Source organism: Cervus elaphus, chromosome 15 (genome assembly GCF_910594005.1).
Source record: "Cervus elaphus chromosome 15, mCerEla1.1, whole genome shotgun sequence".
Classification (NCBI taxonomy): Eukaryota; Metazoa; Chordata; class Mammalia; order Artiodactyla; family Cervidae; genus Cervus; species Cervus elaphus.
Genome location: NC_057829.1, coordinates 80724555 through 80796643, shown reverse-complemented (window position 1 = coordinate 80796643; position 72089 = coordinate 80724555). Strand labels below are relative to the sequence as shown.

General features: G+C 39.5%; 1 protein-coding gene across 4 annotated transcripts; it reads left to right on the top strand.

Moving 5' to 3' along the window:
* Positions 1-34079: 34079 nt before the first annotated feature.
* FAM204A (family with sequence similarity 204 member A) lies at positions 34080-66178 on the top strand. Of its 4 annotated transcripts, none has more exons than XM_043925628.1 (9): positions 34086-34141; positions 34461-34682; positions 40202-40440; positions 40952-41039; positions 41166-41196; positions 41382-41481; positions 50005-50094; positions 61998-62104; positions 62413-66178. In XM_043925628.1, exons 3-9 carry the CDS (start codon positions 40207-40209, stop codon positions 62462-62464), a joined length of 702 nt encoding a protein of 233 aa, XP_043781563.1. In that variant the 5' UTR covers positions 34086-34141; positions 34461-34682; positions 40202-40206; the 3' UTR covers positions 62465-66178. The 4 variants fall into 4 exon arrangements, with proteins under 4 accessions (XP_043781565.1, XP_043781563.1, XP_043781564.1 ...); XM_043925629.1 differs by having other exon boundaries at positions 34094-34141; positions 34461-34506; XM_043925630.1 differs by lacking the exon at positions 40202-40440 and having other exon boundaries at positions 34080-34141; positions 34461-34506.
* Positions 66179-72089: the final 5911 nt, after the last annotated feature.

The window sequence follows — 72089 nt, the reverse complement described above, 5'->3', positions numbered from 1 at the left end:
TTCTGGGTACATGTAACTACTCTCTTTCCTCACCCCTTCAGGCAGGCCAAGGGGAGGAAGAGGCTCCCTACTGCTGTCAGCCGCAGGGTTGTGCAGTCTCTTATTGCATTTTCTTAAATCCCACTCACACCTTTGTAAATATTCTTTTTATTCTCTTCACTGTGATTTATCCAATTTGAGTGTGCCATCTGTTTCCTGCCAGCATCCTGACTAATAGAATGAGTTCCGCTTTGTAAAGCACTTAGAATAATAGCTGGCCCAGGATAAGCACTGTATAAGTATTTGATAGATACATGAAATAAATGAGATTTAGAAACTTTTTTGTCATTGATTTAAACATATCTTTCTGCATCCTGTCATACAATGCAAAATCATCAGAAACATTTTCACAAATAAAAGTGTTTTCTTCAGCAGAATTTATGTATACAAAACAGCCATCATTCTATTCTAATGTTTTTAGTGCTTTGGTTAAAAAAATTCTATGTAATTCAATAGGACCCCATGAGGAATTTATGTAACTATATTCATTGGAATCATATACTAAACATATAATTATTTCCTCCTTTTTTCTACTTTGTTGTTTCTTCTCCATATACCTTTCATCACATTTATAATACTGTCCTTTTCTGATACTGTAAACCAATCTGCAATATAAACATATATATTTTTTATTCAATTGGTCAAATGTAACAGTATTTATAGTTTCTAAAACTATAAATGTATCTGATAAAAAGCAATAGGCTTGTTACTTCTTTGCATGAAAGACAAGAGATTTTGCATATTGGAGTCCACCTTTCCCATCAATTCTTTTTTGTTGTGGTTGGTTGTTTTCAATTTATTTATTTATTTAATTTATTTTTGACAGTATGTGGGTCTTTGTTGCTGCATGCAAGCTTTCTCTAGCTGCAGCAAATGGGGGCTACTCTTTGTTGCGATGCACGGGCTTCTTATTGTCGTGGTTTCTCTTGTGCAGCATAGGTTCCAGGTGCATGGGCTTCAGTAGTTGTGGTGCATGGGCTTAGATGCCCCTCGGTGTATGAAATCTTCCCAGACCAGGGATTGAACTGGTGTCCCTTGCATTGCAAGGCAGATTCTTAACCACTGGACCAACAGGGAAGCCTCCAATCATTCATTCTTAATTCTGAGGTTCTAAAACCCCTGTCCTTCCCTATTTTATATTAGAAAGTTTACCTACTTTGTGTGTTACTATTTTTTAAAAAAAATCTCTTAAACCAGACAATTGGAGAAGGAAATGGCAACCCACTCCAGTATTCTTGCCTGGGAAATCCCACGGACAGAGAAGCCTGGCGGGCTACAGTCCACGGGGTCGCAAGAGAGTTAGACATGCCTTAGTGACTACACCACCACCACCACCAAAACACAATAGCAGCGGCTTTCTAGTTTGAGCTCTTCTTTACTTATTTCTGTAATGACTGGTGGTTCCTCTTAGCCTAGTTCTAGTTCATATCTTAACAGGCTAGAGTGTGGCCTACAGCAAGCTGCCAAAAAAGAAAGTCTGAAACATTGTAGATCTTAGAGTATCCTTTCTTTTGCTTTTCTATCTAAGTGACAATTTGACTAAGAGATATATTCTAAGGTCTTAAGGGGCATACAGATGTTACTCCAGTTTCTTGCAATAACTGCTATAGTAGAGATACATGATGAGAGTCTGGTTTTTACCAGTCTGAAATTAAGCAAAGTTGCTTGCTAAAAGACCATCAATTGTGTTTTGCTACTCCAGCAGCCAACACTTAGAAAAATACAATTTTTAAAATATATGTACTATTCACAAAACAACTAAATGTATAAAATATCTAGGAATAAATTTACCAAAAACTATGGAACTTCATGGGCATACACTAAAGAAGAACTAAATAAATGAAGAGGTATACTGTAACTCACGAATGGGAAGACTCAGTATTATAAAGATGTCAATTTCCTCCTCAAAAGTTATACATTCAGTGCAACTGGGACAATTGTCTATCTGTATGTGAAAGAATGGATTTCTACTTTACATCATACAAAAATACCATCAGTACAGGTTCAAAACCTAAATATGAAAGCAAAATATTAAGGTTTTTTAAGAAGAAAAAAAGAGAAAGTCTTTATTATTTCATATTAGGGAAGCATTTCTTAAATAAGATACAAAATCTACAAGCCACATGGAATCTATCTGACTACATTGAAATGAAAAATTTCTCCTTATCAAAAACTACCATTTAAGAGTGCAAAGAAAATCCACAGACTGGGAGAGACATTTGCAAAACATTTTAACAAGGATGAGTATACAGCTCAATGAGAAAAAAGGAAATCTAATAGTAAAATGGGCATAAGACAGGCACAGATATTTTATGGGAAAGGAAATATGAATGTCTAATAAATGAATAAAAAGTATCAGCCTTATTAGATTCAAAGAAGACTTATGATCACAGGATATACCACTTTGTATCCTGTGATCATATTGGCCAAAACTGTATTGGCCAAAAAGTTAAAAATTTTGAGACCATAAAGTATTGGTAATGATGTTAAACAGTAGAAGCTTATTTATTGATGGGTGGAAGTGTAAGGGTACAGTCACTTTAGGCACATTTGATGTTATTAAATCAAGGTGCATGTACTGTCCTAATAATACCAGTTTTTGGGCAGTGGGTCTCAAAATTGTGCATCAGAATCTCCTGGAGAGCTCATTAAAACACAGATTGCTGTCCCCATGCCCAGAATTTCTGACCCAGTAACTCATGATGGGATCCAAATATTTGTCTTGCTAACAAGATGGCAGGTGACACCGAGGCTTCTGGAACAGGATCACACTGTGAGAACCACGGTTCTGGAGAAAGTCTTACACATGTTAAATATGGCCTTATGTACAAGAGTGCTCATAGAAACATTTTTTTGGTAACAACAGAAAACTGTAACAACCCAAATATTCATGGAAGAAAGAATGAAAAACTAAACTGCAATATGTCCATAAAATATTGTAGAGCAATACAGTGACTAGTGAATAAACAGCAGTGAAGTTCATCAACCCGAAGGAAGATCAGAAAACAACAGTGAGTAAAAAACATATGTTGCAACAGAAAGAATATGGGATAATGCAATTTAATTAGCTTTCAAAAGCTTGCAAAATGAAACTATAATTGCTTAACAGTAAATGCACTTATATTAAAAAGCCAAGGTAATGATAAAACTCAACATAGTGGTTACTCTTGGGAGTATGTATAGACAAATACAGTCAAAGAAGGACAAATGGTGGAGCTTAACACTACTTGGTAAGGCTTTATTTCTTAAACTGGAGAGTACACAAATGTTTGCCATGTTATACTTAAATTTTTCTTGATTTGTGCAATATTTCAAAATATGTAAAAATAGCAATTATGTTTTAAAAAGTATTTAAACTTTCTCTTTCAAAGTTCAAAACTCTCATGTCCTAATTTTAAGTAGATATAAGGTGGGTATTTCTTCCTTAATGGCATTGTTTTTCTGTTCTGAAGAGTTTTACCCATGTATGACTTTATCTTTTGAGCCTTTACTATTGTTTGATCTCCAGAATGTCTATTTTATCACAATTTGGATCTCTCTGTATCAATCATCTTTTCTTGAATTTTCCATTTCTATCACATCCTAGGGCTTCCTGTATAGATCAGTTGGTAAAGAATCCACCTGCAATGCAGGAGACCCCAGTTTGATTCCTGGGTCAGGAAGCTCCACTGGAGAAGGGATAGGCTACCCACTCCAGTATTCTTGGGCTTCCCTTGTGGCTCAGCTGGTAAAGAATCCGCCTGCAATGTGGGAGACCTGGGTTTGATCCCTGGGTTGGGAAGATACCCTGGAGAGGGGAAAAGCTACCCACTCCAGTATTCTGGCCTGGAGAATTCCATGGACTGTACAGTCCATAGGGTTGCAAAGAGCTGGACACAACTGAGTGACTTTCATTTCACTTCAGTTCACTAGGTTTATTTCTTAAATTTATCTTCTATTTTCTTACTGTACCTTTTAGCATCATCCATGGGCTTCCCAGGTGGCGCTAGCAGTAAAGAGCCCACTTACCAAGGCAGGAGACCTGGGTTTGATCCCCAGATCGGGAAGATCCCCTGGTGGAGGAACTGGCAACCACTCCAGTAGTTTTGCCTGGAGAATCCCATGGACAGAGGAGCCTGGCTGGCTACCGTCTATAGAGTTGCAGAGTCGGACACAACTGAAACAACTTAGCATGCAGCGTCATCCATCTCATAAGAATTTTCAATTGATTGACAGCTAGATTCCTGCCATTTAACTTTTGCTTTTCCATGAAAAAATATCTATGGATGACACTAGGTTTACTTCTAAGTGAAGGATTCTTAACTGAGCTTGGTGAAATACCTGAAACCATGTGTAAAATTTATGTTTGTGATTTTTATCTGGGGAGGAAATTTATAATTTTATCAGATTTCATTAGGTGGTCTATTACTAGGAAATGTTTACTTCTAAGAACTATTCTATTCTTATGTTGGGGAAAAATTTGCTCCAAATCATATTTCTGTTAATTTATACATTTTCCTTACTGATAAGAATCTTGTTTTACTTTATAGTTATGCTAACAAAATATCACAGATCACTTTCTTAGTTTAGATTTTGGTTAATATCCAACCTAGACAGCATATTAAAAAGCAGAGACATTACTTTGCCAACAAAGGTCCATCTAGTCAAGGCTATGGTTTTTCCGGTAGTCATGTATGGATGTGAGCGTTGGACCATAAAGAAAGCTGAGCACTGAAGAATTGATGCTTTTGAACTGTGGTGTTGGAGAAGACTCTTGAACTGCAAGGAGGTCCAACCAGTCCATCCTAAAGGAGATCAGTCCTGAGTGTTCATTGGAAGGATTAATGTTGAAGCTGAAACTCCAATGCTTTTGGCCACCTGATACAAAGAGCTAACTCATGTGAAAAGATCTTGATGCTGGGAAAGATTGAGGGCACGAGGAGAAGGGGATGACAGAGAATGAGATGGTTGGATGGCATCACCGACCTGATGGACATGAGTTTGAGTGAACTCCGGGAGTTGGTGATGGACAGGGAGGCCTGGCGTGCTCTGGTCCATGGGATCACAAAGAGTCTGACACGACTGAGCAACTGAATTGAACTGAATATCCAAATATTTTTGTTCAGCTGAGCAAAAATATTAAAGGCCAAATTTTTAATTTCTGACCATGGTACTGCTCATTCTAACAAACTGGGCTTTTAGGTTCATAATAAGATATCAAATGTTCTCCATTCTTATCATACAAAAGGACATGAAAGTGCATACTGAAATATTTGTTTGAAAGGAAAAGATTATTTCCAGTTGGCAGAATTTTGGAAAATGTATTGGAGAAATTGACATTTGCCCTGAGATGGTTGGAGATAGGAAGGAAAAGTGCTATTGGGTTAAAACAAAACAAAACCAACCAACCAAACAACCAACCACACAAAAATAGGCAACATAGAAAAGACAAGGTAATGGGAAAGTGCATGAGTATTGATCTTTTAAAGGAATCAACTTTCGGCTTTGTTAATGTTCTGTATTTTTTGTATGGTTTTTTACTCAACTATTTTCTGCTCATTAGTTTTTCCTTTCTACTAATTCATTTGGGCTTACTGTCTCTTATTTTATAGGTCAAACAGTGTCAGTCGCTCAGTCATGGCCGACTCCTTGTGACCCCATGGACTAGCCCACCAGGCTCCCCTGTCCTTTACTATCTCCCACAGTTTGGTCAAATTCATGTCCATTGAGTTGGTGATACTATTTAACTGTCTCATCCTTTGCTGTACCTTTCTCCTTTTACCTTCAACCTTTCTCAGCATCAGGGTCTTTTCTAATGAGTCGGTTCTTCGCATCAGGTGGCCAAAGTATTGGAGCTTCAGCTTCAGCATCAGCCCTCCCAGTGAATATTCAGGGTTGATTTCCTTTAGGCAATCCTAAAGGAAATGACTGATTTGATCTCCTTGAAGTCCAACTTGAGTCTTCTCCAGCACCACAATTTGAAGGCATCAGTTCTTCTTTATGGTCCAGCTTCCATATCCATACATGACAACTGGAAAAATCATAGCTTTGACTAGACAGATCTTGGGTGGCAAAATGATGCCTCTGCTTTTGAATATGCTGCCTAAGTTTGTCATAGTTTTCCTTTCAAGGAGCAAGTGTCTTTTGATTTCAAGGCTGCAGTTACTATCTACAGTGATTTTGGAGCCCAAGAATATACAATCTGTCACTGCTTCCACTTATTCCCCTTCTATTTGTCATGAAGTAATGGGAATAGATACCATGATCTTAGCTTTTTGCATGTTGAGTTTTAAGCTAGCTTTTTCACTCTCCTCTTTCATCAAGAGGCTCTTTAGTTCCTCTTCACTTTCTGCCATTAAGTGGTATTATCTGCATATCTGAGGTTTATATTTCTCCTGGGACTCTTGATTCCAGCTTGTGATTCATCCAGCCCAGCATTTCTTCTGATGTACTCTGCGTATAAGTTAAATAAGCAGGGTGACAATGTACAGCCTTGACATACTCTTTTTCCAATTTGAAATCAGTCCGTTGTTCCATGTCCTATACTAGCTGTTGCTTCTTGACCCACATACAGGTTTCTCAGGAGATAGGTAAGGTGTTCTGGTATTTCCATCTCTTTAAGAATTTTCTACAGTTTGTTGTGATCCACACAGTCAAAGGTTTTCATGTAGTCAATGAAGGAGGAGTAGAAGTTTTTCTGGAATTTCCTTGCTTTCTCTGTGATCCAGTGGATGTTGGCAATTTGATCTCTGGTTCCTCTGCCTTTTCTAAACCCAGATTGTACATCTGGAAGTTCTTGGGTTTCAGTTTTAGTATGTCCATTTGGTTCTTTCTTATAGGTTCTAGTTTTCCGTTAAGATTTCAGATTTGTTGATTCTTTACAAATTTTCTTTTACATTCATGAGTGTGGTTTATAATGGCTGATTTAAAATTCTTCCCTGCTAATTCCAGCCACTGAATTATTTCAAGGTCAGTCTCCATTGACTTCTTTTTGGCTCACTTTTTTTTTTTCTTCATGTACTTAGTATTTTGGATAGTGTCCATTCATGAATGACATACATTGTAGAGCCCCTGGATTTTGTTGTATTCCTCTGAAGAATACTGATTTTTTTTTTTTAAAGTGGGTGGCTAACTAACATCAGACTCCAAACTGTGTCCTTTGTAGTGAACAGCCACAAAAATCTCTGTCTAGTCCCTTTAGCCTTAGCTGGACTACTTGCACAGAAGATTGGGGGTCAGCAATGAATTGTGCAGAGTTTATGCACAGAATGTATTGCCCGTCTCCCCTTGTTTTGGCTCTCTTCTTTCCAAGATTTCCCCCTCACTTTCCAGTTCAATCACCTTGAACTCTTTCTCCTGGCTCTTCATGCCAATAAGACTTCAGGTTTTCTATCCAAGTTTTGAGTCACTCCTGTTTGGCAAGGATTGGGTCCTGCTTTCTGGCAAAAAGCAGTAATCATGAGTAACTTGCCCGTTATCATTCCTTTTTTCCAAAGGCAGTCTCCTCTCTAGCATTTGCCAGCTTGGTTACTCTTAGATGCCTTTGGACAGCTGCTTTTTATATTTTGTTCAGAATTTATAGCTGTTATGTGCACAAGGATTACAAGAAGCCCATTCCATTTCTTTTTTGAGCTTGTTTGTATCTTTTTTTTTTTCTTTTTTCTTTTCTTCTTCATTATTTATCACCTTTTGTTCCTCCCTGGGCCCCCGGGGGCAGTTTTTCTGGTGCCCGGAGTCTCACAGCCTCTTCTGAAAGTAGCTCTCATCCTCATCTTTCTAATCAAGTCTAAGGAGACAGAGAGAGGATGAGAATCAATTATCAATGACCTTGTCTGAAGGACCAAAATGGAGCATTTTCTTCAAAGCAGCAAAGTCTCTAGACCTCCAGCCATTCATTCAACTCAGAAAATATTTACTGAGTGCCTACAAGGTATGAGGCTCTGTCAAAGTCCGTTCAGATACACTGATAAGCAAAACAGTCAACTATCCCTGCCCTTAGGGAAGTAACATCAATAAACAATAGACATAATAAATCAGCATTACATTATGTTAGAAGATGGTAGCTGGCCACCTTCATTCTTATTTCTAAAGCAGTCCTGGCTCTTTGGAATCATTCCAACATCTTCATTTCCCTTAACTTGACCAACTCTTGAGTTAATGTCTCAGAACAAACAAAAAGGCAGTGAGCCTTGAAGGAAAAGCATTTGGCTTCAGCTGCTGCAGTGACTCGATTTCGCCACTGGGTGGGCAAAAATAAAGGGAGCTGAAGAGTAATTGCAAGGGATAGATGGCAAAGGAGAAGCCATGTTTCAACTATGGCTAAATTCCACCTGATCCCAGCTCTCCATGTGATCTCTCTTCTACCTTCAGTGAAAGACCACACAATCAGATAGAGTAATTTCATCACAGAGTAGTTTTCTGTGCCTGAAAATGGGAAAGTGCTTTTTTCTAGCACAGGATTTTGTGTATGTGTGTGTGTGTGTTGTGTATGTGTCTGTGTCTGTGTTACAAGTGTATGTGCCTGTTTTGGGCTTCCCAGGTGGTGCTAGTGGTAAAGAATCTGCCTGCAACGCAGGAGACCTGGGTTTGATCCCTGTGTTGGGATGATCCCCTGCAGAAGGGAATGGCAACCCATTCCAGTATTCTTGCCTGGGAAATTCCATGGACAGAGGAACCTCGACGGCTACAGTCCATGGGGTCACAAAGAGTTGGACACGACTGAGCGACTTAGCATAGCACGGCACAGTGACTGTGTTAGCTGTGTTAGTCATGTACGTGTAGTCTATCATTATTAAAACTTATTTTTTCTCTTTTCAGTACATATGTGCACTATAAGTATTTGTGTACGTATGTATGTGTATATGTGTGTATTCTGCTTGCACTAATACATATATATATATATATCTTTGTTATATTTATTACGTGAATGTATAAGTATGTAGGACCTCCCATGTGGCGCAGTGGTGCAGGATCCACCTGCCAGTGTAAGCGGCGCAGGAGACACGGGTTCGATCCCTGGGCTGGGAGGATCCCCTGCAGAAGGAAATGGCAACCCACTCTAGTATTCTTGCCTGGGAAATTCTATGGACAAAGGAGCCTGGTGGGCTACAGTCCATGGGTTGCAAAAAGTCAGACATGACTGAGCATGCGCGGACACACACACACACACACACATACACACACACACACACACACACGCTCAGTGAATATTAATAGACATTAGGCACAATGGGAAATAGATGGGGAACTGTGGAAACAGTGTTAGACTTTATTTTTTGGGGCTCCAAAATCACTGCAGATGGAATGAAATTAAAAGACGCTTACTCCTTGGAAGGAAAGTTATGACCAACCTAGATAGCATATTAAAAAGCAGAGACATTACTTTGTCAACAAAGGTCCGTCTAGTCAAGGCTATGGTTTTTCCAGTGGTCATGTATGGATGTGAGAGTTGGACTGTGAAGAAAGCTGAGCGCTGAAGAATTGATGCTTTTGAACTGTGGTGTTGGAGAAGACTCTTGAGAGTCCCTTGGACTGCAAGGAGATCCAACCAGTTCACCCTAAAGCAGATCAGTCCTGGGTGTTCATTGGAAGGACTGATGCTGAAGCTGAAACTCCAATACTTTGGCCATCTCATGCGAAGAGTTGACTGATTGGAAAAGACCCTGATGTTGGGAGGGATTGGGGGCAGGAGGAGAAGGGGACGACAGAGGATGAGATGGCTGGATGGCATCACCAACTCGATGGACATGGGTTTGAGTAAACTCTGGGAGTTGGTGATGGACAGGGAGGCCTGGCGTGCTGCGATTCTTGGGGTCGCAGAGTTGGACACGACTGAGCGACTGAACTGAACTGAACTGAACTGAGGCACAATGCCAGTCTCTTGATAAGGCTTGTTTCATTCACAATACCCCTCTGTGGGTAGGAGCTGCATTTGAGAATGGAGGAGGAAAATTGATAAAATATCAATATTCAGAGTGTGGCAGGCAAAGGCCTCTTAGACTAATACCTCATTTGGGAACGTGGCAGGTCTAGCCACAAAATATCATTAGTATGTTCACTGATGACAAACTCAACTGCGAAGTAAATAGTCCATATATATATTTGCACTCTGGCCAGAGTATCAATTTATCCATTTATCAGGGAGTTTTCACACTTTTTATAAAAATAATATTTATTTGCTTATTTGGTTACCTCAGGTCTTCGTTGCCACACGTGGGAGTTTTGTTGCCTCATTCGGGCTCTCTAGTTGTGCTGGCCAGGATCAGTAGTTGCAACGTGTAGACTTAGTTGCCCTGCGGTATGTGGGATCTTAATTCCTTGCTCAGGGATTGAGCCTGTGTCCCCTACATTGCAGATTCTTAACCACTGGACCACCAGGGAAGTCCTGGAGTGTTCACACTCATGGAGCAGGACTTTTAGTTCAATAAGCATTTCTGAAATACCCAACATGTACTAAGGACTCGAGAACAAAGATAGGGAAGAGGAAGTGGTGCTTACATGAAGGAACTTTCAGACTGGCCTCTGCGGGCCTGAGGGATAGGAGGTGTGTTGGGTAGAAATGGTCCAGGGACCACCTGAAAGTGGGCTGCACCCTAGTACAGGGCTATCTATTGGGGAGCACTCTGCTAGAGCCCACACCTGGGTTAGGAAGAAGGACACCAGACTGGCTTCCCAGGAGGCCACTAGGCCTTGCTCTGCCAGTCTTCTTCTGAGGCCTTGGGCAGTTACATTAATGCCTCACACATATTGAGCACTTGGTACATCCAGGTCTATGTGCTGAGTGCTTTAACCTGCATGGCCTCTCAAACCGAATCTGAATTCCCAAGTGTGACAGTATAGGTTTCCCATGATTCAGCTCCAACATAGCCCATTCTAATTTCTTCTCCTCTACAGGCACCCTAATCTGTAGCTATATTGCACTGCTTTCCATTACTTTTATTTCCAGCTTTAAGTGACACAATCTCTACTCACTGGGTCCTCTTCTCCAACTCAGTCCATCATAATGCTGGCCATTCTTCCAGGCCCAACTCACATGCTAACCCTCTCTTAAAATTTTTTCTTCGTAGGATCTCTGAATATCATACAATTTTTCAGCTCATTCCTTAGCACTAAGTGCCTTTTAAAAAGCTATCTTAATGTTCTCAGTTCTGATTACAAAAATAAATAAAATATTGCTTATTGTAAATAAGTCAAGCAATAATGGCAACATTCGGCAAACATGTCACACTCCTCTCATGGTCTTAAGTTCGTTAGGGACAAAGACTGTATTGCATTCATCTTTATATCTCCTCTAGAATCTATCCACTATAGCTCCAGTATGTCTACTCCAAGTTTGGTTTATAGTGAGAACTAAATAGATCTTTGTCTGAGTGAAGGAATTAGGCTTAGAACTTTTATAGCTAAACCTAGAGCTGATTTTTTTATTGTGTAAGTTATTTTTATTGGATGTAGTTGATTTATAATCTTGTAATAGTTTCTGCTGTACAGCAAAGTGAATCAATTATACATATATGTATACATGTATCTAGGGGTTCTTGATGAAAGTGAAAGAGGAGAGTGAAAAATCTGGCTTAAAATTCAACATTCAAAAAACTAAGATCATGGCATCTGGTCCCATCACTTCATGGCAAATAGACGGGGAAACAATGGAAACAGTGAGAGACTATTTTCTTGGGCTCCAAAATCATTAGCAGATGGTGACGGCAGTCATGAAATTAAAAGATGCTTGCTCCTTGGAAGAAAAGCTATGACAAACCTAGACAGCATATTAAAAAGCAGAGACATTACTTTGCCAACAAATATCCACCTAGTCAAAGTTACGGTTTTTCCAGTAGTCATGTATGGATGGGAGAGTTGGACCATAAAGAAAGCTGAGCACTGAAGAATTGATGCTTTTGAACTGTGGTGTTGGAGAAGACTCTTGAGGGTCCCTTGGACTGCAAGGAGATCAAACCAGTCAGTCCTAAAGGAAATTAGTCCTGAATATTCATTGGAAGGACTGATGCTGAGCTGAAGCTCCAATACTTTGGCCATCTGATGCAAAGACCTGACCCATTGGAAAAGACCCTGATGCTGGGAAAGATTGAAGGCAGGAGGAGAAGGGGACGACAGAGGATGAGATGGTTGGATGGTATCACCAACTCAATGGACATGAGTTTGAACAAGCTCTGGGAGTTGGTGATAGACAGGGAAGCCTGGCAGGCTGCAGTCCATGGGGTCACAAAGAGTCAGACACAACTGAGCAACTGAACTGAACTGAACTGAATACATATATCTACTCTTTTTTAGATTCTTTTCATGTATAGATAACTACAGAGTATTGAGTAGAGTTCTCTGTGCTATGCAATAGATTCTTATTAGCTATTTATTTTATATATAGCAGTGTTTACATGTCCATCCCAAACTCCCTAACTATCCCTTCCTCCTGTTTCTCACCCCCAGCAACCAGAAATTCATTTTCTAAGTCTATGAGTTTCTTTCTGTTTTGTAAGTTCATTTGTATCATTCTTTTTTAAAAAGGATGTCATATGATATTTCTCCCCTGACTCCTCTGGAATACTCCTCCTCCGTATTACAATCTCTTCAATCTCAATGTTTCTGCAAATAACACTATTTCATTCTTGTTTATGGCTGAGAAATATTCCATTGTCTATATGTATCACATCTTCTTTATCTATTCCTCTGTTGATGGACATTTAGGTTGCTTTTATGTCCCGTCTATTGTAAATAGTGCTTCAGTGAACATTGGAGTGCATGTATCTTTTCAAATTATGGTTTTCTCCACGCCCAGAACTGGGATTGCTGGATCATGCAGTGGCTCTATTTTTAGTTTTTTAAGGTACCTCTGTACTGTTTAGAGCTGATTTTTTTACAATTTTATGTGGGATTTATGGTCAGTGATGTTGTTAACATGTCTTTATTTCTAATATTATGCACTTCGCTAAAAAACTACTAACAAAATCATTTTGTTACTAGATTAAAGGAAACGCCTCTGCTTTCTTGGAGTGTGGGCCAAATCCATTCCTGATCATCTGTTATTGCTAGAAATCCTATTGCCTTTATCTCCAGACCACTTTGGAGATGAATTATTTAATTCATGCTGAGAACATTTCAGTACTTGAGGTTGTTCACCTTTCCGAGTTCCTCAGGTATCTGCAAGAATTTGTGAGTTAAAATATTCCTGGGTTATAGGTCTTTACTTCATTGGAAATTGACTGCATATTTTTGTCATTAAATCATGAGCATCACAGATGACTTTATCCTTTCTGCTGAAGGCATGTTTCTTATTAGACTCAAGCTTTTCAACCTACAATTAATGGTTCATAGCACACTAGGGAACATTTATTAATTTTCATTTTACTTGTTTTTTGAAGGTTATGGGGGTTAAGGGTTCTGAGTTGGAGTTATTGAAAATTTAAAAGGTGTAAATAGGTAAATATTATAGCTCTTGGAAAAGTGAGACACTTTTCCCTTTAAGCAAGTGATTAATATTACTAATAAAAATGTCATCAGTCTTCCCTGCCAGGGTTATACAGTGAGAAAGATATTTTGTATGTATGTGGTTTGCTTTCCCTATCAAATAGGGCATTTTTGAGAGATATTTTATATAAGAAAATTACTTTTAAAAATAGATTCTTGATGCTTTGTTGACCAAATAAAATAATTCTAAATGAAAAATAGTACTTTCCTATGTATTTACTAAAGATTTTTCTTGACTATTCTTGGTGGCTTATATCAGTGTTTGAGATGCAGGGAATTTTTTCCCCTCTTATCAGATCACCTAACATGAATACTATTCTTGCTGAAGGCTGGATTTCTATTTCCTATCCTTTTGTGGATAGATTACTTATTTTATATTTCATTCAAGTTTCATTTGCAAGCAAGTTTCCTAAATAGTTATTTCCTTATGCTACTATTTATAGTACATGATGTTGGGTATATATGTAATAAAATATGTAGTTTTGGCATCTGTCAAGTAGTATGTTAACAGTTTTGCTGAGATGTAACTCACATACCACACAGTTTACACATTTAAGTGGTTTTTAGTCTATTCACAGAATTGTGTATCCATCACAACAATATAATTTTAAAACGTATTTGTCACCCCCAAAAGAAACCCTATTCCTACTAACAGACACTTGCCATTTTCTGCACTTCACCAGCCCTAGACAACTGCTAACCTAACTTGTGTCCACAGATTAAGCAACATTTTAAAAAATACATTATCTTATTCAAAAAAGATAATTTTAATTATCTAAAAAGTTTGGTGATATTATGACATTATTAAAACCAATACAGTCAATATGATACTTAGGTAAGGTCATTTTTCTTTATCTTCTCACTGATTTTATCCTCAAAATAAAGCATCTTCTTTGCAATAATTTCAAATCCATTGTTAAATGGATTTGTAAATACTACAAAATAGTAGTATTATGTTTGCCTGGGCTGCTCTTCTATTTGGTTAGTACCAGAAAGTTTATCTATACCTCCTCCAATGGAGAAGTGTTACATTAGAAAAATGGTGACCATGTCAGTGGTTAGCATGAAGCACCTCAGAGCAGACCGTCTCAAGCAGCTCCACTGTCCTGTTTCATTCTCCGGTTCCTTCTACCTTATCAACACATACACATGCATATGTGCACACACACACTCACACACACATATTCTCACCCCCCCCCACATGTATGCATACAGAGTGGCCGTGGTCACATACAGTGGAAGATGCTAGAGAGCAAACTTTATGCAATGACAACCTGAAGGATCAATATAGGTCCAATATAGAACTGACACATTCTTAAGCACCCTATAAAAACAACATGTGTTGTATATTTTGATTGCATGTATATATGGTTTATTTCAGAATCATAGTGGGGTCACAGAACATTCTCTAGAGGTCAGAAATGCTAAAGCAGAAATGTATAAAATAGTATTCTAGGTTGATGCTTATTTCTACTGATTTTGCTCATGGCATCATCAGAAAGGCTGGAGGTCATTCATTTCTTCATTCATTCATGCAACATGTATTGGCTAAAGATAACGTGAAGGGCACAGTGCAAGGCCCCAGGGAAAATGAACACCTAAAAGCCAGCTTCCTTGGGAACTGTTACTCAACTTCAGCACACAGAAGGAAAGAGCTCAATGAATCATGCATCTCTTCCTTTTTCTTGAAAAATTGCAGCCTATATTTTGCAGGAAAATTCAACATAATTGGTATATACCCATCTTTTTAGGTGAATTAGGTCTTAACTGACAGCTAGCCCATTTTGTTCTAAAATTCAACAAACTCTTGGAAAATCTTATTCCATACAATCTTTTGAATATGTCATTTGCTATTTATATTTGATGGCCTTAAGCAAAAAAAAGTTATAAAAGGTATTAATGCAAGTAGATAATAAAGCTGCATTCTATAAATCTATAGCGGCTTACAGTAATCATTAAAGCATGCAAAAGTCTTTCATCTATTCAAAAATATGCAGTGCACAGAATGTCTGCTAAGGTGCATGACAAGTCAGAGTTAAATATATATTAATAAATGAATTAGCTTCATAAATAATAGCCATAATGACATTTTAGGAGACAATAAGTCTGAGGATTGTCAGAAAACGGTTGATGTATGAGCTTCACGTCTCAGTGATTCTTCAAAATGAATAGGCTTTGCGAGATAGTTCAGACCCGCGACCAGCCTATTTCCTTGAATAATTTACTTGTTGTCAATTTGTACAGCCACATTACACATGCAAATTGTGCTGCCTGTGCAAACACCACTTGGAGATGATAAAAACAAATTTACGAAGGCTATAGAAGAAGGATTTATTTCACTTTCTCACCCAGGTCAAGCAATACATGTATCTGACGATTGTGTGTACCCAATTTTGTTGTAATTATATCAGCAAATTATTCCTTATAATCTTATTATTTTTAGCAGTCTCCTTGTGCTTGGGATAATTAGCTTTCTTCACTCAGTGTAAAAACAATTCAACTTGCCAGCCAGGCAGGGCATAGCTCCATTATCTGTTTTGGGTTTAAATTTATTCCCTATATTCTTGGACACTTTGTGTAAATTAAAAATTTCATAGTCCCTAATACTGTACACGCTGTTCATTCAGTGATGAATTAAGGCCCCTAAACCTCTCCGTTTGCTATTAGATATCTCACCCACTTTATATGTTAATCTGTGCTAATGAATTCCACAACCCCTAGCCACAGCGAGATGACTAAAATTATTACCACTTACAGAGATAGGCCTTTTTCATTTAAAGTTCAATTCAAATTGCTCCCATAAACAGTCTGCCACACAAAGATACCTCCTATAAAGGAGAGTTACTTACCTATAAGTAGAGTTCTCTGAAGGTAGTATTATCTTGGGATGCACATTCCTAGGTCACATGCCCTCAGGTCTCTGGTGTGGGGGGAGAGAACTCATAGCTGATGGGTAAGACTTTCTTTCCTTGGGGCACTTCGTTAGCTCTGTGGCCTGTATTCCTAAGGGTTATTGGTGCCACACCCCTTCATGCAACCAATCCCTTCTGGCAGACCAGTCCCCAAGTGCAATCGGAGGCCAATGTAGCCTTCCAATGAGAAGTGAAGGACTGGTTATCATAAACAGTGGCTGATGATCAAGAAACACATTTTCCATTTTAAAAGAAGTTACCTATAAAGTAATATGCCTAATAACTAAAAAAAAAAAATGAGTTTTTGCCTATAGTATGAAATGTTAAATGTATATTTACTTTTTATAGAAATGGCATTTTTATTGCAGAAGAAATGAAAGTGACAGTGTTAGTCACTCAGTACTGTCCAACTCTTTGTGACTCCGTGGACTGTAGCCCACCAGGCTCCTCTGTCAATGGGATTCTCCAGGCAAGAATACTGGAGTGGATTGCCATTTCTTTCTCCAGGGGATATTCCTGACCCAGGGATTGAACCCCCGGTCTCCTGCTTTGCACGCAGATTCTTTACCGTCTACAATACCAGGGAAGCAGAAGGAATACATTGTCACTATGGAAGAGCTAGAAAATATATATCAACAAAAAGAGTAAAAATCACACATATTCTCACAAAGAATCCTGTCACCCAGCGATAGTCACTGGCTGGTATCTATTTTTACAGACTAGCTTTCTACACACTTTTACATAAACTCTTAAGATGGCAGCACAATCACTAGTCTTATTAGGTCCCTCTTCACCCCATTTCTAGGACAAGGCAGCACCTGCCCTGTTTGCTCCTAAGTCTCCAACTGAACACATTTTAAGATGCTATTTGCTGTCTTCCTCTAAGGTTGAGAGATTACCAGAGTTTCAAGGGCTGAACCCTTGGCTTCTTCCATCTCTGATTCCTCAACAGAATATTCAAGCCGGTTCTCCTGCTTCAGCCCTGAAATACTCTCAGTGATTACCATCTTCCTGAATAATCTTTCACAAACAATACAGCAAGTCACAGGCATGTCAAGCACGGTCTGAAGGCTGGGTCCCTGCACCAGACTTCACCAGATCTTACATACACGGTGTTCTATTGGTATGGGTGCTGCTTCATATTCATTGCTGTCTCTGCCCTTGATTTCCACAACCCCCTGTGAGAACAGGCGGGCAAGTGCAGTTGTTCCTGCTCCACACACGAAAGTATCTCAGGTACCAGAGTTTAAGCCGCCTTCCCGGGAGAAAAGAATTAGTTCCCGAGTCTTTGTGACTTCTAGACCCAAGTGGTCTTCATTTCCATCCTTGTCCTATATGGCTTTGGAACTTAGGGCTTTTGGGGTCTTTTCAGTATTTCTCCTTAAGGGCAGATCCCTCCAAAGGTAATGCTTTGGAAACCTTTTTGGTTAGAAACTCAGAGCTTCGTACATTATTTTGTATTGAGTTTTCCTTAATTATTTATAACTGTAAGAAGGCTATTTACCTAAAGCAAATATTTTGCTTCAGGAGAGTTTATAATAGTCTATCTTTTATAGTATCCTCTGCTGAAAAGTCAAAACAACTTCTTGAAAAAGGAGATTTTTTTTTTCCAGTCCATAGGTCAGAAAATGCTCACAGGTGAACTTAATTCAATATGACGCCTGGACGTAGTATGAGTGAGACGCTGCTGAGCCCTTCCTCACTCTTTGCGTTTCCCTTTTGGCCTCAGGGTCACACACAGTGGTAAACACCCAGGTAGTGAGGATGACACGTCACATGTGACATATGCGATGGGAGGAATATCAACCTAGAGAAACCATTTAATCTATCATTTGGAAGTTTGAAAATGTCATGCCCATGATAGGTTGGGCAGCCTGCAATTAACCCTGGTTAATATTTGGCAGAGCCAGACGTATAGCTCTTAACATCTAATCTCACAGAGGTGCTATATGTTCTCTCATTAATAAAAACCAAGTGTACTTTCAGCATCTTCTCTGGATCACAGTACGTTCACCTCCATTGTCTCATCTCCATTCATGAATCTCAAGTGCAGGCGTGGTTCTGCAGGGACCAAGCTCTGAGAAGCATGAAGTGGGAAGGGTTGGGATCCTATGCCTCAACCATCCCCAGAAGTGTCTTCTCCCTTCCTCCTTCCAGTCGACCCTGCCCGTCTCCCTGTGTGCCCTGTGACCCCTCACCTCCCCTCCACTTGTTAAATCCTCCTGTCTGGAGACCAGCTGGTCATTTAGTCACAATGCAGGGCAGTGGCTAATAGCCCTTCCTAGGTTTTCTTTTCCAGAATCATCTTCATTTTGATTGGAATGAATCCTGGTAAGAAAATATTTAGGTGCCAGGTAAACATTTCCAGTGACCATAGAACGATGTGACTTGGATCCAGGTTCATGGGGATTAGGGATATTTTAGTTGTAGAATTGTTGAATTGCCACGAGGATGTTGAATGCCAGTTCAATTGTTGAATGCCAGTTCCTTTTCTGGTCTGTGTGACAACTTAGAATTCTCTTTTTTTTGGGGGGGGGTATAACTTACTCTTATACAGAATGAGGATAAAAATGAAATCTCTCTCATGATTGTGGTGATGATTTAATTGGTTAATATGTGTAAAAGCAATTGGAATGGTACTGGCCTTTAGGAAGTACTCAGTGCATTTTGTAGATATTCTTCCTCTTCTTCCTGGGGTAGGCAAGGTGGCATAGAAAAAAGCACATGGGTTTGGGAAGCAGGTGATCTTGGCAGGTGGCTGATCTAGATTCTGCCACTTGCTAGTTACGTGATCGAGGACACATAGCCGTTCTGAAATTTAATTTCCTTTACTATAAAATAAGGATAATAAAAGTATCTTATCTTACTTCTTACTGTCATGAAAATTGAGATCATGCATATGCTATGATTAGCAAAGCATTTTGTACCTGGCAAGTGCACATTAATGAACTGTTATTTTTGGTGCCAATAAAGGCAAAAGGGCTTCCCAGGTTGTGCTAGTGGTAAAGAATCCTCCTGCTAATGCAGGAGACACAAGAGACTCGGGTTTGATTTTTAGGTCCTTTGTGTATGTTGTGTCCCTTCAGACACAACCGAGCGACTGCACTCACTCACTCAAAGGCAAAAGACATACATGTATTTGAGGCTGCAGCACAGTTTTCTAAATATTAAATTGCCTCTTATAGTCACTTAGCTAAATATGAATGTCAGCTTGTTTGCATTTAAATACTGAGAGTTTCCAGGTTAATGAATCATAAACCTCATTTTCTTTATGTAAATGTTTTTCCACTATCCGAAACAAATAAACAGTAACGGAAAACCACAACAGCATAATTTGGCAAACATTCTAATGAAATGGAGGTGCTCGTAAGAGGGTTGTTACTAAAAAGAAAAATTTAGTGTATCTGAAAGTATGAAGTATATGTTAATAAGACTTCAATGAACCAGAAAGTAGAGAAAAGAAAACATAGAAATTCTATTATTAAGTGAAATTATGAAGAAAGTTCCTTGAGTTTCTTTTTAATTAAAAAATTAGAAAACTTTGAAAATTATTCTTTCCCTCAATCTCTTTAAAGTCCCATTGCCATTTAAAAATAGTTTACATATTATATTAATATATGCATCAGATAATTGTCTCTATATTGCAAAAAGGAACCCTACACATATATCATACTAACAAAATTACTGTAAACTACAATCTGGTTTCCATTAAATTCCCTGAGTTTTCACTTCTTTCTTTCCTCCATAGAATCTATTTCCAAGTTGTTTATATTTGTATCCTCATTTTCAATTTCTTCCAAAGCCTATGGCTGAAATAGAAAATACAGTCTTTTGTTTTCAGGTTCAGTCTTGCAAGCATTTTTTTACCTAGCTTATTGCTGTAGCTTCCTAAAAGGCTTCCCCAACTTCAGTCTACATGCTTCTGTCAATCTGTCTTTTAAGCCTCTCCATAATTTGATCTCTACTTGACTTTCCCTGTTTGTTTGTTTGTTTTCCTGGTGGTGAAAGTGAGGCTCAGGGAAATATAAGGAGTTGAGCAGGGTCATGCATATATTTAGGCTTCCTAGGTGGCACTAGTAGGTAAAGAACCTCCCTGCAGTGCAGGAGATGTTAGAGACACAGGTTCGATCCCTGGGTCGGGAAGGGCTCCCGGCGGAGGAAATGGCAACCCACTCCGGTATCCTTGCCTAGGGGATCCCATGGACAGGAGAGCCTGGTCGGCTACAGTTTATAGGGTCTCAAAGAGTTGGACACTAATGAGCAGCTTAGCATATGTGACTTTGTGACTTCAAAGTCCAAGATCTTATCACTAAACCATGCTACTCTTCCCCAAATAAGACCTATAATTTCCCAGGCTTTTCTAAAATGAATTTCCCTACCAGATACACCTACTAAGTTATTTTTATCCTCCTACTTCCCTTTTTTTTCCCAAGGCCAGTATATATCCTACATCTACCAAGAAACTATCCTGGAATTTCAATCTGATTTCATTGCTTCCTACTTACTGCAATCATAACACTTTATTCTGTTTTTGAAATCGCACTTATTGTTGTCTGCTTTATATGTTAGGGTTATTTATATCTGTCTGTTCCTCTCCCCAACAAGATTTTGGATTTTTGGGTGGCAAGGACCATGTTCTTATCTTTCTCATTTAATTGTCCTTCTCTTTCATCCTAAAATAGTCAATGTCTCCCACGGTGCCTTGTATCTAGTAGAAATTAAATCAATATTGAATAAATTGCATTAAAGCTTCATTTTAAAAATGTAAGAAAGTAGGTTCCTGTATTTTTGAAGGAAATATAAGGGTTTTTTTTCTAATAGCATTTTTAATGAAAAAATACCTGTTATTAACTAAGTGTTCTTGTATAGAAAAATTTTTCTCAATAATAAGGTATTCTATATAGGTAGGGAAAATTTCATGCTACGTTAACTCATTTTTCATCATATAATTATTGACTGAATGTCCAATGTATAGGACAAGAGAGCTGGCAGACATTAGGTGGTGCTTAATATAAAAAGTAGTAAAATGAAAGTGCTAGTCACTCAGCCGTGTCCAACTCTTTGTGACCCAGTGGACTGTAGCCCACCAGGCTCCTCTATCCATGGAATTCTCCAGGCAAGAATACTGGAGGCAGTAGCTGTTCCCTTCTCCGGGGAATCTTTCCGATTCAGGGATCAAACCTGAGTCTCCTGCATTGCAGGTGGATTCTTTACTGTCCAAGTCACCAGGGAAGCCCCCAAATCTTTACCTTAAAAACTGTAACCAAAAATGAGTAAACTCTAACAGCAACAAACAGCAATACGATTACATGAAAAACATGAGAATGTTTAAGAAGATACACACCTATCTGAATTAGAAATGCTTGCATTTCCAGTCATGGCCAAGTAAGCTCCTCTGTGGTCCACCATTCTACTGATGACAACTCTAGACTCTGGAAGAAGCAAAATTATTTTTTGAAGACATTGGAGAGTGAAAGAAAGCAGTCAGACACTGGAGAGTTCAGATACTCAGAAGAAGCAGACTCAAAAGGATGAGTTTATCATTGTTTTTCAGCTCTTAGCCTGAGGGAAGGTCTCAGTCAGCCTTATGCTAAGGGCTAGAAATAGATCAGAAATATAAGCTTACTGGGGAAGAGTTTGGGTCAATCACAGGTGCTAAAAAGTAAAAAGGTGTCTCAAAAAGAAGAGACAGAGGGTGAGCCCTCTCTATTCTATTTATAAACTATGCCTTAATCTTTGGAGAGGGCTTCCCTGGTAGCTCAGTGGCAAAGAACTTGCCTGCCAATGCTGGAGACATGGGTTCAATCCCTGGATTGAGAAGATCCCTCAGAGAAGAAAATGGCAACCCACTCCAGTGTTCTTGCCTGGGAAATCCCATGGATAGAGGAGCCTGGTGGCTGCAGCCCATGAGCTGCAAAAAAGAGTCAGACGTGACTTTGCAACTAAGTAGCAACAAGAACACCACTCTTTGGATGATCCTTGAACTATGCAAGTTAAGGACAGATTCCTAGCAGCCCAGCTAACACTAAAACAACTGAATTTAGATTTTAACTGCCACCTATCAGAGGGAGACAGAGCTTGTACTTTGAGCTTAGCCAGTTAACTGCCTGCTTTGAAACAGAGCAAAAGCAGCAGCAAAAACAACAACAAAACAATGTTCTTTAGAGAAACGTAAGCGAATCTAGTGTTTCTACAACATGCCATTCACAGTTTCCTGGATGAAATCCAAAATTTTTCATTGTCTATAGATATGAGAAAATACGAAACGTTAAAAAAAAAAAGGAAAGTCAATGGAGACTAACCTGGAATGCCCCCAATGTTGGAATCGAAAAATAAAAATTTTAAAATAGTTATGCTAAGGCTAGAAAGGAGAATACTATACTATAATGAGTGAGGAGCCGAGGAAATCTCAGTCAAGATATAGAAATTACATAAAAAGAACTGAATAGAAATGATGAAACAGAGAAATAAAATACATATAATGAAAAATTTACTACATAGCTTAATAGCAGCATAAGTATGACAAAAAAAGAGAGATTCAGAGAACTTGAAGAGACATCATTATAAGTCATACAATCTGAAGAACAGAGGAAAACATTTGTAATAAATGATCAGAGCCTCAGGGTGTTGTAGATCAATATCAGAACGTCAAATATTTGAGAAATGGAATGACAGAGGGGAATATAAAAAGTGTTTGAAGAAATAATGGCTGAAAACTATCCAAATTTGTTTAAAGACATAAATTTTCTAGTTCAAGAAGTTCAGTGAGCACTTAGCAAAACATATAAAATCTAAAATGTGCATCTAGAATCATTATAATCCAACTGCTGAAAACCAAAGGTAAGGAGACAATCTTATAAGCACATGAGGAAATTTCTGTGCTTTGAAAGACACTAAAGAAAATAAAGACACAACCACAGACCTCATTAGTTATTAGGAAAATTAAAATTAATACCACAAAGAGATACCACTAGACATTTATTTGAGTAGCTAAAATTCTTTTTTGTGTCTCTGGCAAGAATTTGGAGCAACTGAAGCTTTCACCTATGGCTGATGGGAATAAACAGTGGTACAACCACTTTGGAAAACAGTTGGTGGCTACTTATATAGTTAAACACAAATTACCATATAACCCAGCAATCCCGCTCCTAGGTATTGACTCAAGGGGAATGGAAACCTTTATTCACACAAAAGCCTACATCAGTGTTTTCAGTATTCTTTGTTCATAATTCATAATTGGTAAAGATGAAAACCACTCCAAATATCCTTCATCTGGTGAATGAATAAATAAACTGTGTTTTAGCTACATAACTGAATACTATCCAGCAATAAAAAGGAACAAACTGCTTACGGATTCAATAAGAACGATTCTCAAATGCATTACATTACATGAGAAAGGCCAGACTCAAAAGACTACACACTACTAGATTTTACTTGTATAACTTCATTCTGGAAAGGGCAAAACCATGAGGACAGAAAACATCTCAGTGGTTTCCAGGAGCTGTGGGTGGAAGAAATAATTTACTTCCAAGAGACATGAGGGAACTTTAGCCGATGACAAAATGTCATGTATTGATTGCAGTAGTGGTTACATGAGTATATGCATTTGTCAGATTTCATAGAATGTACACTATCAGAGGTAATAGAAATAGAAATCTTTAATCCTTTCTTTTTTTATTTTTTAAATTATGACAGTATGATAACACATTTACAGGAGACTTGGAAAATACAGAGCAAAGTTACATATATTAGTAGCTCCACTGTATATTACAATTATTTTTAAGTAGATAAAGTATGGATTTTAGTTGCAGTTTCAATATCAAACTTTCAAAAATTAATAGAATGAATAGACAAAAAAGTGGAAGGATATAGTAGGCCTGAAAAGTACTATGAACCAATTCTACATAATTAAGATTTATACAATTTTCACACAACAGTAGGATACAAGTTCAAGTTCCCATAGACTATAAACCAGGAGACAGTGGAACATATCCAGGGACATAAAACAAGATGCAAAAATTTCACGGACTAAAGATATTTAAATCATACAGAGTCTGTTTTCTTATCACTTATGGAATTATGTTAAAAATCAGTATCAAAAGATATTTGAAAATAACCCACATATTTTCAAATGCAATGGGACATTTACCAAGAAAGATCTTTGACAAAGCCATTGAAAGCCTCAATAAAGTTAAAAGGCTGAAAAAACACAGAGGGTGATTGCAGAGAAGAAAACATTCAAATGAGAAATTAATATCAAAGATACTTTAAAAACCAGTAAGGGATAAATTTTATTGTACTTAAATTCTACCTCAATAAATTTGACTGAGAAAAAGAATGATATTTTCAGGTAAAAGAAAATGAAGAAAATCCATTGCTAGCAAATGTACTATAACAAAACATGCTAAAGGAAATTCTTCAGAATGAAAGTGAATGAAAGCAGATATAAATTCACATCCATAAGATAGAGTGAAGAACATCAGAAATACTAAATGTGTAGGTAGATGTAAAAAACAAATTCCACCTCTTTATTCCTTTAAAATACATTTAAGGTTTAAAACAGACACTGGATTGTGGGGCTCACAATGCGTGTAGCCCTAGTATCTGTGACAACATCGAGGTTGTGTCTGGAATCACAGATGTACCTATACACCTCCACGGTTTCCACATTTTTCATGAACTGTTAAAATACTAACTTTAAGTCATCTGTGAATAGTTAAGGATGAACACTATAACCCCTAGAGTGACCACCAAAATGTCAGATGAAGAGGTAAAAATAAAAAGCCAATATATAAGTTTAAATGAAATTCTAGAAAGGACCTATGAAATGCACCTGGAAAGAGGGAAGGCATTGCTCTAGGGATGGTCAGGCTCAGAGCTGGGAGGCAGGATGGCAGAGTCTGTGTAGCTCAGTTACTAATTTGGTTGGATGGGCTGAGAACGTAACCATGGAGTAAAATGTGCTTTCCTTTCTTTTTAATTCAAGTATAGTTCATTTATAGTGTGCTGTCAGTTTCAGGTATATAGCACAGTGATTCAGAGATTATATCTATCTCTATCTCTTTTGATACATTCATTTTTTCTGATTCTTTTCCCTTACAGGTTATTACAAAATATTTTTTAAAATGTATTTACTTTTGGCTGTGCTGGGTCCCCATTGCTTTGCGCGTGCTTTCTCCAGCTTCAGTGAGCAGGGGTTACTCTTCATTGCATGCTCGGGTTTCTCATTGTGGTGGCCTCTCTTGTGGCAGGGCGCAGGCTCCAGGCACACAAGCTTCAGTAGTTGCAGCCCTTGGGCTCAGTAGTTGTGATGTGCAGGCTCTAGAGTGCTGGCTCAGTGGTGGGGGCACATGGGCTTAGTTGCTCTGTGGCATGTGGAATCTTCTCGGACCAGGGACTGAACCCATGTCCCCTGCATTGGCAGGCGGATTCCAATCCACTATGCCACCAGAGAAGTCCACCAAATATTTTGAGTACAGTTCCCTGTGCTATACGATAGGTCCTTGCTGAAAATGTGCTTTTCTTAACTGGAATTAAAATAGTACTTACCCACAGTTTAATCAGTCAGTTCAGTTCAGTTCAGTCGCTCAGTCGTGTCCGACTCTTTGCAACCCCATGAGTCGCAGCACGCCAGGCCTACCGGTCCATCACCAACTCCCAGAGTTTACTCAAACTCACGTCCATCGAGTCGGTGATGCCATCCAGCCATCTCATCCTCTGTCATCCCCTTCTTCTCCTGCCCCCAATCCCTCCCCACATCAGGGTCTTTTCCAATGAGTCAACTCTTCACATGAGGTGGCCAAAGTAATGATAGAAAGCAATTCAAAAACATTTACAAGTTAAAACCTAGCAAGGGAAAATTGTATGAGACAGCTCACTCAGGATGGCCTCAATTTAGCAAATATATGGTTTCAAGTGTTTGTTTCCAAATAGTTACAAGAAATTCAGAAAAGCCATTTCACTAGAGACAGACAATATCCTAAACGCCAATTCAGTTCCCAGGTCATAGAAAATAATGCCACATGGCAATAAAAACCAAACAAAATAAATAATAACACTGAATAAGAAATGATTCTTGCTTACTTTGAAAGATGGAAACTTTGGAAAACTTTCTGAAAGGCTCTTTCCTTTCAGCCATTCAAGGTGAGATGCTAGTTCCATAATTAGTCACTTTAAACTTCCAGCTCCCTTTTTCCTCACCAGTACATCATCACTGTGTGCTTGGCAGTCAGGATGAGTGTGGTGGGTAGCGGTGTTTTATGTATCACAAAAAAAGATGATGGAGAATAAGACACCAATATTACTGGGTTAAAACTGGAAAAGAAGCTTCCAAATGGGTTATCTGTATCTACGAGGAAGAGATTTGCTGGAATTTCCATTTTGTGAACTGTAAAGATTGAAGGGGAGGCAGAGTATCTTTTTCCATTCTCTGCACCAGAGGAAATGTGTTGGTCAGCCTCCAAGCAGGCCACCTACATGACCACTGCTTATCTGGAACAGCTTTGCTGTTTTTTGGAATAATTTGAGGATGTGGTCCTGAAGGTGGAAGGGAGGTGAGAGGTGGCATACAACATGTTTGCTTGAGCAGGTTATTTGAAAGTCAGATTTGACTAAGGGAGTTTCTTAATGAAAAGGATGCTTGAAGATTGTGTTGAATCCATAAAACTGAATGCAATATAGGAATGGGTAGAAAGTAGGGAGCAATAAAAGAACAAAAGCATGAAAGTGAGAATGAAAGGGAATGAATGAATGAGGAAAACATTACCCTTGATGATCAGATTTCTTATCCTCATTACCATTACTTTTATCCAGATGCTTCTCATTTATCCCACGATGGTCTTCTAGCTAGGCATCTTTCATGTTGGCTCACCTACTTCCAAATCCATCTTTCTTATTCACAAGACTATAATATTAATCTTGTTGTGGAGGACCTGCTTCTTCTAATTATTCCCTTGATCAGAATCCATTAATTCCCTCCTCTGTATCAAGGTAGAAATTGTGTGTTTGCCTTAGGGAAGTCCCCTAGGACGCTGACCCAAGTTGGTTTCTTATGTCTGACCTAAACCACAGCATTCTTGCTATTCTACATTGGTTCCTAAACACCTTCCCTGTTTCTCTTCATCTCATGCCTTGACATCTCCACTTCCATCATCCATCTGTCTTCTCCACAAACACTTACTGGATATTTGTGCCAGGACAAGGACTTTGCCTTCAGAGGAGCTCACAGTCCAACAAGGTTAGACTCACCTATGACAACTGATTGCATTTCAGTGTGATGAAGCCCTAGCTGGGCTGTGCATCAGTTATTATGAAGGCACAGAGAAGAAAGCCATAACTGTGTGTCAGGATAGATTTTACTTAGAAGATAATATTTTAATCTAGGTTCTGAAGAATGAAAAGAAGCTCAACAGCTAAAATGAGAAAGGCATTCCAAGAAACAGAGATAGCACATGCCAAATTCCATTCTGGGGGGCTTCCCTGCAGTCCTATGGTTAAGACTCTGTGCTTCCATTCCAGGGGTCCCGAGTTTAATCCCTGGTTGGGGAACTAAGATCCCACACATTGTACAGAGCACTCAAAAAAAGTCCTCTTTGGGACTTGTGTAATTTCTACTTATATCATGTACCTCATAATTTTAGTAATTATGGTACAAAATATGCCATTTAAAACTACATTACATTTCTTGCACTAAAGACTTCTTTTTTTTTTCTTTTTTGTACATATGTGGTTTTATTTATTTATTTTTTTATAATTTATTTATTTTTTCAGTGGGTTTTGTCATACACTGACATGAATCAGCCATAGATTTACACGTATTCCCCATCCCGATCCCCCCTCCCACCTCCCTCTCCACCCAATTCCTCTGGGTCTTCCCAGTGCACTAAAGACTTCTTGACAGGACAGTTTACATACTTCATTTGTATTCTCTTCAAACCTTAGCAAAATGCTAAGCATTAGGTCCAAAGTAAGGACCACAAAGATGCTGACAGATTAATATGGCAAATCTGTTAACATTTATATTCTTGGTTTTTTTGTGTATGTGTTACCATAGAACTTTATTTATGGACACTAACATTTGGATTTCATGTGGTTTTCACAAGTAATATTATTCTCTGATGATTTTTAAACAGTATTTTCAGAGCAGTTTTAAATTCATAGCAAAATTGAAGTAAGATACAGAGATTCTTCCATATATGAATCGCCCTCCCCCTACACCATGACAGATATTCTCTACCAGCATGTTACATTTGTTACCACTGATGAACCCACAGTGATACATCATAATCACCCTAAGTCCATAGTTTACATTACAGTTTGCTCTTGATGTGGTACACTCTACCAGTTTGGACAAATGTTTATGGTATCATTACAATATCATATAGAGTATTTTCTCTGCCCTAAAAATCCTCTGTGCTCTGCCTATTCACTTCCCCTCCCCTCAAACATGCACACACACACTCCTTAGTTTTTACAGGTAAAGGGAGAAAACTAGTGTTTATTGACTATTAACTACATTCCAAGATGAATGTTAAAAGCTTTACATGTGTTTCCTCATTTAGAGAGATTAAGCAGACAATGGGCTGTTTTGGAAGGTGAAGGTATTAGGAAAAGGGAGCGTAACATAGATTTCAATGCGGCAACCAATGAATTATCGAATAGGATGGGATTTGATAATAGGATGGGATTTGATCACTCACTACTACCAAGAAAGATGGAGAGAGAAGACACATTTTGCTCCTGAAGCCTCTCTTTCCATGAGTTCCCACCCAGTACACATCCCACTGGGTAGTGATGATGTCTACGCTTTATTGACTGCACTGTGTTAGGATTTCCCAGGAACTTCACTGTAAAAGGGACAGTGTGTGACAGTGGAAAGAGCAGGAGCACCAGAGTCCAGTGGAACTTTCCCATCTTAGTTTTGCATGTTATTATTGTGCCCTTTGAGAAAGCTGTATGCAGGTCAGGAAGCAACAGTTAGAACTGGACATGGAATGACAAACTGGTTCCAAATAGGAAAAGTAGTATGTTGAGGCTGTATACTGTCACCCTGCTTATTTAACTTATATGCAGAGTACATCATGAGAAAGGCTGGGCTGGATGAAGCACAAGCTGGAATCAAGATTGCTGGGAGAAATATCGATAACCTCAGATATGCAGATGACACCACCCTTATGGCAAAAGCAGAAAAGAACTAAAGAACCTCTTGATGAAAGTGAAAAAGGAGAGTGAAAAAGTTGGCTTAAAACTCAACATTCAGAAAACTAAGGTCATGGCATCTGGTCCCATCACTTCATGGGAAATAGATGGGGAAACAGTGGAAACAGTAGCTGACTTTATTTTTTGGGGCTCCTAAATCACTGCAGATGGTGATTGCAGCCATGAAATTGAAAGACACTTACTCCTTGGAAGGAAAGTTATGACAAACCTAGACAGCATATTAAAAAGCAGAGACATTACTTTGTCAACAAAGGTCCATCTAGTCAAGGCTATGGTTTTTCCAGTAGTCATATATGGATGTGAGAGTTGGACTATAAAGAAAGCTGAGCGCCAAAGAATTGATGCTTTTGAACTGTGGTGTTGGAGAAGACTCTTGAGAGTCCCTTGGACTTCAAGGAGGTCCAACCAGTCCATCCTAAAGAAGATCAGTCCTGTGTGTTCATTGGAAGGACTGATGCCAAAGCTGAAAATTCCAATACTTTGGCCACCTCATGGGAAGAGCTGACTCATTTGAAAAGACCCTGATGCTGGGAAAGATTGAGGGCAGGAGGAGAAGGGGATGACAGAGGATGAGATGGTTGGATGGCATCACCGACTTGGACATGGGTTTGGGTAGACTCTGGCAGTTGGTGATGGACAGGGAGGCCTGGCGTGCTACGGTTCATGGGGTTGCAAAGAGTCGGACACGACTGAGCGACTGAACTGAACTGAACTGATTTGACCCTTGACTATATTTGTGACATTAGATCAGTTTCTTAAACTCTTGAAGCCTTAATTTCTTTTGTCTGTCAAATGGATACAATAATAACCACCTCTTGGGTTTATATGACATTAGTTACATGGGGTTGCTAAGAGTCGAAAACGACTGAGCAACTTCATTTTCACTTTTCACTTCCATGCATTGGAGAAGGAAATGGCAACCCACTCCAGTATTCTTGCCTGGAGAATCCCAGGGATGGCGGAGCCTGGTGGGCTGCCGTCTATGGGGTCACACAGAGTCGGACACGACTAAAGCCACTTAGCAGCAGCAGCAGCAGTTACATAATAGCAAGCACCCAGAAATGTTTCCCCTCCTATCTTCCTATGTACAACCAGCTGGACCAGAAGAATCTAAAAGTAAGGCATGATGAATAAAGAAACAGTACTTTTCTTTGGCAACATCCCATATTACAGAAATTTCCTTTCCTCAAATGTCAACTGTTGCTAATGTCATAGTGTTACTTGTTCAACATATTTTTGGAAGATTAACATTACCTAGAGATGCTTCAATTTGCAAGTTTAAAAAATCCAGACAGAGAAATTGTCATATGTTATCTAAAGTTCAGAACTCCCTTGATTCTATTCTTTTGCATAAGTCATTAGCCTAATTTTTCTTCAATGCAGAAAGAAGGGCACTTTATACAGATGCAAAGAACTGTTCTCTTTCTCAGTTTCAGCTAGAAGTACATTTATCATATGTTCAACAAAGTAGCATTCACTTTTTCCAACTGAGACGTATTTAAGGGACTTCAATATATTTGGGAAAATTTTCATCAGAGATTTAGCAGCTACCAAAAAAAGACCTCCACAATTAATCTTTTATAACATGAGTGTGACTTGTAATCTCTATGCTTAGGATAAATATTACTAAATATAAGGAAAAACAATTCATAAACTATAATATTTCTTGGCAAAGAAAAACTGCTTTATGATTTTTAAGATGTTTGAAAATTTAAGTGAAACTTACATGTTTGAAATTAGTGCCAGATGCAACACAATTCAAGCACAATTCTCTAGCTGAATCACATTCACTATGATTTAGTAAAAGAAATTCAATAATTCTGTATTTCATAGAAATCTCACAAAAACAAGTATTTCATTCACAAAATGCATGGTTTGGCAGGTTTCCAAAGTAGGAATTTGCTGGAGGGAAGGTAAATTTATTGATTAAAATAAATCAAATGACTGACAGCTCCTTTAGAAAACTGGCAAAATAATAATATTCAGAGACTGAAGGTCTTACAACCGAGACCAGAAGAAATGTCTGAGCTATTTACATGTATTATAGGAATTCAATAATGTCACAAGAGTAAGTTAATCAGATATTTGAACATTCTCAGATTAACATTGAGAACATTTTAAACTATGTATTTTGGGAGTAGGATTTTCCAAAAATCTTTGATATGAAATCGGTAGTTGTAAGTCTTTGGAGTACTTATAATTATATTCCCCATTTATCCTTTGCAGATTTATATGCACTAAATAATGAGTATTCTGTGATAGAATTTATATAGAAACAATCCAGACAGTTCTTAAACAGGCCGACAATACTTCCTTCCGATCCTTTGTCTCAGTTCTTCTCTCTCAGCATTTGTTATGGACCGATTGTTCCGGTACTCCTAAAATTCAAACACTAAAATGCTAAACCCAGGGTGGCTGTATTTGGAGATGGGGTGGTTAAATAACTGATTAAGGTTAAATGAGGTCATAAGGGTAGGGCCCTGATCCAATAGGATTAGTGTCCTCTTAAGAAGAAACACCAGAGAGCTCTTTCTGTCCTTTTTCCTTTCCTTACACAGTGCACAGAGATTTTATGAGCACACAGCAAGATGACTGCTGCCTACAAGCCAAGAGAAGAGGTATCAGAATGAAATCTACTTTGCTAGCACCTTCATCTTAGATGGCCCAACCTCCAGAACTATGAGATATAAAGTTTTGTTGTGTAAGCTATATAGGCTTCCCTGGTGGCTCAGTTGTAAAGAATCCACCTGCCAATGCAGGAGATGAGGGTTGCATCTCTGGGTCAGGAAGATCCCCTGGAGAAAGAAATGGCAATCCACTCCAGTATTCTTGCCTGGAACATCCCATGGACAGAGGAGTCTGGCAGGCTACAATCCACGGGGTCACAAAAGAGTCAGACAGGACTTAGTGACTAAATAACAACAACAAAGCTACTTAATTGTGATATTTTATTATGGCAACCCCGGCAGACTAAGATAGCAATTAGGAGGCTTAATGTACGAGCCAGAACAGAATTTTCCGACACACTCTCTCTTTAACTGCTAAACTTGTTTTCGTATCTGGTTACAGGGAAAACACTATTGAGAGTCTGGACACACTTGGCCTGGAGAGTTTCACACAGATCCTGGAATCATTCAGCCCTCTTCTATTCTAAAATAAGAGAATGTGAATGTAAGAAAGGGTCTTTGTAACCCAAGCTTGTCAATTCAGATTTTGCTATCATTCTGGGGTCATAGAAAACTACTCCATACACCTAGCACATCTCCTGGAAAACAATGGGAGTTAGGTTTAGCTCAGTTGCTCAGTCGTGTCCGCCTCTTTGCGACCGCATGAATCGCAGCAGGCCAGGCCTCCCTGTCCATCACAAACTCCCGGAGTTTACTCAAACTCATGCCCATTGAGTCGGTGATGCCATCCAGCCATCTCATCCTCTGTCATCCCCTTCTCCTCCTGCCCCCAATCCCTCCAAGCATCAGGGTCTTTTCCAATGAGGGGGTCAGGTAGTGGATAGTTAAGTATTAAACATCTGTTTATACTAAATCATGATATGTTATTTAGTGCCATACACAATTTTTACACAGTTTTGGAATACTTCAAAGGTATTATTGACAAGGTCAGTGACAATAACAACAAATAGCTGAAAGACTGGAAATGAATGGGGGCCAGGTAATGCCTGAAGGGGTTAATATGTATTTTGTTACATGATCGTTACAACACTAGAAAACAGAAATGTATTTTTATTATTACAGAACATTATTTCAGAGTATGAAAGCATTTCTAAAATAGTTCCACTCCCATCATGGTCATATGCTGTTTTATTTTCCTCATAGTTTTTTTTTTTTTTTTTTTTTTGGTTATTTCTTTTCCCCTTGCTTATTTTCCATGTTCCTCCCAACCCCCTTCTCAGAGCCTAAGTCAGTGGCTGCCAGGGAAAAGGAGCTCAATGAGTTTCTGGCCAAGGCCACACAGCGGGTCTGTAGCAGCTGCCACCATCACCAGATGCTAAGCGCCACGAGAGCAGGGCTAGAGACCATTTTGCTCTAAACAGAGGCTGGCACGGTGCCTGTTCAAAAAAATATGTATGGGGAGGGGGTGGGAAAGTAAGGAAGGGAGCGGGGGGATAGTTTGAATGAATGGAAACGTTCCCAGAAGGGTCTAGAGAGCTGCTGCAGCGAGTCTCGGTCTTTGCGGAATGAACTCAGTTTAAGGTCTCTGACAGCACTTTCCTCAGCACAGAGTACCAGAGTACAGCAGGGGATGGAAAAAGAACAAAGTCTTTAAGACGTCCAGAAGAAAGGAGAAAATGGCGAGAGAAAAGCAGAGGGGAAAAAAAGAAATAGAAAGAAATGATTTGCCCTTTTTCGTTTATTTAAAAGGCAAGGCAAGCGCGACCGGTTACCATGGCGACCCCAGGCCAGAACGGCCCCAGCCCATTGGCCGAGATGTCGGAGCCAATGAGAAGGCGCGATGTTGGCAGGTCTTAAGATGGCTGCCGGGCGGCACCGTCAGGACCGGTGAGTACTGCTGATTGCGAGGCTGGCTCTTGTGCTCCAAGGTGACGGGTTCAGGGAAGACCGGGTGCCAGGAGCGAGGGAGCAAGTGTGGGTGGCCTCACAGCCTCTCGGCCGAGCTCGTAAAGCCTTTGGTCAGGCCCGCCAAGCCTTTGACCGGGCCCGTGGGAACGTCGGCCGAACCGGCCCCCGCTTTGCTCTGACGCGGCGTCGCGGCGGAGTCCCAATCCTGTTGGTGGGAGAGGGGTTCTCCGTCCCACCCCGGCCGGAGTGAGACGGGATGAGAAGGCTTTCGACCCGGGAAACGCCCTCTTGTTTACAGTTGCCGTACCCGGAAACGAGCTGCAGTTGATGGGAGAGTCAGCAAGGTAAACATCCTACGTCAGAATCTGTGGTGCTTAGTTCTGTGCCGGGAGGGGATTCTTCCCATTTGGGCCTCGGAGTGTGGCCCCGCCGCAGGGGAGCCTGCAGAGTTCCGGGTGGTTCAGCCGCGCAGCGAAAGGTGTGCGTTTCTAGAGCCACCCCTCTTGCAGTCTTCCACCCTGTAAGTATTCTCACGGAGACATCCAGTTTTAAAATGGGCCTCGAACTATTGGCTACCTGTAAATCTTTCTTGCAGGGTCTTGACTCTCGGGGAATGTTTTCTAGCCCTAGGCTGAACAAGACACTCGCTTTGACATATGCATACGTGCAAAATGCTGCTAAATAGTTTATCTAGGTAATCGGATTGGTAACTTAATTCCGAAGTCAGGCCTGAGATTCAGTTGTATTTTCTGTTCCTTTTTGAGAAAACGGAGGACATTTATTTCATAAACGTGAATAGGGCATTTGCATTAATGTTAATGATAACATGCTTAGAAGTATTTCAGTTAAGTAATTAATGCCCAGTCACAGAAACTGATTATTGTGTAAATTATTTAACAGGATCTTTATGCTGGTAGGTGGTGATTTACGATTTCTGTAAGATTTAAGTTCAGATCAGACAAGATTTTCCGTTTTCTGTGATTATTTCTAATTGAATACAAAATTTGGGAAATAAGGTAACTTCATTCAGTAAAAATGGAATTGAAAGTCTGGAATATGAGAGTCAGGGGACATTTACCCATAAACTGCTTAGTTGAGTTTTGATTATAAGCTGTTACCTGGACTTCAGAAAATGTGATATTATTACCCAGGCCTGTATTCAATTTGGTATAGCATTTTTGTATAGCTTTCTGCCCTTAAAAAGTGAGAAATAAATTTCTTCTTGATCAAATTTTAACAGAATTACAGGCTGGAGATATTCTTCAGACCCACTCTCAAATCTTTGTCACCAAGAATATAATACTACTTAAACTCTGCACTCTAAAGAGTTTTGAGTTACAGAGTTCTATTTTTCTAAGATTAGTGGATCACCAATCATTGGATGAGTCTGTTGCCGCATCTGTAAAAGGGGTTTAGATAATAATTCCTAGTGGAAGGGTCATTGTGAGGGTTAAGGGTAAAACAGTGCCTGTCACATTGTTTGCATGCCATTTATAGCAATGACCTGGTTTGTTTTTCCTTTTGGTTCTGTTTCTTCTGTCACAGGGGGGTTTCTTTCCCTTTCGCTGGAACACCTTTTAGGTGTTTTCTCTGAAGTGCAGGGTCTTACCGAAAACTTGCAAGCTTGGCTGTGGTGGCTGGGTTAGGAGAGAAACCTGATCTTCTGGGGTGTTGGGGTTTAATTAGTATTGTTCTGACTGAGAGAGAATGGAGTGTTACATTAAAGAATGAGGTGATTCTGGGCATTTGGGCACACATAATATTAAGATCCATAAAAAGGCATATTAGAGCCTCTAGACGTCTCAGAGATTTGATCAAACCCTTCATGTTTTAGGTTAAGGGTGAAGACCCAGAAGATGCAGTAGCTTTTCCACAGTTATGTTGTTCAGGACTAGAAACCCATCTTCTGACTTCTAAAACTGTTCTCTTTCCCTGCTCTACCGCTGGCTCCCAGTCCTTTCACAACCTAGAATCTCATTTATTGTAATTTGATATCTCCATGGATACTGTATTTTGAAATATTGCCTCTACTAAATTATACCCATTTAATTTGTGTTTTTTCCTTTTTAGTAAAACTCAGGCCTTTAGCTACCAATCAGATGAATGAAAATGTGGTGAACAATAATGTTTCATTGAATTTAAGTTTCCTAACCTAAAGGTGTTTCCTAACCTAAATATTGTTTGAGGGAAAATGAAATATGTTGGGCTTTTTGAGTATTGAAATTAGCTTAGAAATCTCCATTACTATCTTCATAAAACTTTGAAAAACACTTAGCTGAGGAACTGCTGAGCTGTGTCATATTCTTCTAGATACACTGTCATCTGCCCAGGTGTGCTAAGTAGTAGCTGTGCTTGATTTCCAAGGGCAAAAGAAAGCCCAGCCATTCAGACTAGGATGTGACATAAATGTTTTTGTTCATCATAAATCATGTCAACCCTGGACTGCATAGCATACACAGAATTTTTCTTTGTAGAATAACTGTGGATTGGGAAGAATCTTCACTCCAGCAGTACAGAGTATGTGAAATGGAGAAGCTGATATTCAAAATCGCAGAGAATAGGGGGATTCTGAATGATTCACATCTTCTTTGGGGCTGAATGATTAAAGTATTTGACTTACAGGCTAAAAACATGAAAGTCAATATATCAACACATGGACTGTTACATAGACTTGACTATAATCTACACTACAAAAACTTCTTTCTTGGTCTCTGGTATGTGATGTTTCTTGAGAATGGCTGAGTAATGCCCACATTTGAAGGGTTATCTGCTTTAAAATGAAAGAGTGCACTCTGAAAGGTATGAGATGAGAGATGCTTCAAAGAACTAGAGAATCAGAATCCAGAGCAACCCAAACAGAAGTAACAGGAGGCCTAATGGGACCAACTGGTACTGTAGTACAATTGGAAATGTATAAATAACATGCGTATGCTTTGACTAGAAAGACAGTGTTTTTGAATCTAAGCCCAAAACAAGTCACAAAGCAGCCACTCCATATTGGCTGATTTGCAGTCAGAGCTGCTGCTCAGATGGGCAGCCTCACTTTGCAGGCTGCTCAGTTAACTGTCCGTGTTTGTCAGTGGCCACCAAGTTATCCTGCTATTTGTGTGTGTGTGTATGTTATGGTCACAGGAGAATGGCACATCACTTTAAAGATATTTAGGGATTAAGTTCAGAAACATGTCTTATTTGATTTTTACCTTTTATGGATTTGGACGTAGAGTCCACTTTTTAAAAATTATTTTAATTTTTCCCCCACCATGGGCATACACAGGGAGTTATCATACTAGCCAATAGCCTGCTGAGGACAGTTCTTAGTGCCACATCAGCAAGAACTTATTAAACATATATGAAGTTGAAGAAGTCCAAAAGTGATCAGAAATGATTAAGGGCTGATGAAGAAAGGCGTGTCCTCTCCATGGCTACTAGCCCTGCTTCCCAAGGTGAAGCCCCTTGGGGTGCCCAGAGCATAGACTTACCCTGTGAAGATACTGCAGTGGCCCAGTGGAAGAACTGTGCCCATCTGAGCTGCCACAACTGAAGTCTGGGCTGAGTGATACTTGGCTGCTGATGAGCAGAAGCTTGCCATTTGTATAAGAATGTTGGTTCCATGAGGGTGGGCATTTTTGCCCATTCTGTATACTGCTGTTTCTATGTCTTGAAGAGTGCCTGGCACACAGTGGATATGCAGAAGATGCTGTGGACAGGGAGAAGAAACAGTGGCTCCAAACCATAGAACCCCCAATTAGTTCTAAGAAAGCTAACTCTGAAACTTGTTACCATCCGTAAGGCCTAAAATGGATAGTGAGTCTGAAGGTGTATTATATGCCAGTGGCAAAGTCATGGTACAGCAGATTATCACAGCCTTCCTCCTGCTTCGCAGAAGAGTAGAAATGTTTTTATTAATAGCTCCACACCTGTTTTTCTATATTGGCTTATTATACGTCATGTCTTTTGTGCTAACAGTATCTCAATACTACCTCCACTCCAACTTTTAAAATCCTCAGTCCAGATTTAGGGATGGATTCAGGTTTCTCCAGTGGCTCAGTGGTAAAGAATCTGCCTACAGTGAAGGAGAGGTGGGGAAGATCCCCCTGGAGGAGGAAATGGCAACCCACTCCAGAAAAGTCTGAACTTCAGGCAGTCCAACTGCCTGAAAAGTCCCATGGACAGAGGAGCCTGATAGGCTACAGTCCGTGGGGTTGCAGAGTTGGGCATGACTGAGCAACTAAGCACGCATACACATAGCAGGTTTTATAGGGCTTGGAATTTATGTAATTTGAGTCCTCTTTAAAAGAAGGAATACAGATTCAAAATACAAAATCAGGTATAGTGCTTTGGAAGAACTTACGCAAAAGACAGGCCTTGAAGCTTAGGTTCAGTCTTCCTGGTAATTTGCTTCTGATTTTATTGCTCCATTCAGAAAACCAGACATCAGTGTTTTTAATTGAAAGTTCATGTCAGACTGTGGAAATCAGGGAGTTAAATGACTTTTTATCAATTACTAAATGAATTCATCTCAAACATTAGAAATTTCAAAACTTCCTTATATAGATGCTGCCACCCATAATAGAAGTGATAAAAATGCAGTACATGGCCACAGAAATAAATGATAATGGCACAAAGAAGCGGTCATTGATCAAGTCCCCAGAACCTCCTGAACACTGTGTAGAGTGTTTAAGTAGCTTACCTCATTTCATTCTGAGAATAACCCTGTGTGCAGGGTAATTAGCCCCATATTACAGATGAAAACACAGGGTCAGAGGTGTTAAAAATGACTTCCTCAGAATTACAGTTAGAGTAGTTAGATGTTAGAAATCTTCCTCTGAAACAACCAAAACAGTGTTTTGGTGAAGATGCTTTACAGAGAGCCAGCAGCTGATGAGACGACCCAAACTGTGAAAAGTGAGAGCTGATTCTTTGGACTTGGGAGGAGGTCGTTAAAAGTGATCAGGAATCCATTGTTCAGAGTATGCAAAATGCCATGATACTTTGTCTCAGAGACAGTGCTGGTGGTTTTCTTATACTCCGTTAACACAATAGAGGGCAGAAAGATAGCGAAAAAGATTTCCACCCTTCCGTTTTATTCCTTCAGTTGATGGTAAATCATGAGCAGAACAACCAGCTTCTCTAGTCTAGGGATCTTTTAAATGAACTAGTTTTGGCTTATTGTGTATGCTAAACTAGACTGTGCCATGGAGATTAAGAGTGAAATGTACTCAATTACCATAATTTTAGAAAATGATTACAACTTCAGTTTTTAAAAATTATTTTTATTAGACTTAACAATAGTTAATGATTCTCTCTACCAAGGAGCTGTGTAACTAATGATAAAAGTCACCCCGAATTTGTTTTCCGAATACAGTCTTGTTACTTTAAAAAGCTATACGTTTTTGTTAATTTGTGAAGATTATACTCCATTTAGTATTATTTTAACAAGCAGTGTAAAATGTAAAACTGGGCCATCCTTTTTACCACCATACTTTTCTCAAACTGCTTGCACAGCTTAAACATTTTCCTTTGTGTAATTGTTTTCCTCCTCCATAGATAGTAAGTCCCCTGAAGTTTTATACGTTCAAATACAGGCGAGAAATCCAATTTTATTTTCTTCTCTAATTGTTACAGCTTGAAATATTAGTGTTATAATTCTTAAATTACCTCCAGTGTATATTGTTAGGCTTTTAACATTCTTGAACTATGAATGCTTTTACTGAATTTCCTGTCTTTTTTGGACAAAATTATTCATGTATTAGAGGATCAAGATTTTGTTGTCATTAAGTCATTCAGCTGTAGGTGTGTCTTGTAACAGACTTACTTAAACTACCTTACACTTCTAAAAAATTTATATAAGCAAAATATTTAAATTATTTTGATATGGAGGGTATATCCTGCTTTATACCAATTTTTAAAAAGTATAAATGGACTTTCTCCAAACCATTGGTATAATTATTAAATTCCTGGTATATCTTTTAATGGTTTTAAAATTCTTTCCATGTCTACTTTGTATATCTTAATTCATTTTTTTTCCCCCTCGAGCAGAAAAGATGTGGAGTGGGCTGCTACCTCCTGGCCTAAATGAAAGTGATGTTGAATTGAGTTCTGACGATGATACCACATTAGAGAGCTCTGAACTTAACTCACAAGAGGGCAAAGAAGATGGGACCTTTAAAAAGACAGAGGCCGTAGACGTTCCTCCAGACGGACCAGACGCTGAAGCAGAGGCAAATATAAATGCGTGTGCAGAGTGTCCGTCTGGGATTCCCTTGAATATGTGGAACGTAGGTTTTCTCTCACATGTTCTCACTGAAGTCTGTGCCTGTGTCTCTGCCAGGGTCAGAATGTGTGTGTTCTTGGTGGGTAACGGGTAGGAAAGATTGATTCTGAATGATTTTATTGCTCTCTGTGTCTGTGGCCAGCTCATTGGTCACTCGGCATTCATTTTTGTTTTCTTTTTCATAAAAAGAGGAAGGAAAAAAAACATTTAGTAGGATTAACTACTTTGCTTAACACAATACGTGAGGAGTTTCAGTCTTAATCTGTTACAAAGTCTATGAGTCATTGACTTTTACCCCTAAATTACCGGATTGACTTGTTTGGAAATAAATGAGGATAATTCAGGTTGTAAAAGTCTCAGACAATAGAGCATCTTAAGAACTAAACTACTTTCATTATATTTGTATTTTTATAAAAGTTAAGAATATAGTTTTTATTGACATGTCATTTTTCAGATGTATACTTTGCTTCAAAACATATTTGCTCTTTTTTTTTTTTTTTTTTGCTTTTATGTAGAAATTTCAAGAATTGCATAAAAAGCATTCTGAGCAGAAAACCTCAGCTTCTAGATCCGAAAAGAAAAAAAGAAAACGCTCCAGAAAAGGTGTTTTAATTCAGGTTAATTGTCAATAGTGTTAAATTGTGACCAGTTGGACTTAACAATTTTTAATAACCATCATTTTGAAATAACCAAATGCTTAGGTATTGATACTTTGTGAATTCTTTTCAGGTAAATTGAAGAATGAAGAAGAATCTCATAGGTAGGTGGAATTTAAAATATCTGTCTGTCCTAGACAGTATTGTAGAACTTGTACAAATAGTTGAATTACCTCTGAAACCTAAGAAGTAGTTGATGTAATATAATTGTAGTAACAAATTAAAAACAGTAAATGTAAAAATGAGTACATTTTGTGTGAAAGCTAAGTTATTGTCTATCTTTTTACAGTGAACAGTCTTCAAGTGAAACCCAGTGGAAGGAGCTTACCCAGTATTTTGGAGTCAATGAGAGGTTTGACCCACCTGTTAAAAGGAAAAAAGTTGAAAAGGTAAGATCTTTTTTATTGCATTTTCTATTCGCCAGTGGGAACTGTTTGTAATTAGTCTTACCTAAGGTATTTCTCCTCATTGATTCATTCAGTGAAGAAGTTAATGTGTGCAGGATGCTAGGTAAACTAGCAAATACATAGTTACAAATCATTTTTTAAAACTGTTTAAAAAGAAACAGGGTATTGTGAAGAAATTAATATGGAGGCCCCACGTTAGCTGAGTGGTCTTTGAAGGCCTGTCTCACTAAGCCTGAAGGATGGCAGGGAGCCATCTGTGTAAGACCCACTAGTGTAGAGGTGATAACCTGGGTAAAGATCCTGCTGGGGAGGAAGGGCCGTCATGGGACATGGGAGTAGCAGTGAGGAGGTCATCCTGGCTGGGTGGCGTCAGCGAGGAGAACGTGAATGGCCAAAGATTAGACTGGAGAAGCAGGCAGGCAGGGAGCAAACTGTGCAGGACCTTAAAGGACGCAGTAAAGAACTGGGTTTTGGTCACGATGCAGTTGAGAACCATTCAAGGGATTTATGTGAACGGAGTGACGTGATTACAGTTATGTTTGAAAAGATTGCATCTTACATCGAAGATGGACCTTGGAGCAGCAAAAGCAGATGGGAACAGTTAAGAGACTCAGCTAGACATGAGATGATGGGAGCTTGAGTGAGAATGGTGCTGCTGAAGGTAGACGAGAGCATGGGTTTGAGGTACACTGTAGAAGTAGAATGGACAGTATTTGCCTCTGGATTGCTTATGAAGTGGTGGGGAGATTGGAATTAGGAGGATGGGAGAGAACCATTCAGGGTTTTACTTAAGCAGTGGTGTGAATAGCCACATTGATAACAACGATGAGAAAGCTTTGAAGGGGAGATTTAGAGTGAGGCCTATCCAAAGTTCATTTCGGGGCATGGGTGGTATCAGTAAGCAGAATAGAGTAGACCACTGGTAAGATGAGGCAGGAGCTTGGAGGAGAGTCTGAGTCTCGAGATGCATGCTTGGGCAGTTGCCGGTCTATAGATGGTGTTAATATTTGGTAGAGGCTAGAATGAATGAGTAACTTACACATTTATCTCAGGGAATGTTGACAGACTTCAGGAGCATGGAAATTGAGCTCTGGGCTGGAATGGAGGTACAGAGGCCTCTTGGTTAAAGCCCAAGGATATTGTGTCTTGCATATACGGACAGGATCATTGCTGTATACTACTGTATGTACATAGATATTGTTACTGTTTTCTGGTTCATCAGTATTTCTTGTGAAAAACTGCTTGATTTTTAAACCCATTATTGGGGTTTAAAATTGGGTGCCTCATTGAGGGCACATGCATTAAAGAACTGGCACAACAGAGTTTTTACATGTGAACTGTTGATTCCAACTTTGCCAAGAATTCTTGCCACCTAGTCCATTGAACACTGGGGAATTGGTACCAGGATCACCTTGTACTGCAAATAATTAGAGATGTTGAGCAATCTCCTTTTCCCAAATGTTCAAGCAGGTACAGAAATGCTAAATTTCTTACAGAAATCACTGGTTAGAGCTGAAGCTAAAACCCAGACTTTGTTCCACCATTCTCAGTTCTCCAGCTTCACCACCCAAAAGGCTGATGAGCGTTTTAACGTGATTGCTGTGCTCTGGACGACTGTGATTCTGCTCTGCCGGGCTGGGAGGAGGGATCTTGTGGGGAGGATGCTCTTGACTGTGACAGACCTGCTCCAAAGCTTGAGGGAGGAGGCTCATGCTGACAGCAGTGGTCCCCAGGCCGTCTCTGGCCCACCTGCTTTAGAGTCCTAACTGCTGACTAGATTGTTATTTTGAGGGAAAAATGTTAATTAAAAAAAATTATATTTTATTTTACTGCCATGATGCATGCAAGTAGGCTCTTAGTTCCCTAACCAGGGATCAAACCTGGGACCCTGCAGTGAAAGCGCCAAGTCCGAACCTCTGGACCACCAGGGAATTCCCAGAAATGGTGAAATACTGGTTCTCATCAGAAATATTTTTTAAAAGTTGTGCTTGTGAATTAGGTGGTCTTTGATCTTCAGTTGTTTATAATATTTGTTATGTTTTCTCATAACTATATTGTAAGTCACTCAGTCATGTCTGACTCTTTGCAACTCCATGGACTGTAGCCTGCCAGGCTCCTCTGTCCATGGGATTTTCCAGGCAAGAAAGGGTTGCCATTCCCTTCTCCAAGGGGTCTTCCTGACCTCAGAATTGAACCTGGGTCTCCTGCACTGCAGGCAGATTCTTTATCGTCTGAGCCACCAGTGAATCCTGTATTTACTTTAGAATATCTAAATTGTTTCTTAGTGAAGTTAAAGCCATAAAATTCAGTATTTTAGCCTTTTCAAAAAATAGAAATTTTGAGAGTATTTTTTACAGTCTGTCTGTATTAGAATATTATTTCCCTACATGTATGACGTTGTACCTTCTTGATAATTGGCAAGATATGGCTAAGTTATTCTTTGTCTAAAGTTTGGAATTCGTGAAGAGTAACTTTAATAAAGGATACTAGGATTCCTTGTGCAAAGTCTTTTGTACAGCTCAGTTTTAAGAGCTAGTGTTCTGTTTCACATTGTATATTAGATGTATTCTAGAAAACAGTGATAAGTCAAACTCCATTTTAAAAAGAAATTTCTGTTTAAGGGAATACTGCTGTAAATCCTTTTATAAATACTCACGGATCTGTTTTAAGTTTGGATTTTCTTAACAGCAGCGTTTCTCTGTATAAGTGATATCTGACTAAGAAAGTCGTGGCATCTCCTGAACAAGGAAACTGATGCTGGCCAGGCTAGTATTGCCCAGGATGTTGCCAGCACTTAACATTCTATTAGTAAGTGTAAGCATAAGAGTAAAGGAAGGATTCAGTGAAGCCAGATGATTTCATATTCTCTTGGTGAAAAATGAAAGTTAAGTCGCTCAGTCGTGTCTGACTCTTTGCAACCCCATGGACTGTAGCCAACCAGGCTCCTCTGTCCATGGGATTCTCCAGGCAAGAATACTGGAGTGGATTGCCATTTCCTTCTCCAGGGGATCTTCCTGATCCAGGGATCGAACCCAGGTCTCCTGCATTGCAGGCAGATGCTTTAACCTCTGAGCCACCAGGGAAGCCCAATTTTCTTGGTAGTTCAGCTTAATTGCATGCCAGCAGGTTCACACTTATTCTTTGGATCACTGTTTTCCATGCCCCCTTGGGCTATCATGCCAGTCTCTACCATGAGTCCAACAGAGTAAATAGACAGTAAAAGATGTCCACTTTGGAGACACCAAAATAAAAGCTAAGAATAAATGTCAGTCCACCAGATAATAGCTACTGGCTGAGAAATCTAGAGAGGATCATGAAAATCCCTGATGCAGTTTGGACAAAACCAGCATGGATTTCTGGTCCATTATTTTACTTCTCAGGAGCAAAGGTTGATCTGTTACCATATTAGCAACCCTTTTTAGTCCCCTTTTCACTCAGTCACTCAACTCTCAAGAATGGTAAAATGAAACGAACTTGTTAAGTCTGTTGTGTGATCCATCTTTGTTATTCTTTTCTCCCCCACCCCCCTTTACTGGAACACTGCCAGACTATTGAAACTGTTGCTCAACCAAGGGTGTGTGTTTACAACACTGCTGTCACCTGCTTCCCTGACAACGCACAGAGGCTTATATTTTAAAACACAATCTCCCTAATGTATAGAGCTGTTTTGAAAGTGTTCTTATATTAAATACAGGTATAATCGTGTTTCTGGCAGCAGTTCTGGGTCTTACAAAACTTCTGTAATCGTAACATAATTAATGTTGAATCTATGTGGGAATTTCTTTAGAATAAATTTTACTCATTAATTTCATTATAAATGCCTCAAGCATTCTTTAGTTGCATCAATTTGATTAGTCAGCAGTCATCTTTGGGAGTAGTTTTATGTCTACTTAATGGGTACTTTTTGGCAAGAAAAACCAAAGGTGCGTTTAATAATTTGTAGAATGACTGCACGAGGTCTGTGATAACTTTTGTTTGTGAGAGGAAGCTGCTGGTGTACTGTGTGCCTATTTTCAAACTTGTTTTTTTAGAAGAATACTTTTTCTTACTAGGCTCTCACATGGAGATCCGGTACACAGATCATAGGCTGGCTGCCTGGAGTGGTAGGGAGTCGGGTGGCTGGTGGTGGGAATGTAGAGGTACCCGATGTTCCTCTGGTATCAGGTACAGAGTTTTCTCTCTTGATCTTTATGTGATCCCTGTTGGGTGGGTTAATACCTACCAGCTATTATTCTCATAATACAGATGAAGCAACTGAAGCCCAGCATGATTTGTCTAAGAAAACAGAGCAGGTTGAAAAGGAAAATGGTCCCAAATCTAGATTCTTTTGAAGTAATAGTATTTAGTTTTACTTTGTTTTTTATTTGCTGAGTGTGTCTTATCTTTTTTGTGACCCCATGGACTGTAACCTGGCAGGCTTCTCTGTCCATGGGATATTCCAGGCAAGAATACTGGAGTGGGTTGTCATTTTTTTCTCCAGGGGATCTTTTCTGACTTGATTCAAATAGTTCAAGTGTGTGTGATTTATATGTAAAAGTAACAACACTTAATTCTTTTTTTTCTTCCTCCTTTATGGAGAGAGTTACCTAATTTTTTCCCTAGATATTTAGATCTGATCATAGAGCAGCAAACTTGAGTGGACATTTCATTTGTATTAAGGTTTAAAAGTTGAATGTATTATCTGATTGAATATTCAGTAGCAAAATATCTGTAGAAATGCATTATGTTACAGTTTGACCTAAACAGTTTTAATCGGTATATTAAAAGAGATTTTACTACACACATAGGGACGGTTAATCCTTAATGTTAAGCCTAGTACCAGTAAATTTCTTAGATTCTTACAGTACTACTGCCTTGATATCTGTAATAAAACTGTTAGTTAGCGGTCACTTATTGCCTCATGGGAACCTGTCAGATACTGGCCTTAGAAGATTTTCCACCTGTGACCAATTTGCCATCCCTAAGTTTGTCTGTACTGAGATATATCTTAAGCTAAATTCTGGGTCCTGCCAGAGGCATCTTAGGAGCACACTGAGGCCTTAATCATCAATCCTGTCCCCATCAGTCCTGAATATTCATTGGAAGGACTGATGTTGAAGTTGAAATTCCAGTACTTTGGCCACCTAATGCAAAGAGCTGACTCATTTGAGAAGACTCTGATGCTGGGAAAGATTGAAGGCGGGAGGAGGAGGGGACGACAGAGGATGAGATGGTTGGATGGCATCACTGACTCAGTGGACATAAGTTTGAGTAAACTCCGGGAGTTGGTGATGGACAGGGAGGCCTGGCGTGCTGCAGTCCATGGGGTCGCAAAGAGTTGGACACGACTGAGCTGACTGACGGACGGACTGAGGCCCTGCTGAGGATCAGCAGTGCTTCTGTGCGTCCTGCTACTCCTGCGGTGTGAAAGAGGTTTCTGGTAAAGGTTACTCGGGGGTCCAGCTTATGACTTGGACAAAGCCTTACTACTCAAATCTTAGTTCATGAGATGACTGACTGACTCAAAGTTGAAATCTTGGGTCTTATACTTGTGTCTGAGCCCTTGACTAACTGTAATGAGGTCTGTAGTTATATAGAGGTGAACCTTCTCTTTAATGGTATCCTGATAGATATAATGTGAATACCTTATTTATTGAGTGACTACTGTTCTAAAAACTTTGCTAGGTATCCTATTTTTTGCCTGTACTGTAACTGCAAAGTATGTGGTGATATTCTCATTTTACAGGTGAGAGAACTGCAGCCTGTAGAGGTTTAGGAACAAAACTCAGGGTTTCTTGGCCAGTAGGTAGAGGAGCTGGGATTTGAATCCAGGTTTAACCTCCGCCACTATGTTCTTTGTAAACTGTTGTTAGCTTTTGGTCTTAAGGTGATAGAAATGTTTGACCTCAGGGTTTTTATTATTATTTAAGCATTTTGAAAATATTTGGAATGTTACTATCTTCTTATAGAAGCAAAGAGTCTGGGTGTGCATATGGAAGCAGAAAATTTTCAAAGCCAAAAGAAGCTGTTATATTTTACTTAAATAAATTGCTTAAAAAGAAAAAGAAAAGAAAAGAGAAAACGGGGAAGAAAAAAAGCAAAGTCATATCTAGTGAAACTTTATTGATATTAAAAAAAAAAAAAAACTCCTAAAAGAGCTAAAAACAAAGTTGAACATGTAAGGGGAATTCTGGAATTTTATTTCCAGGGGAGAATTTTGGTCGTCCGTGCTGCTTTTCTGATTTTCTCTAAGGAAACTGAAGCTTGTGAGTTAAGTACCTCCTTTGCCTAGTGCTGTCCTCGCCTTCTCTGACTTCCGGCCCAGTGCTCTTCTGCTATATCAGAGGCTGGTTGGAATGGCTCGGGGAATGGGAGTTCATTGATAGTAGAGAGATTTGTAATTTTAGCTCATTTATTTTTCAGTGAAAATTATACCAATCAGCTCAGCAGTTCATATAAGTTTCCAGAAAAAGGGAATGTTCTTGTTTTCCGTTTTGGGGACTTTCACTGTAATCTGTGTCTCCATGGTAACCAAAGGGAGTTAAGTTGATGGATTTCTAGGCCTCACCCCCAGAGTTTTCTGATTCAGATTTGCATTTTTAACAAGTTCTCAAGTAGTGCTGACGCTGCTGGTTCAGACTTGAACTTTGAGAACTTAAGGCTTAGAGTCTAGTTTGAAAAGGTTATTCATGAGTTGCAGGCCTGAAGGGAGGAGAGGAGACTCAGGATGGGGCTGAAGGACTGTGAGAATAAATATGATGGTGCTAGAGTATGGGGTCCAAATGAAGCGATAGGTTCACTTTCTCTGAGGACTCGAGGTAAGTGGAAGGACAGAATCTTGTGTTTGGAGAGAATTCTAGATTGTAAAGCTCTTATGTGACCTAGAGCAAGTGTATTCAAAGGTTCCAGGAGATAAAGAACTTGTGCCTGAGTGTAACCCAGTATACGCCTTCTTTCTTTGAAGAAGTCTGATTGTCCTCATCAAACCTTACCCATCCGCTTCTAATAAAAAATCAACTAGGCAAACCTATGCATAGTCATGTAGTTGATTTGCATTCTGGCACAAGCTCAGTTCACAGACTGTCATCATTTGCAGACTTGAACTGGAACATAGACCACACTTGTAGAGTCCCTGACTCGAGTGTAGGGTGGGGGTGGGGGGGACTATTATTTAGTGGCCCCAGAAGATGAAGGATGTTGGAAGAGTGAGTCCAGGATGTTGTTTCGGTCATCAAGAGAAGAAATCTGCAGCAATACAAAAAAAGAAATTTCTGGAGACTGGTGGATGATCACAAGACCAGGATGGAAAAAGGACAGTAGAGCAGCATGGCCTGGGCTCAGAGACTCGGAGAGGCTCCTGAATGACACTCTGAAGCTCCAGTCCAGAGCGAGGGAAAAACTGCATCGTCCTCCAGGCCTGGGTGGGGTGAAGGATTGGTCAGAAGGGACAGTCTTCACTTAATATAGGTGTCGTCAGCAGCCTCCTTGGTCTTTGCTTCCTAGTCTTTTTAGGCGTGGGCGTTTTTAGAGTCTTGTTTCAACAAAGGCTCCATGGGAGTGAAGTTTCTCTTATAATCAAGCAGTACTCTGATGGAAGAGACATTGCTTGGACTTCTTTTATTAGGTTAAGTAGGGAGAAGTCTATTAACCAAAAATGAGATAAGCCATTGGGATAAACTTTTCTTCTAAGAAACATATATTAGACTATCTCTTTAAAAAATTTGTATTTTCTTTGGTAACTATTTCTACAAACCAAAACTCATTTATTTAAGTCTAACAAGTATCTTTTCATAGGGTATGGTACATCCTACCAAGTCTGTTTGGTAATCCCATGAAAATTTTAATTATGACTTCATGAAGTATCTTCAGCTAGTAAATAGCATTTCCATAGGAAAGTAAAATATAACTTTCCTCCTGTGTTTAATATCCAGCTTAATACCCGTAGTCAGAGACTAGGAGGGGCTGGTGAATGCAAGTATGGGCAGTAGAGAAAGAGGCAGAGGAAAAGGGTGGTTTAGAACATGGGCTCTGGGCAAATCTATTAATAGATTCATGTGATGGCTTAACACTTAACAGACTCTGTGACTTGGATAAATTGATGAGTCCAAACTTCTGTTTCCTTGTGTTCAAAACAGGATAACAGTTTTATTTCATCCAATTGTTATATGGATTAAATGAGCTTTCTTATAGTGAGAAAGGGTGTGCTATATAATAAGCATGCCATAATTTCAAGCTTATTATTATTAACATATTGTTATCAAGGGAAAGTTTAGTCCTTAGGATCACAGAAATGTGGATTTGCATTTCCTTCTTAATTCAATTAAGTCTGACCCTGGATAAGTCAGTTATTATTGCTGATTCACTTTCTCGTCAGTAAATGGGGGTAGCAACTACCATTGCGGTCATTGTAGGAATGAAGTAGTCTAAGTACATAATGTGTTTGGTGTGGTCCCGTGACATAGTCTTTACTAGCAAGGGTTTGCCTTTCTTTCCTGCCTCTAAGTTTGAGATTTCTTTTCTTTCTAGTCGGGACTTGAAAAGAGGATAGACCAAGCTGTGGAAGAGTGGAACGTTGAGAAGGCTGAGGAACTCAGCAACCAGCTAGCTACTCGAGAGGTGAGTCAGCCCCACCATGACGCTCTGCTGTGCTTTCAAATCTTCTGAAATGAGTGTATGTTCTTTGCATGATCACGAGTAAGTGCAGTGTTCAAATATTTGATCTAAGATTTTCCTTCCTGTCCATTTTCTTCCCTCTTAATCTCCCATTTATTTTGAGATACTGGGTTTTATTTTTGTCTTTAATGTTAATAAATTATTCTGATCTAAATCTTGATGCTGGAAATAATCCATGGTTGATCTTCAGCCTCTAGATTTCATCTAGTTCAGAGCTCTTTCTGCCATTTGTGCTGAAAAGGCTAGCTTTCTTTTTCCATTTTCGTCTTTAGCTCAGTTTAACTCTCCCTGAGGGCAGCCGTGTGTTCTGGGGTCACATCTCTCAGCGTGTTCCTAACCCTTTCTCCCCAGAATGCTTTCTTACTGCATATTCTAAATAGTTCCCTCAGCCCTAAAGAACTCTCAGCCTTTTTTAACCTAAAAGTCTGTAGTATAAAGCTGATACGTATATTGAATATTCTTTTCCCAAGTACCAAGGCATCCAGAAGATTCTCACTTGCACCTTCTGGGAGAAAGTTGCAAAATTTGTAAAACAATTTCTGTTTGCCCTTCACTCAGATACCTGAAATGTTAACAGTTAACATTTGCTTGATCATTCTTCTCTGATTTATGTACCTTATTTAGATTTGCCAAATATGTCAGTGATTGCCTTTATAGCAAAAGAAAATTTTCTTTTTTCTGGTCTCGGATGCTGAGTTTTGTTGTTGTGTCTTTTTAGTCTTCAGTCTGGAATGTTTCATCAGTCTCTCTGTGTTTCTCAGGACCTTAGTAATTTTGAAGAGTAGCTGATGATTTTGTAGGATGTCTGTCAAGTTTGCTTTGTCTGGTGCTTCCTCATGATTAGATTCATGTTATACATGTATTGGTGGGAAAATCACAGAAGTGTCCTCAGTGTAGGATATCAGAATGCATGTGGCATCTATTTGTCTATTTTATTGACGATGTTCCTTTGATTATTTGCTTAAGGTGGTGTCTCCAGGTTTATTCTAACATTATTCTTCCCTGTGTAAATTAATAAGTATCTCACAGAGAGGTGAGAGATGATTTGAGACTGTGGATATTCTTTTTCTCACTATTCTTTACCTACTAATTTTAGCTGTCATTGCTGATTGTTTTCCAGCTTGAGACAATTACTATTATAATTAAGATCTTGAAAATGTTATTTGAGTGTACTTTTCATCTTTACCTGGCAAATCAGATCTAAAATTTGCCTTCAGTGAGATACTGGATTCTAGAATCTCTTATGTATGTATGTTATATTTTCCCTAAGTGATGTGCTGGGAGGGTTGGGGTTGTGGGGCCTGGTGTCCACCAGGGTTGCATGTTCAGTCCCTGCTTGTCTGTCTCATCAGCGGTCACCTGTGAGCAGGAGGCAGTGTGTCAGAGCGAGCAGGAGGAGAGCCTCTGAGGCCTCAGACCTGGGTGTTTCATTTGAGGGTATTGAGTTTCTGTTTCTGTTTTGCTTTGTCATACTGCTATTTTTGAAATGGGAATTGCATACTACTGACTAGGTATTTTCCATTTTAATAATAATAATATAGTACATAATATAATAATAACAATAATATTTATATAAATAAATAATAACCATTTAGGTTATTATTTCCTGTCACGCTTTATGACAAATGAGATTGCTTTAGAAATATACACCATTTTCAGCACTTGTAAGGATAGTAAGCATTTTCTCAAGAGTTCTTTTTACTTTCATACCAGCATAACGTTTTATTCTAATGAAAGAAAATTTATCTAGCGTAGGGTTAAAGATTTCTGGTTAAAAGGAAAAAGAGTAATTTGTGCCCTCCTCTTTTCCTTGTATAAGTAGAAAGACATCTGGAAAGTGTTTACTGGCCAGACACAGACACTGGAGAGATACTGATGCCATGTTAATTAAACACCTGTGGAAGAATAACTAAAGTAATCAAGATGGAATTCTTGAATAAACAGTTTAGTTTGAGGTTTAAGTTTTTCGAATTTATCTCCTTGGTGCCAATCACTGGATATGAAAGATGAGATTTTGAGGAGTAAGTAATCGTGAGTTTGGGGCAGAAACCCTTTATGAATTAAAGGTATACATGCATGGTAGGTGTCCTTTTGGAAATCAGGTATACAGGTTTTTAATCAGCACTGTTTTCTTTTTTCAAGAAGCAGTGAGTGGGATGTGCGGATAAAGCCTTTGCTCAGAGGCACAGATCTCAGAGTTCTTAAAGCCTTTTCCAACTGTAATAAGTGAAACTAATTTTTGATGTTTAACATTTATAAGCCTGTGAAACCAATAGGGCAGTATCAGTATTGAGAAGAGTGAAGCCAAAAGTAGAACCCATGTCTGAGAATGAGCCTTGAAAACAGTTCTCAAAACAGAACAGAACAAAATAAAACAAACTGGTATGTCAGAATAAAGCTGTCAGTGCACTAGCATTATCACACAGCAAGCACGTATTTTTCCAGAATCACATACCCTTAAATTAATGATGACATTAAAGATGGGTGTAATCTGGTGTGGGGGATGGCTTAAGTTCACATGTTGGAAACCAGGATTGTGCTGTCATGTTTGACTTTGCCAGGTAGTAATGTGGTTGCTTTGGGAAAGTCCATCCTATCGATTAAATCCTTCTTTGTTGTTAACAATCTTGGAGGAGAGATAAAAGTGGAAAAATACATTTGGTTTGTGTCATACTGATGAAAATGTTCTAATTTGAAAAAAAAATAGCTCTTAAAAAATTACTATTTATGTATGTATACATACACACGCACATTCACACGCATGTTTGAGCACATTTATAGCTTCTTAACCTCAGGCCTGAGCTGGAAGAACATTCCATTTATTGATAGTGATCCTCAAAAATGCCATCCTTTGGTACTTATCTTTTCTGACACACTTTGTTACAGTCCAGATCATACCAATTTGTAGAAACCAGTAGAAACAGGTATTTAAAATTAAGTGCTAAGCCTAGATTTAATAAAGTAAGCAGCATTTCAGTTGAACCTCACATTTTGAAAACAGACTTTGTCTCTAGGCATCTTCATGTTAGCCTGCTGTACATAAAAACCAACTTGGTTTGGCAGCAGACAGTGAATTTCTACCATTGAATGAGTCACACCTACATTAACTAGAAAATATATTGCTTTCAATTATAGCTGTACCATGTTAGGGCAAAAATGAGTGGGGAAGAGAGGTTGCCAGTGAATTTTGTTTGAGCTTTGTATATAACTCATGCCCCTGGAGGTTACCTTTTCTGTAAGTGATTCAAACAGGATGATCTTTGACAGCACCAACTAAACTTAATTCCTTGGAAACATCAGTACATACTTCATGTTGTAATGTTACAACTATTTTATGTAACTTATAGTAATTAAAAAAAATTTTCAAGGTATTAATATTCATATCTGAAATATTTTGGTTATAATCTGCTACTATCTTTGCTAAGGTCAATAGCCTTCAGTTGGAGTAATGATATAAAATGTTTCATATCCTAATCTTTTGCATCAACCTATTACTTTAGCCTTTAGTACTCTTAAGCACAGTATTTATTTAGAATCTAACCAAGGTGTCACAAGTACAAATGATTAAAAAAACGTGTCTCACTTTGATAGTATTCTTCTTATAGGTAATGATAAATATTTCATTGGCAGTATGAATTAAACTGAAAATTTAATTTTAGCTGTATTAAATTTCTTAAATAGGCTACTTAGATTTTTGGATTCCAAAACATAGGTGAAGTTAATAATGTTGAAATAGTAATAGCTTGTTAATATTTAAATGGGCAAGGTAGGAATGGTCTTTTTAAAAAACCAATGTTTGAATTGATTGAGTTGTATTCTTTCCTAGCTAAATACATTAAATACTGTGTAAATTTGGGGTATATTATTAATTTGTTGTTGAAGTTCTATTTTTAGAGCCATTTCCTAGAAAAATCTTAAGGTATTCTTGTTGGAGAGGTATATATACACACATTTGAGGAGTTAGTTTTTGTATTTTATGTTAACGTGTAAGAAGAAACATTTCTTATGAAATATTTCCTATTTCTCAGAAATATTTCCTATGCTACAGCACTTGTTCTGGCACTCAGAATTTTTCCATTGCAATTTATTGTTGGGCTGTAGTTTCCTCAAGAGGATTCTGGCTATAATTCACCCTTTCATTTTGATTATTAATTTCATGTCGATATACACACTGCATTGTCTTGATGGAATAAGACATTCCCCCCTCCCCCCAAAATAATTCACCCCCCTACCCCCAAAATAATCTCCCCTAATAGAACAGTTTTGACAGATGTAGCTATCAAAGTACCTGGAGCATTTGCATATCCAGAGTTCAGAACTGAAACATTTGTTTCAAGTTTTGAGATAGAGATGCTGCCAAACTTGGTGAGTTTGAAGTTGCTGCTGATCAGTGCTGTTTCCAGAGCTCTGATATTTTAGGAAAGTTGTTTGCTTGCATCACATACAAAAAAAAAAAAAAAAGAGCTGAGTTCATGGATATTATAGTGAAGAAGTCTTGTGGTTCTAAACTCTTGATTCCCTAATCCAGAGGGCAAAATTATTTTCTTCCTGTTTTTGTGACTACTTTTAGAACTCTCTTAACAACCATGATTCCAGAGGTAAGGCAATTAGTTCAGATATGAAGCTGAACATATATTCCAATTAGCTGTTATCAGAATTTATCAGTAGAACCTGTGACTCTAAGAAGGCCAGGAGGTGCGTTCTATTTTCTTAATTATTATGGTTTCTAACCACTGAAGATAGGGTAAACGAAGTACAAATACATTAAGTAGTACCCACTGGTACATATTAAGAAATTAAAATTAAATATCTCCATTTCAACATCTTATTTTTACAGAAAGGAGATTTCCTTTGTTGTGAATTCCAGGAGTGTATATGAAGAATAGGTTGTTTCAAAGTCATCTAATGCCTGAACTGTCTGGCAAAATTTATTTTATGTCCCTCTTTGAAATTTTACTACCCTACCTCCCACCCCTTACTTTTTCTTTCTTTTGGTCTTTCCATTAGACAGCAGAGTGTAGGACCATTTTCTTTGCAGTATATTTCACTGATTATCACTGGGAGGGAATCCAGGACACTGGGGAAAAGACGTCCTCACTGAACAGGCTCTTGCTGGTTGGCAGTGATCAGCCACCTGGGGAAGCTGCCTGCCAGGGAGGGAGGGGTGTGTGCCTCCGTTAAGGATCATGTAGAAATGACCCACTTTCATTAACTTTGGTCATTTCTCAGTGGTTTTTTAATTTAAACATTCCTCTTTGTGTCATTTTGTAGTCTGTACATAGTCCGGGGGGCTTTTCAATGGTAATTTTAATTCTTTGAAGCCTTGTTCTCCTTAGTTCTTAAAAGTAGTTCTGTTGTTTCATATAGATGAACAGGTAGCACAGTGTATGGAAAATAAGCTCAGCCTGTCCAGGCGAGGGAAGGCCTAGTTGAATTCCTTTACGTGGAGCTGAAAGATACGTTCTTACCTATAAAAAAATGGTGTACATCCTTGAAGTTGGAGCATTTTAATATGAGAAAAATAAAAATGGTACTGAGTGAAGGGTTTTCCTCAAGCTTTTAGGTGTGCTTTTTAGATCTCATTGCACTGAGGACATTTTCTCTTAACCTCTGGGGTATGATTGGGTGATCACCTAGAATGGTGTTCCTTATGCTCTCTTTTAATTATGTTTATGGTGCTTTTAACAAACCTTAAAAAAAGATTTCAGATGTTACAAGTCTAATTAAAGAGACAGACAAAGCACAGTTTATACTGTAGATTTTTTCTGCAGTTCAATTAATCAGCATGTTTTCTCTTTTAATTAAAACCATTTTAGTAAATTAAAGCCCACAGCAAAACACATATATAATTTGTTTGTAATTAGCTCTTAATTGGTGGTAGTTGAAGCTTAGCACCCTTGGTTTCTTTCTTCATGATTGCCATTTTATTAGCAGTCAGTCATTAATTAATCTTTTTCTAATTAGCTTATAAAACTGTTGATGGCACATTATTGTAAATGTGATTTTAAGTTCAAAGCTTGTTAATAAGCTTTCTTACTTAGAAGAACAGAGATAAAGAAATTGCTGAAAACAGTACTACAGTTCTTTAAAAAAAAAAAAGAAAAACTGTCTTTCTGATGGGGACTGTGTAAAGCATCTAACAGCTTATGGTTAATTTTTTTCCCTTATGAATGGAATAAGTTGCTTGAATATGAATGTCTCTATCCAGGAGTGATTTCGACAGTGTAACATCTTTTCTCCCCCCTTTGGAATACTGTAATCTACATACAATTTGAAGCCTTAATAGTCATCATTAAACCAGGTGTTACATAAACTATTTCATTATGAAATCAGAGTTGAGGATATGAGTCAAAATATATCTTCTCACACATCATGGGCTAAATACATTTTTTTTATAAATTGCAACGTGAATCATCTATATTTATACATGTAAATATACAATATATGTAATATGTCTATACAAATATATCATATTTTAAAAACAGGGTTTGTTGGGTTATGCCTTGAAGTAAAAACCATTTGGCTTTAACTGATTTGAAGTTATAGGTGTTAAAATAAATAACAGGTGTTTGTGCAGTTGTGCACACAACAGAGATACATGTAGTACACAAACATGGAAACCTGTGCACGCACATTTTAAGGTGACAGTGAAATTAGGCTCTTCTTTCTAACAGAGGGAAGAAGACTTGATTTAAAGTCAGTATTTAAATGACTGGATATGGCATAGCTTATTTGCTGTCCTCAGAGCTTCGGCATCTCAGGTATGTCCGTGGAAATGTACCAGTCCCACTGGAGACATCCTGAATTCACTGTAACACCTGCCATGTTAACCTGTGGTTTGAATAAAACACATTAGCCACGTCATATGGTTTATTGAAATATACTATCGGTTTCATAAAACTTAACTTCATGGTATTCTGAGCTGTTCATCAGTATTTTTTCAAAGTTTTGAAAGTTATTAAAAAGAAAAAAATAAAGCATCAGCGGTCCTTGGAAGTGCTTTTTCTTCTTTGCTGTTTGAACTTTGCATGTTATTTCAACTTTGGCTATTTCTCTGCTTGTTTTTAAGAAGGCATTTATGATGCCATGCAAGAGACACTAGAAAGGGATAGCTGACAAGGAAAAAATTAAAAATTGGATAAAAAGTAAATGAATAATGTCATATTACCAAAAAGATGAGAGGCTAATTTGTGCCGACTTTTTGCTAATTTTGTTCAAGCCTCAAAATGAGGAGCTGTCACCCGTTCTGTGTAGCGCTGATGACAGTGCCAATGATCCATGAAATAAGCTGCCGCTGGCTTTGTTCTGATAAGAATGAACAAATCTGCACAATGTTCGGCTCCCAGAATCTCATTTTCATACTTGCATGCAGGCGAAAAGAAATAAGCTGTTTGCAGGCTTGATTAATCAGACATTGGAGGGGTTTTTGTCTCTTTGATCTCTTTCGTCTCCTAGGTAACTTGCTTGACATTAATGTTGAGCTTGAGTAAAGACAATCAGGAATTGTCGACCAAACTGATATAAAAATTAAAGACCTTAACACTTTAAGTACTCCAGTAATGGTTCCGCTTTACTTCAGAAAACATCTGTTTTCATTTAATTAAAGAACAAAAGAGAATGGCATAAATATTTTTCATAGAGACCTATTATTCCATAAAAAGTTAAAGTATGATAATTGGTATTTTTAAATAAGTGCCTTGAAAGTGTGCAAAAGGGAGGGAAACTTCATAAATCTGTTACAAGCTAGTAATTTGAAGATGAGTAAAATTTTTTATGAAATGGATGAGAAGTTTACAGTGATGCTAGATGAAGCTGTTTGAATCAGATTCTTCAAATGAATATCAGCAAACTTTAGCAGGGCAAGGTTTAGCAAGGAAAACTAACTTTATTTTGCAAGTTTGTCTTTTAAAAATCTTGACTATGTTACACGATGTGCCGTTATATCTGTTTTACAACCCAATATGATTTACACATGCTCAACCTGTAAAATTGAAAGGAATTAAAAAAATGTCGCCGTGCATTTGCTTGAGGTTATGCAGACGCTTTTACAAATCTTCCAAGTGGCTGTAAAGATGAATGCCTCAAGGGTCCAGCCAGGGCCCTGCTTTTCCAACCAGCTAAAGCCCTTATCTTAAATCCAAGCAAAGTACCATTAATCTTTTTGAAAGACCTTTTATGGCTTTTAATATATCCCAAATTAGAACATTTTACACCCTTGGTTCCTGAAATATGGTGATAAAAAGCCTTTAGAGCTTAATTTTCCTTACCGCTTGCTCTGACCAATTTGCAGTTCTTTGTGATAATGTTTAGACACCTTAATTAAAATGCAGCAAAATATTGGATGTTCTATATGGAAAATGCTGATACTTTGGCGACACATAGAAAAAATTCTGTATATATTTTTATTCTTGAAAAAAATTCCTTCCCACATGGTGTTGCTCTAGTTATCTGATGACCCGAAACCGGTTTTTAATGTAAAAACCATTGACCAAGGTTTTGTGATGTTTACATTGGGCCCGAAGACGCTTTTTTCTTTTTAGAGGAGCAAAAGGGGGATTCTTGGGGACCTATATTGTTTGTTTGTAATATTGAAATGTAGCATAGTATTCTTTTATCTTCTGGAGCTTGGCTTAGTCTTCTTGCCTGGGAAAACACGTTTCTTCTCAACTGTCTCTTCTGTAGAAGATCTTATGATCCTTTCAGATTTCCAAATATTTCCGTTTTTTCTTTTCCCCTTGGGAATAAGTAAAACACATTCGTCTTAAGCATGCAAAGGCCCTGGCGTTGATATGACTTTTCATCATCCTTACAAGCTAAAAGATCCTTTTAGTTAGATACATAGACCAGGCTTGTTTAATGTTTATCAGTTAAAGAACATTTCATTGAACGTAACCCCAGGCAAAATACAGTTAGAAAATACAAACTTTCCTACAAGCAAGTCTGAATATTGCCTATGTACCTGATCGCTTACGCTGTTCACTTAGTCTGCAAAACGATGGAGCCCTCTCATGTAAACACGTGTTTCTTACATTGTCATGAATGCTTTGTAAGATGTTTATTCTGTCTTACGTGGTGCGTGCACGCTCAGTCTGCTGTGATGCTGATTGTGCTGGGTTTGGCCTTCATGTTGCTAGAAATTCTCCCTTCTGAGAATATGTGACTATGCTGCAAGGAGTCCCACGTGAATCAAATGACCACAGTCAGCATCCAGACATACTGAGATAGATGGTCTTTGGTTTGTCTACTCCAAATCCAGAAAACCCATATTGGGAAGTTTCAATAAGCTAAAAATAGAAGCTACACCCTAATTTGCGACAGTTTCAGGAAATAATTTTGTCTCACAGTTAATGGTACATAGCAGCTGTATAGTTCAGGTCATTTTTGTTTCATACTCAAAAGTATAGGCTCAATTTAAATAGAAGATAAACTAGCTGAGGCGGGGTGATCTCAGCAAAGCTATCATATATCAGCTTTGTATTTGCTGTCTAATACGTAGGAGTATAATTAGACAGACAAATACTGAATTCCGTGTTTTACCTTTTGGAGGTGGGAGACAGAGAAGGAGACTGTCCTACATGAACGTGGGGGGACCCGGCGTACCTCTTAAACGGAAGTGGTAAGCTGCGTGTTCTGACAGTGGGCAGTTCCTCCGGGGCACTTCCTGCTCCCCTCGCGTCCCCGAGCACCCCTTAGCCAGGTGGAATTGTACTCTGACCAGGGGGCTGTGAGCAGAAACGCTGTGTGTCGCTTTTGGACTAAAGCACTGAAGAGGCAGTGTGAGCCCCCCCAGCCAGCTCTTCTCCGCCGCTGAGACTCGAGAGCCGCGTGTTGAGATGCTGGCAGCACCAGATGGAGAGCCTGGCCAGTCCACAGCTGATGTGAAGTGAAACAGAAACAAAAGTTCAGCCAGTGAGATTTGGAGATTTGTCTGATACTGTGGTTTTGACTAGCCTAACCCAACAGGCACTAACTTGATTTTTTTTACATTTATGACAAATGGATGGCATTTTAGTCAATAGGAAATCCATCTTCATGATGAATGATGCCACAGCATTCTTCTGAGCTTCGTTTTCTCCTTCGATGAGGAAGCTACAGCCCTTGGATTCTTAGCCTTTTCTTAGTTGAGTTAGATGAACTGTTCTGTGGTGAAGAACTGAAAGTGAAAAGAGAGCCAAGAGAACAGGGCGGGGGTTGACGCCATCAGCTGTAACTGACAGCCCCTTCTCCCTAGCTCCCTGCACCCCAGCCCTCTTGTTCAAAGCCGTGTCTGCAGTGCCTACAACAGTGCCTGGCAAAATAATGCACCTGTGCCCTCGTTATATTGGCTGCATGAATGTCCTCCTTGTGAGAAAAGATGGTGATGACGGTAGTGGTGCTGGTGTTGGCTTGGGTGTCAGGAAGACTCTGAGTTGGTCTGTTGTCACAGGTGGGCTCTCAGCGACAATCCACCCTCCTTCCTTCAGTGGCTTTCCTCTGGGTTTCGACCATTTCAGCACACTGGCTTGACTGTCACATTGCTTGCATCTGCTTACCTTCTTTATGTGTATTCTTCCCTGGACTGAAAAATTGGATCTGTTTTTGTTCTTGTTTGTAAACGCCTGACAGTGCTTGATGACCGCTTGTTTCTTTCATCCTAAAAGAAGCTGTTCTCCAAGGTGAGCTGAAAGGAATGGCAGGCAAGCCAAACCTCACTTTCCTCGGTCAGCTTCTCTCCTTACCTGTCAGCCCCTAACCGCCTGCCGTGCCTCACTGTTGGCAAGCAGGTCCCCAAACCTTAGGCTCTAATTCTTTGCCTGGAGAGTGGCTTCTGGGTCCTTTCCTCTTGTCCGCAAGTCTGCTGGCTGCTGAAACGCAGTAGGCTGTGGTCAGAGAAAAGGAAAGAAACACCAGGAAGAGATTTTTGTAGCCCTTGTTGTTTTAACGGATACTTTTGAGCCTTCCATGTAGGCGGGCATTTTTAAAATTGGAGCCCACTAAAAACAGAAGAGCCCCGTGCCTGTCCTGGACACACTCACTGAGGAACAGCTCTGCGGCCAGAGGGCCATGGAGAGTCCAGTGTCGGAACCGTAGGCTGTGGCGTAGAAGCTGAGGGGCGGGAGAAATACCAAAAGAAGTTGGTGGTGGGTTGAGTTAGAGGAGTCTTGGGGGCTGGGGCTGAGAGGACGCTTTGTTCTGCTGGGGCCTTTAGGACTGGGGCAGATGGATGGAAGGAGTGTGAAGGGGGGTGCTGGCAGGGAACGCTGTGGTCCTGGGGCCCCGCCTGTTTGCCTCTTGGCACCCCTTATATTCTTTTTTTCTGTCAGTGAGTGAAAAGCAATTGCCCATCACACAAAGTGTGTTTATCAAGTAGTAATTAGCTTTCCCGTGTTTTATTAATCACATCTATGACTGCCAATCCGAGCTTCTGATCAGTGTGAGATAACGGGTGCGCCCATACCGAGTTGCTCTAATTTTAGCCCAAAGCAAAGACACTGGATGTCTTTGTCAGCCTTATCAGGGTAAATTCCTGTCTGTCCTACTGAAATGTGTAAAGCGCTTCAAGATCTTCATCCACAGGCCTGGTGGACCCTCGAGGGGCCTTGGTGTGGGAAGGTGCTCCATCCGGGCGACTGGTCCAGCTGGGTGAAGGGCTGAGGGAGGAGAGGAGAGAAGGAACGGCATCTTTGCATTTGTGATGGGACTTTGGCAGTTTCAGAGGCCCAAGCATTAAGAGTTTCCATTCTTAGCATGTGTAAAATAAGGTTGACCTGGCTTTCTTACCCACAAATTCTCGAGTATCTGTATCACTGTAATTCTTGTATCAGCTAGAATATTTATTTTCACTTTTTCTCCTTTGTAATTCTTAGCTTGGTGTAAAAATTGCCAAAGCTATTGCCTGCCACAACTTTGTGAAAGCCAAAAAGGAGGCTGAAAATTCACAGGTTGCACGAAAAAAGAAGAAACTTGCCTGGGGGTGAGTTTTAAGATTTTTTTTTTTTTTTTAAATTAGTGATTCTACTAACTTCAAAGCAATTACAAAAATCCTGTGATACATTTTGTGGATCCAGTTTGTGCATAGTTGTTATTCATTTTATTCTTTGGATCTTTGCTGAATGTTTATCAGATTATAAATATAGAGGCATGTCTTCATCCTATTTGATATTTATTTTGTAATTGATGGAGTCTGTGAAAACTTTTTAATTTTACTTTGGCCCTTAGTAAACATGTTACTTCAGTAAAATATTTAGAAATGATTCGAGATTTTCATGTTCTTCATTTTAGATTTGAAGCAAAGAAGAGATGGGAAACCAAAAGCAACATGGGATATATGTGACTTGCCAGAGTTCTTCAAGACCTTTGAGGCTTCACTCGAGTCTTCAGTTGCTCAATTTACTGAAAAAGATTTTCCTGCTTATGTTAACTATGTCAGAAAATTGATGGAAATGGAAAAAATAAGCATAAAATTTGGGAGTTGATTATCAAATCGTTTTTCAGTCTTTTACTGAAGAGTCCTTCTCACTGAAGTGAGTGAAATGGACCATCCCGTTATTTGTGCAAGTCATCTAAGCATACATACAGGGGGGAAAAAAATAGGATTTGATTTATTTATTTGTATAGACCTCCAGTATAAAGTCAGTTTTACTTTTCATCCATTTGCTGGAGCATAGCCAGTGAGCCCCTTGTACTTTCTTATCTGCACTCAGTGTAACTGCACTTACTGTGGAGTTGTGTTTTTAAGATGGGTATTTGTTTATAATGGATTAGTCATAAGTGCAAGAAAGATCCTGTGTTTACAGATGACTTTATCTTAATGTTATAAAAGTAATTATCTGTTCTTTATTGGAGGCAGTAGAGTTGATATTTCATAGTCACATAATAAAGGCAATTGATTAATCTTTGTACCTTCAGATTAAATAACACCATTTTAAAAAAGGACAGAATCTTACAGTATTTGGAGAATGATTTAAATTCAGGTTCTCTGCCTGGAAATGTCTTCCTAAATATCTCTCTCAGCCATGTCGTTCTTTAAATTATGAGATGGTTCTTAGAGAAATTGATACAGTGGTACTAGACAGTTATAACTCAAGACATTGTAACTTTGAACCTTCTAAGAACAAACATGATTTGATTGTTTGCGCTCCTCTTCCCCATTACTCTGGGAAAGACTGAGTGATTGCATAAGGATAAAGAAGACTTGTGCCCTGCTAAGTGGTTCACTGGTGTGTTTCAGAGTCCTCACTAGAAAGGGCTTTGAGAAATTATCTCAAGCTGGTGGACACGCCCACAGCTGGATGATGTGATTTTTTTTTTTGGTAGGCCTGGGTTATTTTGGCATCTCCTGCTTGGTGCTCAGGAGAGGTAAAGAACTAACTGCCTATTGTGGTTTCTTCCATCAGTTCTTTTCCCTTCCTGCGCCTTCATCAGAGGTTCTCTAGCCATCTGATACAAACTTTCTCTAGGTTGGAAATATAAATTCAGGAACATAGGAAATGAATCATGGTGATAGTAGTAGTATTTTGTTAATTTTAGACTTACAAATAGTAATCAAATTTTACTAATTTATGGTGACATATTTAATGTTTTTTCTGTTCTGGAATAAGTGAGCAACTTGTTGCCATTTAAGAGAACAAAAATCATATCTTGCTTCCACTTAAGTGATAAAAGCCAGTATAGTAGAGAGAGTGAGATTTTAGAAAATTGTGTCCCTACTTATGGACTTCATCATTAAAAGATACTCAGATCAAACATTGGAAAATCTTATATTTTAATATTTAATATTCCCTGTTGAATTTTATAAATATAATCATACAGCCTTCACCTATAACATCTTACTTTAAACTCCTAGTAGGTGAATGCAAACTTAGAATATAGGAGATTTTCCTCTCAAAAAAATATTCATCATGGAGGAAATATCCACTGCACAACCCATTGGTTTTGTCTGAAAGATGAAAAATGTTCTCTCTGAGCAGGCAGGTAGTGTAACAGTCTCATGTACGGGGCTCCAATGACTCCATGACAGTCAGTCATCTCCCTGCATTGTCTGCTCACCTTTTCCCGCTTATCTACTTCCTTAGCACATTTCATGACCCCTGTGGGCACATTTCCCATCTCTTCTCATGCTGAGGCCTGGCCATAGTGGTCACCTTTAGGGTCTGGTTTGGGAGCCCCTGACCCAAGGTCCAGCTGTCTAAACCCTTCTTCCACCTGCCCTGGGGCCAGCAGTCACTCATTCCTTCCACTCAGAGGTCCCACATGGATGAGGACGTTTTCCCTGAGTGGATGGCATTATGGTGGAATCAGGTCTCAGGGGATTCATTGGATAAGAGGAGCCGTGTTGCAGAAGTCCCTTTCTCCTCGAGGCCTGGCTTGTGAAAGAATCCAAGATCGTCCAGCAGAAGAAGGAGTGGGAGGGGAAGAGGATTTGAGGAAGAGGAAGGCACTGGTTTTCTTCGGTTAGCCCTGCTGGCATATCATTTGGGACCACTTTATTTTTAATCTGCTTTAATTTGAATTTTCCTCATTAAAGCATTAAAATGGGGACATTATTCTTAGAAAACCCAGGTTGCCCCAAAAGTATAGTCATTTGTCCTCTCCATCTGGTGACAGTGAAATAAGGATTCTCTTTGGATCAGTAATAATTTCAGTTCCTGAAGCTTTAACATGTGCATTTACTACCATCAGAATGCCTGAATTAGATTAGTAATGTAAATGTCAGTTATTGTTCCCTGAGATTAATATGTTTCAGGCCATGGGTATGCCATTAATGTAACTATGATTTACTGTTTGAGTACTTCAGGCTAAAACACCTTACTAAAGAATAGTAATTTTGAGCTTTGCAGCCCTGGTTCTGAGAAGTAAAGTTGATAGTGCATTCCTCTTTGGAAGCCCTCAGGATGTTTCTGATTTTCCACAGAACATTCTCATTTCTTTCACCAAAAGGAGAGTTTGAATATATAATCTCAGGTTTGCTATAATTAGTTCTGATGACAGACCTAAATACCTTGGCCCAAACTGTAAATCAGTAGTTAAACAGGTTTCTGCAACTGATCATAAATCTCAAACTCCATATTTTAAATGCGCTTATTTTTTTTAGAGAAACAGCTACGGAAGGAACAGGGCAAGGACAGGAATAAAATGTTACCCGAACTTTGGCTAACAGCTTAAAACTTCATCTTTAAAATGTACCGAGTTCCCTGATGCCTTTTGTCTAAAATGTTATCTTGTAAATATTGTAATAACTTAGCTTATTCTTCACTCTGATAAGACCAGTTTGAAGTTAATTCTTTTTTATATAATTTTATTTTTTTATTTATTTGGCAAGCAGGAGCTACTCTGGTTGCTGTCCACGGGCTTCTCATTGCAGTGACTTCTCTTGTCGCGGAGCAGGGGCTCTAAAGCACAGGCTCAGTAGTTGTGACCCACGGGCTTAGGTGCTCCGAGGCATGTGGGATCTTCTAGCCCAGGATCGAACCTGCGTCTGTTTCATTGGCAGATGGATTCTTTACCACTGAGCACCTGGGGAGCCCCTGAACTTAATTCTTCAAAGATGAATATTAGTTTTCAGATGTTCAAGTTTTCATTTGTTGGGTAAATATATCACATTTTTAGAAAGGTATGTCCTGCTAAACTGTAAAAAACTACCAGGTTGATCCTTAAAAAAACTGTTCACAGTTGGCCTCTTACCTCAGAGGTAAGGTTTGAGGAAACAAGATAATAACCTTAACATCAGGCCCCATTTAGGAAAATTAGTGAAACCTGGTTAACTTCAGAACCAACTGAAATAATTCAAGTTTTTCCCTGTTGGCAGAAGTTGCTTTATTTTTAGTATCTGGCAGAGCAGCAAATGCTCTGCATGTCAATTTAATGTTTTTTGAAGCCAACTGTTTATTCATTGGCTTAAAATTTACACTCTACTAAAGTCTTTGCCTTGACTTCAGTGAAACAAATAGTAATATTTGGACAAAATATGTGCACGAAAATCTTTTTCCAAGACCAAATGTAGATTGGTATTTGTGGCATCAATGCCTTCTATCATGGTAATAGATCACACACACACACAAAAAATACTTTGAAAAGGCTAAGTCAAAGCCAGGACAATGCAGTTCAAGGAATTAATTTTTATTATGAAATAATCAGAGCATCTTTCTAGATTTTCAGGTTTTTAAACTGCTAAGAAATGGAATCTTTATAGAGTAAATTTCAGTGAACTGTCAAAAGATTATTTTATTGATCTATGTATTTATTCTTGAACTTGATAACATTCTGAGACAGACCTGTTTTTCCAGTTTTGAGGTTGGGGTGCTCTGTAGAATTTGATAAAATAAATAGAGTTGCATTCTTTAGTCTTTATTATTTTATCCTCCCTCCACATTACTCACTGTAAAAGACACATGCATGCATGCACGCACGCATGCATGCATGCACTCATTCAGTGTTGTAGCTGTGATCAGCACAAGGATTGGCTGGGGAAAGGATTCTCAACTCCAGTGAAGAACATGGAAGCGTGTAGCAGATCAAGATGCCGTGGAGAAACTCAGGAGTCAAACCATCTGTGCCTTTGTGTCTCAATGAAGTATATTTTTTCTTCATCTCCTCCAATCCGTGAGTGTTCTAGAGACGTATGTTCATTTTGCTAGAATTTCTTCAAACACAGCAGTACTATCAGAGAGCTTCTGGCCACTCTAGCTTTTGTGACCTTGATCCCTGGAACGCAACCACAGGCCTTTGATGGGACTATCCATTAAATGCCATGCAGTATGCTGGGTGTTTAGATGTGCTTTTCAAATCAAGAATTAGCTGAGAGATAATTATCTTTTTATTAGCATTAGTAATTCCTTTTTACATTCAAGTAAGAAAGCATAAGACTTCTCTGAGTAGGATGGAATTTAGAAAAAAAGTTAAGTACATACCTTTTATATCCAGACCAGGTTTCTTAAGGAAACAGAATAAAGGACTGAAGGGAAGGGAGAGTATAGTGTCCAAGGAAAGCCTTGGCTCCTGGCTGCTCCTGCCCCAGGGTCCTTCCTGTTTCCTCTCTGGCATCATTCTAGAAGGCCCAGCCCACCCCTCCCCAGGGCCCATGGGCTGCCTCTTGCTGAATTGCTGCAGGGGACCTGCCCTGTGACAGCTATGGAATGAGGTAATCTCTTCCCGCCTCTAATTCCTGAAAGGCGTGTCTGTCCAGTTATTACTTGTTCATTGAACTGAAAGGTTTAGAAACCAACAGCTATGGTACAAGCTGTAATTATTGATGTCTGTTTCATATTCATCTGTAAGTTCTGGCATTTGATCAAGAAGTTAATACATCATCTTCAGACTGAATATGCCTCAGCTATAAACATTATATTTTTTGATGGATAGTATACAATTATGACTGCCCAGAATAAAAAGTGTTTTCATTTGTGTGATACTAGAAGAAGTAATTATGAGTGTCACAAGGAGTAGTGAAACAATGAAGCCTTGCGTTGCTTCAAATTCCTCCCTACTTAATATCTGAGAGACAGTCACTGAACACCTACCCTGTTAGACCCTAAGCTAACTCATGCCGATGCAAAAGGGAATGTGCACAGTCTGCTGGGAAATGTTTAGGAAGCATGTTTTGGACAACTTGATTTTCAGGTAGGCTGTTAATACAAAGGGGCTTCCCAGGTGGTTCAAGTGGTGAGGAGTCCACCTGCCGGTGCAGGACACAGGCGGGAAACGCTGGTTCGATCCCTGGGTCGGGAAGATGCCCTGGAGGAGGAAATGGCTACCCACTCCAGTATTCTTGCCTGGGAAATCCAAGAAAGAACCTGGAAGAAAAGTGAAAGTCACTCAGTTGTGTCTGGCTCCTTGCGACCCCGTGGACTATACAGTCCATGGAATTCTCCAGGCCAGAATACTGGAATGGGTAGCCTTTGCCTTCTCCAGGGGATCTTCCCAACCCAGGGATCAAACCCAGGTCTCCTGCATTGCAGGCAGATTCTTTACCAGCTGAGCCACAGGGAAGCCCAAGAAATAACCTACATGTAATAAATAACCTAGACGTAAAATTTTTAATTACATGGGCACACGTTCTTTTCTCTGCAGGACGTGAAGTCTCCTTGCTGGTCAGCTTGGCTCCAGTCATTCACTAGCACTCACCTCACTGACACCCTGACTTTCACCTTATTTTGTAGCCTCACTCAGAGGTGAGGCCCACTGAGGTGAAACTTGGGAATGAATGCAGCTGTCTTGCACAATGCTCCATAATTTTAAGCTTAGTTTTTCTTAGGCTATATCAACATGTCCTTCATTCTACAATGGCTATGTCAGAGTGCCTGCCCAGGGTAGGGAAGTGTTAACTACTGCAATAAATATGCCCCTGAACTACAATGATTCAAACACAGTAGAAGTCTATTTCCTGCTCATGGGACAAAGGGGGACACCCCTATCAGTGGGGGGCTCTACTTCTTACAGTCATTCAGAGATCCAGGTTGACAGCAGCTCTCTGACTTTCTCTTCCTAGTAAACCTGAGGGTCACCATCCCAGCCAACTGGAAGGGAAGAAGCCACAGAGGAACACTCGGAGGAGGTTATGGGCCTGGCCTAGAAGGGGAATGGGTTACTTCTGCTCACTCTGTACTGGCTAGAACCTCATTACTTCACCTAACTGCATCAGAGGCTGGAAAATGTAGACTGTTTCCCTGGATGGAGGATAAATACATTTAGTAAACAGCTAGCCGTGTTTGCCACATCCATGACCATCACATGTGACCTTGGTGTGTGGTATCCAGGTGATGCTAAGACATGATGTTGAATACCACAAACTACTACTTGTTACTTGATGTAAGCATTGTACTTGGATGTTTTGACAGAGCTGGTCAAAAAGCCTCTCATATTTGCCAAGTAATGTGCATGGTAGATAGAGGTCTCAAGCATCTCCCATGATGTATGGGAAATGCTGAAGTAGAGTCACATTTCAGCAAGACTCAAATGAGAATGTAGTTGCCACCTGGAAAATCAGTCAAGGCCATGGGAAAGGTGATGCTTCAGTCAGTTCAGATCAGTTCCTCAGTCATGTCCGACTCTTTGTGACCCCATGGACTGCAGCACTCCAGGCTTCCCTTCCATCACCAACTCTCAGAGCTTGCTCAAACTCATGTCCATTGAGTCGGTGATGCCATCCAACCATCTCATCCTCTGTCATCCCCTTCTCCTCCTGCCTTCAATCTTTCCCAGCATCAGGGTCTTTTCCAATGAGTCAGTTCTTCGCATCAGTTGGCCAAAGTTTTGGAGTTCCAGCTTCAGCATCAGTCCTTCCGATGAATATTCAGAACTGATTTCCTTTAGGATGGACTGGTTGGATCTCCTTGCAGTCCAAGGGACTCTCAAGAGTCTTCTCCAACATCACAGTTTAAGAGCATCAATTCTTCGGTGCTCAGCTTTCTTTATGGTCCAACTCTCACATCCATACATGACTGCTGGAAAAACCATAGCTTTGACTAGACAGCATATTAAAGGCGATGCTTAGTTTAAATCATAAAGTTAAGATTGGGACTTCATCCAGGGGACCCACTAAAACAAGATCATCCCAGGAAGAAGGAAGCACAGGAATTAAGCAGTGGGGTTGTATGGGAGGGTGGCGGCGGAGCTGGAGAAGGATGGTGCTGCAGAGGGTGGCTGGAACCCACCTCCACACGGACAGCGAGACGTGGGAGGGTGTTTGGGCTTAGGTCTCTAGGGAGTGAGGACACATCAGCATATATTAAGAAATGGCATACGAGAGATGGTGGTTTAGGAGACAGGCCTGAAGCTAGGACAGCTAGGGTATTTCAGTATCCTGGGGAGGAACTGATGAGACCCTAAACCAAGGCTGTAGGAATTGTGGGGAGAGCGTGAATGCTGGGAGTTTTTGGGGGGGAGACTTGACAACATTTGCTGACTGCACAGGGGCGCGGGAGGGTTGGGTGCCCATGGATGGTGATGTGGGTTGAGTGAAGCAGGAAGCAGAGAGCAGGTACTATAGGTAGAGTTTAGTAATTTAGTTGTGTGAAATCAGACATTTAATAATAACCCTCATGCTGGGGAAGATTGAAGGCAGGAGGAAAAGCGGGCAACAGAGGATGAGATGGTTGGATGGCATCACTGACTTAATGGACAAGAGTTTGAGCAAACTCCAGGAGATGGTGAAGGGCAGAGAAGCCTGGCGTGCTGCAGTCCATGGGGTCGCAAAGAGTCGGGCGTGACTTAGAAACTGAACCACAACAACATATTTAGTAAAGTAGATGATATTAGGCACACTGTGTCAAGCAAAACGCCCATGGAATTTTTTTCTGGAAGGTTGGAAGAGAAGGCTGTTGAAGAAAACAGGTAGACGCTTATTTAAAAGATGGAATATCAACAGCAACACAACACCGCTGAGCCACTGAGCAAGGTAACAGTGGCATCAGAAAGCCTGGTGATCTGGGTCAAAGCGAAGATTTAAATCTGGATCACAATAGGTGGTGCCTCAGATGAGGTTTCCTAGAAGTAATGTCCCAGACATCTTCTGAAAGCAGTTTATAAATGTGTGCATTTCTGGAAACACCTGTAAGGGAGAGAGTGAAGGCCATGAGGAAGTGAAAGAGCTGGTCAGGCCGTGGCTCTGTGAAACACTCACTGCAAAGGAGCTGGCTCCTCACACCCTCAGCCATCAGCTGGTGGGGAGGGGGGTGGCTGTGGGTCTTTCCTGGTGCACTACTTCCCTGGGCAAGGGGGCCTCCCTTGGTGGAGGGCACTTCTGTCAAAGAGGGGCAGCCTGGCATTGCTATTGGCTGTAGCAGCAGCTGGGGGATGGATAAACACCCCCCCCCCCAACACACACAGAACAGAGTGAGGTGGATGTGTGTGCAGACAGGTCAGACACACACACAGTAAAGTGAGGTGGATGTGCGTGCAGACACAGGTCAGACAGTCCTGATCACGGCCGTGGACTCAGCTCTACCCAGGGGAGGTTATTTGAACCAACAGCGTGGGCTGGTGGCTTGAAGTCAGAAGGGTTTAAAGAATCCGCCCCTTATCTGATAGGGCTTCCCTGACAGCTCAGTTGGTAAAGAATCCGCCTGCAATGCAGGAGACCCCGGTTCGATTCCTGGGTCAGGAAGATCTGCTGGAGAAGGGATAGGCTACCCACTTGAATATTCTGGCCTAGAAACTTCCATGGACTGTATAGTCCATGGGATCACCAAGAGTTGGACATGACTGAGTGACTTTCCCTTTCACTGGTCTGATATCTTGATGACATGAGAAACAGAGATGCCTGGTAGTGGTGGGTAGAAGCCTGCTGGATTCGAAATCAGAAGTGATTATTGATTCCAGTAATAAATGAAACCCCTTAATAACTGTCCCTGAGATGTATGAAAATTGAGCTGCTTAAAGGTTTTAAAAACTCATGAGCAGGGACTTCCCTGGTGGGCTAGTGGCTAATACTCTGTGCTGCCTGTGCAGGGGGTACTGGTCAGGGAACTAAGATCCCACATGCCTTGTGGCACAGCAAAGAGATTAAAAAAAAACCTCATTAGCGCTTGCAAGCACCCCCATGAGCAACTGTGAGTACTGCAGGTGCTGTACAAGGGTTTGGACACTGGATAAAGGATAGAAATTGAAGCCCTCTACTACTAGAGGACATTTGCTTAAATAGGTGTATATCTTATCGTTTCAGATTATTTCAACTTCTATCCTTTTTCCAGCTTCCCAGGTGGCACTTGTAAAGAACCTGCCTGCCAAGGCAGAAGACATAAGAGACACATGTTTGATCCCTGGGTCAGGAAGATTCCCTGGAGGAGGGCATGGCAACCCACTCTAGTATTCTTGCCTGGAGAATCCCCATGGACAGAGGAGTCTGCCAGGCTATAGTCCATAGGGTCACAGAGTCGGACACAACTGAAGTGACTTAAAATATGCACTTAAATAGGTAGATAAATGTGTGTACATATTTTGATATGTACCTATAGTTACAG

Excerpts from the sequence above, each read along its gene's own strand:
- FAM204A (XM_043925628.1), top strand. The coding sequence starts at position 40,207 with ATGTGGAGTGGGCTGCTACCTCCTGGCCTAAATGAAAGTGATGTTGAA. Across the intron at positions 41,040-41,165 it reads AAGAAAACGCTCCAGAAAAG|GTAAATTGAAGAATGAAGAA; the intron begins GTGTTTTAATTC and ends AATTCTTTTCAG. Across the intron at positions 50,095-61,997 it reads ACCAGCTAGCTACTCGAGAG|CTTGGTGTAAAAATTGCCAA; the intron begins GTGAGTCAGCCC and ends TGTAATTCTTAG.